This window comes from Zingiber officinale, chromosome 8B, assembly GCF_018446385.1.
Source record: "Zingiber officinale cultivar Zhangliang chromosome 8B, Zo_v1.1, whole genome shotgun sequence".
Taxonomy (NCBI): domain Eukaryota; kingdom Viridiplantae; phylum Streptophyta; class Magnoliopsida; order Zingiberales; family Zingiberaceae; genus Zingiber; species Zingiber officinale.
Genome location: NC_056001.1, coordinates 38,756,581 through 38,828,669, shown reverse-complemented (window position 1 = coordinate 38,828,669; position 72,089 = coordinate 38,756,581). Strand labels below are relative to the sequence as shown.

Sequence of the window (72,089 nt, the reverse complement as noted above, 5' to 3'; positions counted from 1 at the left end):
GTATGATAATGAAGTAATAAATCATTGAAATATGTTTTTTGTTTAACTAATTTTTCTATATTTAAGACATAGCTAGAAATTTGTTGTATACATGACTTTTAATTGTTTACTGGTGAGTTACTCCTGCATTTCAAACTATACCTTATCAATCACCATTGAATGACATTGAGATGGAATATTAATGTAAATTGATGATTTATCTATTGTTTAATGTTTGTATCTGCCAACATTGTTGTCTTAATGATACTTTTAATTGTCCTTTTACTTATTTATTGACTATTTTTATTGGCTTTTGTTCTATATCTATAACAATAACTTCATGCAATTTTTTAGCATTATTTTCAGGTTATTACTGACAATGGTGAATAAAAGAAAGTAAAAGTTGATTCAAAATATCAGAGGACAAGAATTGAGAGACAATGATCTTCAAGATGAACATGAATCACATGATATAACATCAAATTCACAATTGGATACACAAAATGGTGCACTGGAACTAGATCAAAATGAGGAGTTTACTGAGGAGATGCTTACATCTCAAAGGCAACAAAATAGACGTGGGAGGACAGTGATGAGGGATGTGCATGCATTAGATCCTGATGATGTACTTGTAGTGCAATTTAATGAAAGAGGCCAGCCTTATGGGGATATACAACCAGTTCTTGCCAATTTTGTGGGTACTATCGCTAGAAATGGGAACTTGTTGCCCCTTAGTTTTCTTGATTGGAGAAAGATGCCCAAAAAACGCTTGAATGATGCATGGAGAAAAGTGACTGTAAGTTGTTAAGTGTTTAATTCTAAATTTGAATTTAATGCCTTCATATTATTTATTAATATTTATAGGCACGTTTTGATATTCCCGATCGCCATCGAGATGTTATTATGCAAATGATGGGGGCAGCATGGAGGCGATGGAGGACTGAAATCAAAGCTAAGTCTTATGATCCGAATATTCCATTGGATGAGCTTGTTTCCATTCGTCCAGTTCCTCAAAAGTTGACTCCTGAAGTTTGGGAAGCATTGTGCCATTATTGGAACACTAATGAGGTAGTAAATATATTGATTGTTTTTTTTATATATGACTAGTGTCAAATTAAATTCAATTTTTTTTATAGAAAATTTCAAAAATTAATCAAGAAAATGCGAAGAAAAAAAGAGGGAGTCATGCGCTGGGTCGTACAAATATTCCATCCTTGGAATATAAATTTGTAAGTATCAAATTGTGTTTTGTTATTACAACTAAATTCACATAATCCATTTATTGTGTAGATCATGATAATCCTAAACTACTGAAGTTCTATGATTTTACTTAATATGTCATGATAGTGATCGATTATGATTGTTTTGTTACCTAATACTATAATTTCCTTTTTTGTGATTAGTTACTTATTTAATTGATAAAGAATATGATTTGATATATGTTTTGTGTTTTTCTGTACAATATTATTAATGTGATGTAATTAGTTAGAGTCAAAATTTATTTCAATTATAGAGATGTGAAGTGCCTTAAAGTAACATAAATAAAGTAATATTTCTTTGTGTGGTCTTTATGCATATTTAGTTAGAAGGTTTTCTCATTAAAATCCTTCCAATTCCTTTCATAATTCATCTCTTTGAATATTCATTCACTGATAAAAATCCATAATATTTGTTAATGTTACTTGACACTTGATCTAAAAATGATTTTTTCAAAAGTAGTTTCAGGAAAAGGGGAGAAAACCTACTCGCATTGAGATAATAAAAATAAGTCGTCGAAGTAAAAAGAAAGGAGATGCTCCTGTTGATGATGAAGTGATCCGAGTTGAGGTAGTAATTTCTTTTAATTTTTCAAGTTTATTTCTTAGTATTCTTCGCATTTCATCAAATATTTTTTTGATAGGCTTTACTAGATGAAGTTGTGCGGCGTCGACTTCAAGACAAGCCTGAGGGAACTCAACCTACAGAAGTGCATGAGGACGCATTTCGGTTATAATTTCTTAACATTTTTTTATTTATTTATGGTAGTTAAAGTTATTACAATTATACGATATTAAGTATTTTTTTTTGTGTAGTGATGTTTTTGGACCCGAACATTCTGGCCGAGTTCGATGTTTAGGTGCTGGTGCACTTCCTAGCCAAGTTTTCCCTGAGCTGTGTAAGCGCACAATCTATACACCAAGTTATCACTCTAATTCAAATATGACAGCTGAATTCAAGGAAATGCAAGAAAAAAATAAAAGAAATGGAGGCACGGGAAGTACAGAGGCGAATAGAAACAGAGCAAATGATAAGGCAAATGCATGACCAACAACTTCAAAATTTTGCACATATTATGCAGAGTATGATATCCGGAGCTGTTGGGGGATCTCGTGGCCCAGAATTGTTACCGGCACAGGTAATAAAAATATTTAATATTTATTAGTAACAATCGAACAATTCAAAAATATATAAATACATGCATCATTTTAACTAATATCTTTTTTTTAAATAGATGGCGGCTATAATGGCAGAGATTATGCAACGAAATATAGATGCTCCACCAAATGCAAAAGGAAATGATCCTACACCTCCACCACCAACAGATCCATCTAATAATTAGATAAACGTTTTAGAGAAAACTTTCTTTAAATTATGTTGCCACTTGTTAGTGCTATTGTGTTATGTTGTTTTGGGGTTGCACATTTTTGTAAAAGAATTTTGTACTTGTTACTGATATGGTGGTGTTTTGGGGTATGCAGATTTTTGTAAAAGAAGTTCGTACTTGTTGCTGATATGGTGGTGTTTTGGGTATGCAAATTTTTATAAATGAATTTCTTATTGGTTTGGTGAATTGAAAGATTTAATATGAATGTTTTGTTGGTTAATCTATTGGTATTTTTTTTTTTTGTTGAATGTTTTGTATTGATTATTAAAAATTAGGAATTCAAAAGATTTTGTAAATAAATATTTGAAAAATGGAATGATTATAGGAGCTTCATTGGGGTCCATCATTTGAAACAGGGCTGGTTTTAAACTGTTGCTAATACACTTATTAGAAGCGGTAAATAACCGATCCAAGTAAATAAATTTAGAAGTGGCTTAATAACCGCTCCTAACCATGGTACGCAGGAGTGGTTACAAACTGCTGCTGAATTACTTTTGGAGCGGTTACCAACCACTACACTATTTAACTTCAGAATCGGTTTAATAACCGCTTCTACTACATACCAATAGAAATGGTCATTAATCGCATTTGTAGTAGTTAACAAGTGCGGTTAGCAGCCGCATCAAACCACATTTGGATAGGTTAAGGACCGCTGGTATTATAACCTATTAAGGCGGTTAATAACCGCTTCTATAGAGACATCAGCAGCGGTTGTTCTGTTTTCACCACCGGTTGCTATAACCAATGCCATTGATTCTAGGAGCGCAAGTTGTTGGATCGGTCAAGTAACCGATTCAAAAGCTTTAGGATCGGTTGAAAACCACTTCTATAGTTTGTTAAAACCGCACCTAAAGACCTATTTTTTTTGTAGTGGTTATTTCTGCCATCTGAAATAGGGCTCACCTGAATCTATCTTCTGGCCTTCTCGAGCAACCTTCTGCTCCGGCTTCTCATCCCTCGGAAACGTCACTCGCCTCCTTCTCGTCCGCCAATGTACTCTTCCGCAGCACATCGTCCCTTAGACACACTGAGTCTGTCGACTCTCTCCCGTGTTGTCGTTCTCACTAGCTGCGTCTTTTGGTCGACCTCCTGTGCTCCTAAGTTCTTGCATACTTAGACACAGAACATTAAAACATAACAAGACTTAACTTGACTTGGTTTGATCTCATCAAAACTTCCACGGGGTACTTATAATCTCCCTCTTTTTTAATGTGAGCAACACCAGATTAAGTTAGGGTAAACCAAACAAAAATAGTAATGAATTTTGTATTTAAAAAAAAAACATGTAAAAAAAATCTACCTCCCCCTAGACTTTACCCCTGATTATCTCCCTTTGATCATATTAAAAATAGGTATTTTAAAATGACTTGGAAATAAGTCTTAAAACAAAATCTAAGGGAAATAAAGTCTAAATCAACCATTATCCAGAAAATTAGGGAAATATAAATTTCAAAAAATCAAATTTTGAAAAAATATTTTTAAATTTAACTCTTTTTTCTCAAAAAAAAAAATTAAGATAAAATTAATTTCAATGAGAAATTTTGCAACATAATTTATTTGAAAGCATTATATAGTTTTATAATAGTTAAATGCTTAATAATTAATTAATTAAACATTCATTTCAGTATGACTTCCAGGCTTTGACAAGACACTAGGCCTTCTTAGTTATTGAAACAACAACCACTTCTAGACAAAGCTTGTTAAAGAAATTAAATATTTAATTTTCTTTCTGAAAGTCCTAGGTCTAATTTAAAACAAGTCATGCATAAAAAGATAATTTTAATTTAAACATGACTTTGGAACCCAAAACAGATTCCTTCCTACCGAATTTATCAAAAACTTTATAGGAACATACTTCTGTGATATTCTTCTAATTTAACCTTTATTATATTTAAGATACTAATTTAGATTTCTATAATTTTTTCAGATATTTTGATTATCATATGCTAAGTTTCTTGATTTTTCAATTTAGTTATTCAATTTTTCATTTTCATCTTTTAATTTATCATACATTTCTAAGGTGCATGTATTTTCTAGGATTGTTCTTAATTCAAAAACTTCCTTTTTCAAATTAATATTTTTTATTTTCAGTTTACATAGCGATCTTGTCATGGATTTAATACTTGAATATAACTGGTTACGGGTAGTAAATATACCTCACTTACCAGATATGCTCTAAAGTTTGTTTATTCTTTCTCACTGCAACTTTCTTCTGAGGAGTCTCCCCATTCATCTATGCTCTCCTCCTAGTAGCTTACCATTAGTGTAAGTCAAGCGTACTCCTCCAAATCTGAATCTGATGACGACTTGTTCCACATCGCCTTCAGGGTTTTGTGCTTTGTTGTGGTTGGTCCCTTCTTGTTGTCCTTCTTCAGCTTTGGACAGTCATCATTGATGTGCCCCTCTTTATTACAGGTATAGCATCTTACCTTCCTTCCTCTTCTTTTCTTTGCCTGCACTTGATTAAACTTATTAGTTTTGAAAATTTTCTTGAATTTCCTTACCGTGTATGTTGTTTCATCATCATCGAAGGAGTTGTCGGTGTCTGATTCATCCTTCTTGGCTTTTAGAGCAATGTTATTTGATTTCTCTATTTCCTGAGAACCTATACAGTGAGACTCATGAAGTTCAAAAGTTGAAAATAAGCTTTCAAGAGTACATACCTCAAGGTCCTTAGAGATGTAGTAAGCATCTACTAAGGATGACCACTCTTGAGTTCTCGGAAAAGAGTTAAGTGTGTACCTTAAGGAGTCACAATTTGTTACCTTTTCTCCGAGATAGTTGAGCTAGGTGATCATGTCTTTGATTCTTGCATGAAGTTGGGCTACCTTCTCTCCCTTGTTCATCCGGAGGTTTGCCAGTTGGCTTCGGAGGATGTCCCCCTTTTCTAGTTTGGCTTCCAAAGTACCTTCATGGAGCTCCAAGAATTTCTCCCAGAGATCTTTGGCGGAGTCGTAGCTGTTGGTGCAAGTTACACTAACGGTCTAACTTAGGTTTTGATGAATGATAAAGTAAGTAAGTTAGGTTTAATGTGATCTAACGATTTAACTAAGTGTGCAAGAGAAGTCCAGATAGATCGACGGGTTGATTGGATATCTGGCAAGAAATCTAGATAGGTCGATGGGCTGACCGGATATCTGGCACGAAGTCCAACTTGGTCAACGAGTCGACTGGATAGTTGGCATAAAGTCCAGACAAGTCGACGGACTGACCAAATGTCTGGCAAAGCGGTAAGTTAAGGTAAGTCACTAGAGGAGAGTGGCTTGGTAGGACGCGTTCCTCGTTTGAGGGAATAGTAGGCGTCGATCCAACTTAGATCTATTTGGAAAATCTAAGTTGAGATCTTGACTAGATTTTGATCTCGAGAAGACATAATAATTACTACTCTTGACTATAATTATGCTAACACTTATTTTTGCAAGGTAATATAAGTTTTATTGTCTCAGACTAACTTCATTTTGTAGGAAATAAAGCTACTAGAAAAGTTGATCCGGGCGCCCGAAAGCGGTCCAAGCGCTCGGAATACCCAAAATCAATCTTGTTGCCAGCTTGGAGCACATTGATTGGATGGTTGACGTCACAGTCCAAGCGCCCGGAAGGGATCCAGGCGCCTGGAACTGCCTATATAAGCAGCCTTCCACCAGGAGCACAAGACACAACTTCTCTCTATAACTGCTTTCTTGCACGCTACTCCAAAGACGCTCCTGCGATGCTGTGAAGCTTCTCCGACAACCTGCGACTCAATTTTTATTTTCCTTGTTGTCGGCAACTTTATTTTATAGTTCTTATGCATATTGTGTAACTCTTTTGTGAACTATTAGTGAATTTCCCAACAAAAGAACTCTCACGTGAGGGCCTTGGAGTAGGAGTTGACGAAGGCTCCGAACCAAGTAAAACTTGGTGTGTTAGCGTTGTTTTCGTTATTATTTTTTTTTGCGTACTTTGACTCGATAACGATTTTTCAACGATAAAATGTGTCATGCTTTGAGGAATTGAATTTAATCTTAATTGGCATAAATAAGAAAAGCAAAAGAAATGTCAAGTTGAGATTTTGCATCTTCTTAAGGAATTAAGGGTAAATTTAAGCCTTAATTTAATTTGTTTACTCTTTGTAAGAGTAAAATGTGCCATTATTTGAGAAATTTGATATAATTTATATTGACACAAATTAATCAAGTGCAAAAGAAATGTCAAATTGAGTTTTGACATTTTCTTAAGAAAATATGAGCAATCTATAATTACTTTTAGGTTTAGCTAAGGATTTAAGGACACTTAGATAGATAATCTAGGTATATTTTATTTATGCTAATTGTCATGCTTTGTTTGCCCATCACATGCCATGACATCATTGCATTCATGCTTATTATGAAAAATAACAAAAATACCATAGCATGTCATACATATATCATGTAGCTATAGTATATGTTCTTTTGAAAATTATATTCATTTTGATGTATGGCATAAATCATCATGCATTATTTTAATTTCCTTGAAATCAAGGACAAATGACATTAACTAACAAGTGACATCCTAGGTGGATGTTCAAAAATTTCTAAAATGTCTAGATAGATATGCATGATCCCTAGTTTAGGGCAAAACCAAACTTTGCATCTCACAAAGAAGCATAAAGTGATTTGTATGTGTTTTAGTATACATTAGATACAAGTGAGGTGTTAGGATGATGAACAAAACTCAAGATGTTGATTTAGTGCATCTTGTTGAGTTTTTAAAATTCATCAAAACATATAGCTATGTGAACTCCAATCATTGGGAAAACTAATGTACAAGTCATGTGCATTGAGCCCAAAGAACATGATTAGAAATTGGTTTTGAAAATAATTTTAAATATACTTTGAAAAACCTTTGTGAAGACTATCTTTTGATAGTAATTATCATTGAAAAGTTAGACACAAATTAGAAGAAAACATTGAAGTTTTTACAAGTTTCCAAATTTGTGTCAATCTTTGAAAATAGGAAGTATTTTCATAGAAAATTATTTTTTCATGATAGTATATACCCTAAATAATGTCTACAACGATTTTCATAATTTTTAGAATTTTGTAGAATTTTTGAAGAGTTTCTAAATTTCGTTAAAATTGAATTTCAAAAAATCAGAGCTCCAATCGATCAGTCGATCGATTGGGAGGCCTCAATCGATCGGGCGATCGATTGAGAAGACTTTTTCCGCGTACAGAATGTCGCGGAATCGATCAGCCAATCGATTGGCCTCGACTGGATCGATCGGGCGATCGATTCAAAGGGAGTTTCTGCTAATAGAAGCTCGCGGAATCGATCCATGGATCAATTAAAATGATTTCAATCGATTGAGACCCAACCCCAATCGATTGGGAATGCTATTTTCGACTGTAAATGTCTGATTTCAGCATTTAAACCATTTTTAGTCTAGGTAACCATTCCTAACCCCTTGACACACATTTGTATATATTTAGGGAGAGTTTTCATAATGGAAACACGAATGGATTGGTTAAGGGAGACTCAGCAAAAGTTTAGGTTGAGGTTTGATTTCAATATTGAAGTTTTGAACCTCAAAACTTCTAAATTTGGATTTCCTAAAGATTTAGGGATTCTAAGTCATTGTTGGTGCAATGACAAAAGTTACGAGCATATTTTTAGGGGGAGTCACTCGCTAAGGACATGGAAATTATTTTCCGAAACCATGGAAGGTGGTATATCCTTCGCTTGAAAAATGTTCAAGGATGAGCATTGGATACATTGAAGGGTATGAGACCTTCATTGTGGTGTTGTGAACAACGAGTGAAGTTGTGAACAACGGTGAGTAACTCTTCAGGAGGAGAGTTCTTTTTTATATGTGTCAATAGGGGGAGAATGTAGGGTTTAAGTTTGGCTTTCATTACCTAAAGAGTGAGTTTGCCCTCTAGGAAAGGGGGAGAATGAAGGAAACTCTCATTCATACTTTGGCATGAAAGGAAGTTGAGGCTATGAGATTAGCCTAACTTAAAGGTATTGTCAAACATCAAAAAGGAGGAGATTGTTGGTGCAATATCCTTTTGGTCAAGGTTGAACTGGTTGACTAAGCTTGAGTTGACTCAAGTTTGAGTCTTGATGTTTGAGTTTCGATGTTTGACAATACATGGAGATCGCAGATGCAATAGTCCGTTTGGGGAGATTGTTGATATAATTCCCCTCTGGTCAAGGTTGATCAGTTAGATATGAAGAAGAGTCAATTAGGTCAAAGGGTTGACTAGATACTTGACTAGGAAAGTCCTAACTAGAAGTTAGGCAGAGGTGAAAGTCCCAGTGAGTGAAGTCGGGCAGTGGGAAAGTCCTGGTGAGTGAAGCCAGGCAGGTGAAAGTCCCGGTGAGTGAAGCTGGGCAGTGTGAAAATCCTAGTGACTGAAGCCAGGTGAAAACCCTAGTGAGTGAAACTAGGTGAAAGTCCTGGTGAGTGAAGCCAGGCAGATGGGAAGTCCTAGTGAGTGAATCTAGGCAGATGGAAAGATCTAGTGAGTGAAGCCAGACATGTGAAAATCTAGGTGGGTCAAGGTTGACCGGACACTTGGTATTGAGAAGTCCAAGTGGGTCAAAGGATTGACCGGATACTTGGCACAAGGAAATCCAGATGGGTTAAGGATGACCGGACATTAGGTGGAAGGAAGTCCAAGTGGGTCAAGGTTGACCGGACATTTGACACGAGGAGAAAAGTCCAAGTGGGTCAAAGGGATTGATCATACACTTAGTGAAGAAGTCCTAGCAGATCAAGGTTGATCGGATGCCAGGCATAATGTTCCAACAGGTCACGGTTGATCGGGTGTTGGAATTGGAGAGGTCACGGTTGACCGGATGTTGGAATTGGAGACCTTGGACTTGGTTTTAGGCAAGTCAAAGGTGGTTCAATCGATCAACCGATCAATTGAACCAAAGTCCAATTAATCAGTCGATCGATTGGATGTGCACCACGAAGAAAGATGGCTCAATCAATCGGTTGATCGATTGGGAGCTTATGTCGCACGCACAGAAGCTTTCCCAATCGATCAGCCGATAGATTGGGGACCTCCAATCGATCGGCCGATCGATTAAGGACGGGCTAGATTTCTTCCGTGATTGCGAGAAAGTTTTAATTGATTGGTTGATCGATTCAGGCTATTTCCAGATAGTACAGAGGCGCTCTGAATCAATCAGCCGATCGATTCAAAGCCTCCTCAATCGATTGAGAGTCATTCAATCGATTGGGATCCGATTGTTGCGTAGGTTATAGTCGTTGGTGAGCGCTTTCCTACGCAGATCTTCGACTCCACTTTCAGTGATTCTTCTCCACCGAGCTCAGTGACACACACCGGTTCTTGAAGGGTCTTGGAGCGAAGTGCAGTTACATTCCCAAGCATCAAGAGGCATTCCCAAACAAGAAGAGAGCATAAGTGTTGTAAACCTTGTAAGGTTTGTGTTTGTATTTATTCTTGTTTTGAGTTGTATACGTGTGTGAGTCTTGTACGAGATTTCTCCACCTCCGGTAGTTACCGAGAATGAGTATTTTTTTAGTGGAGAGTACTCGCATGTGTGGATCCTTGGATTAGTCACCTCTTCTTAAGGTGGACACCAAGTAAATCCTTGTGTTAACATTGTAGAGTGCTTCGTAGTCTTATTCCGCTGCCTATCAACAACAACGAAGCAAGCAATCAAGCACGATGAGCTATTCACCCCCCTCCCCCTCTAGCACATTTCGACCCAAACACCTTCCAATGCTTGAAGGCACTTCGGGTACTGTTCACCCAAGCCCTTTTTGCTCATTTTACCCTGCAAGTTAGGTTAGTCTAATACAACAATAATCTAACTTGCAAAACAACATTAGTATAACAATAATATGATTAATTTATGACTTAGCCTCTATCTTTTAGATCATGATCTAGTCAGGGTCTCAATTTAGATTGTCGAAATGGACCTTGATCCTACCCCGAAACTGAGTGGATGGCTACCGGGAAATACCGCTGATGTGGATCTTCGCGTGTGGTGGAAATGCCTCGCTCCTGCAGTCACAAGTCGTTAGTGCCAAGCCGGGAGGGGGTTCCCGGCGACGGCCCTCCGACGCTCAAGTCACACAATCGGCTCCAAGAAAAGAGAAAGGAATGGAGAAGTGAAATAGTGGTGCTCAGAAGTGTTTTTGCGTGTACCTCCACGGATAACCACTCCTCTTCTTATATAGAGCTTCGATGGGTTGACTACACACTTCCCGAGCAGACGTGACTTCCCACATTTTCCTCAATAGTTAACATCGGGAAGGGATCCCTGACACCTTACCTTAAAGGGGCAGACACATTTACGCTAGGGCGGCGCAATCGTCGTCCGTACAATTTCATGTCCATTCGCGTCGTCAGCCAGCGACATTGACTCCCAAAAGGATGTTTATTTAAGACATATTTCCCTTTTCTTCTTAAATGTCAGCCGCTAATCTGATGGTACTTCCTTTGATCTATCTGGCCAGCCCGCTCTGTGACATTCTACATATATATATTCCGATCGGATTGGACTTCATTCTCTCGGCTCGTCCTAGGTTCAGATCGGCCTCTTTGAACTCTTCAGCCTGGTTAGGCTGTGGGCTCGGCCTAACCCTCGCGAGTTTACCCCGCCACTCGGCCACATGGGCCTGCAGCCCGGCTCGTCTCTTAACTGACTCTCCTCTATCTGTGACGATCATCTGATCGTTGAAACTCCCCAGCGAAGGGGCCCCACCCTACGCCATCACCGGATCACATGCCTCCCCTTTAAGTCTAGTCGAAGGAGGCCATAAGTCCGACTGACTGGACCAACTGGTGCGAAAAGACCTCCTTTGTCGGGTCGACTGTGACCCTTGGCCAGCACTCGGTCACCTGGCCTTGGTTCTCCTTTCAACGAAGTGCTCTTTGCAGGCCAATCGGCCGGAATGGATGACTGCCCAAGCTGCATAACCTGTTGGGTCGGCTTATGAGACTGTTGCCTAGGTAATCTCCGCGAAATCTCTAGGAAAGCGTATCATTCTGGCGCATTAATGTGCCGCATGCTTCTTTAATTATTCTGACAATTGCCCTATCGATGCCCGCCACATGTCCCTCCCTGACGACGCACGTTTGAGGCGACAGGCTGGGATGTGACCTTTGGGTTCATTTGAATTTTAAACGGCTGGATATGCTTCTAGGTATCTGTGTTGTTGATCGAACGGCTCAGCGAAGTCTCTTGGTTTTTATAAGCCCGTCGCCGCCGTCTCCTTTTTTTTCTAGCTTTCATTTCCGGCGACCTCGTTAGTGCTCTTTCAGCGATTTTTCCCGTGCTCTTCAGCGAACCCCCCGCGTCCTTCAGCGAATCTTTCTGCTTCCTGTCATTCCTATTCCGGGTGAGTCCATTATCTTCGTCCATAACGCCTTATTGCTTGGTCCTTTGTGATTTTCCGGTGGGCTTCTGTTCTTGCTTCTGCTTTCTTTTCCCTTTTGTATTTTCTCCCGACTCCTTTCGTTCTCTCCTTTTTATCATGGCTAGTACGTCGCATCCTTCTTCTTTTTCGGGTCCCTGGTATGAGACTATGGAGTCACAATTTGACGAAGATGATGCCCGAACCCTAGCCAACACTTTCGAACTCCCTCCTGGCTACGAGATACATGTCCCACTAGCCACCGATCGTCCTTCCGCTCTGCCGACCGGCTGTGTCTGCTTTTTCCATGACCAATTTACTGTCAGTCTGTGACTTCCTTTTCACCCCCTTCATCCTCGATGTTTGCAAATACTTCGATCTATCCCCTTCTCAACTAGTTCCCAACTCCTTTCGTCTTCTATGCGGGGTAATTATCTTGTTCTGACTACACCACATTCCTCTAACCCCTTCGATCTTCCACTTTTTTTACTACCCCAAGTTATCCAATCAGCCAGGCACTTTCCTCTTACAAGCCCGACCGGGCTTGGTCTTTTTTGACAGGATGCCTTCCTCCAATAAACATTGGAGAGAATATTTCTTCTTCGTACTCTTCCCCGATCGGCCCTCCTTCCAGACTACTTGGCAACTTTCCCTGGGTCCTCAACCCCCCTTGCCTCGGTACAAGAATACTCCTGCTTATTTGCTTGCTGCTTCCATGCTGGCCAGTCAGAAGTTCAACATTCACAAGTTGCTGGAGGAAGGAGTTCTGGCCCTTTTCGGTCTTAGCCCGATTAGCCCATCTGAGCCAGTCAACCTAGGTATATAATCCCCTCACCTTTTTCTTCTTTATCTAACTGATTTCTTTTTTTATTTTGCAGCTGACATCATGATGAGGGCGCGGTTGATCGGGCAATCAAAGCTCACTAATGCCGATATTGATAAGGTAGTGGTTGAAGTCCTGGCCGAGCGGGGGTTTCAACCATCAGATCCTCCCGAGCAGCCAATGCCCACTCAAGGGCTTACCCAGGAAGCGGGAGGGGAGTCGAATGTCGTGTCGGTCGGCTTAGCGGCGGTGGAAGAGCCAATCGCAGAGCACACGACGGCTCAACTTGTCCCGGAGGAGGGCTCACAATCTGAAGCGCCGCTCGAGAATGCATGTAAAAGGCGTCGGGCTAAACAAGCTGTTTGCTCGGCGACTTCAACTGAAAGGGTAGCCGGCCGGACTGGTACTTCTGGCCTAATGTCGTCGGAGGCCGCCCACGTTTCGTCAGACCGCACACCGTCCGACCCCCTCGTCAACTCTCTCGTCACTAATTTGCCGCCCTTATCGGCTCAAGGCCGCATTCTGAGGTCCAGCATCAATCCGGCAGCCACCTCCTCCCGTGCGGGCCGATCGGTCTCCTCCCATCCGACCACCGCTCGTCGGAGACACGTAACGGCCACGCTACACCTTCCGACTGAAGACCTTTCAGCGCCAATCGGATCGGCTGATCAGACTGAACACCGTATTATTATCAGAGGCCAGTTAGCAGAAATATGGGAAGATGTCCGCGCCCGGGCGGCCGCCGATCCTCCCGGAATGTTAGCCAACAGTTTTACTAAGCAGATTACCGGGGTAAGCTTCACTTTTGACCTTTGCACTTATCAATTTAGCTTTGCTTATGACCCACTCCTGCTCTCGCTTTTGACTTCCATAGTTTTGGGTAGATGGCTTGGCTATGAGCCAGAGGCTCGCCTTCGTGGAAGATGAGTTGAAACGGTTATAGGAAGCACCTGGCCAGTCGGGAACCACTCATGGATTAAATGACACACATGTGGCTCAACTGCAGGCCGACCTGGCTAAGAGCGAGGAACTACTGACTGCCGAGCGGGGCAAGAGAGCTGAGCAAGCCGGATACATTGACCGACTTAAAAAAGAGATATCCACCTTTGAGGGCAAGATTACCCTAGCCGTCAATCGTAAGCAAAGGGCTGTCGAGGATTCGGAGAAGAAGAATGTGGAAGCCCGGGCTCTTGAGCAAAAATTAAAGAAAGTCGAAGACAGGTTAAAAAATGTTGAAGGCCTGCTGTTATCCGAGCAGAAGGCTCGCGAGTCTAAGAAGGCTACTTTAAGAAGCCAGCTGTCCGACAAAGACGCCGACCTGGCGGTGGTGAAAGCGGACTTAGAGAGCGCCCGGTCAACCCTGGTGACCTACAAAGAAAATGAGCCCAGTCACTTCGAAAAGATGAAGGTGGCTTACATCCGGTCTGACACTTTCGTGGATAAGTTCGTCAACCGTGCTCTTCAACTCTTCGGCTGCGCCGTGGAGAACATCTTTGCCCAACTCCAGAAAAAGGGGCATCTACCTGCCGACCTGCCCAACTCCACGATTGATCGCGACCAGCTTAACGCCTCCATTCCTGACGATGTTTTGGATTATTTGGAGTGAACCCTCGAACTCCCCCTAATTCACTAAGAAATGTTTTGGATTGTATTTATTTGGCCACCGTGTGTATCCGGTTGGCACAAACTCCAATGACGTGACTCGCTTCTATGCTATCTGTGACGCTTTTCTTTAATATTTTGCTCGTCTTTGAATGTACCTAGTTGATTGTCTTGCTTTTACTTGTTGACCGATCACGCAAGCGCTGAAAATCGGCGCTCGACAGTCGATGAAGCGAGGGTTTAAGGTCGCCGCTCGACCGTCGATGAAGCGAGGGTTTAAGGTCGCCGCTCAACCGTCGATGAAGCGAGGGTTTAAGGTCGCCGCTCGACTGTCGATGAAGCGAGTTGCGTTTTAACGGGAAGGAGTTTGGGAGCAATCCTATTATTTTCTTCCTTCATCCGAAGAAACATATGTGCGGGAATGTGTACATGAATTTATTCACTCACCTCTCATCCGGCTCTATAGGGTTGGAGGTGATTTGCGCTCCACGGCCTATCTAACCTCCTTCCCTCCGCATCTTCCAAGTAGTATGCTCCCGACCGTAGCCTTTCTATGACCTTGAATGAACCCGTCCATGGAGCTTCTAGCTTTTTAACGTCCCCGACCGGCTTGACCCTTTTCCATACTAGGTCACCCACCTGGAAAGATCAAGGGATTACCCGGCGATTATAGTTCTGCCGCATCCTTTGCCTGTAAGCTATTAGCCGGGCCGCATCCGTCGCCTTCCTTCGTTTTCTTCGTCATAACGAAGCATCCGATCTGACTCTATCCCGACCTCCACTGGGACGACCGCCTCTCCTCCGTATACTAAATGGAATGGCGTGAAACCAGTTCCTTCCTTGGGAATCGTTCGTAACGCCCATAACACGCTAGGTAACTCATCCACCCAGCTGCCACCCATGTGATCGAGCCGAACGCGCAGAATTCACAGGATCTCTCTATTGACTACTTCGGCTTGACCATTGCTTTGAGGATACGCCACGGAAGTGAAGTGTTATTCGATGTCGTACCCTTTGCACCATTCTTCAAGCTCCTGACCAACGAATTGTCGCCCGTTGTCTGAGATGAGCCGACGTGGAATGCCGAACCGACAAATTATATGCTGCCAGATGAACTTTTTGACCATCTGCTCGGTTATTTTGGCCAGTGGCTCGGCTTCTACCCATTTCGAAAAATAATCCACAGCCACTAGCAGGAATTTTCTTTGACCGGTTGCCATGGGAAAAGGACCAACTATGTCCATTCCCCACTGATCGAATAGGCATGAAACGGTTGATGTTTTCATTTCGGCGGCCGGTCGATGAGTCAGATTATTGTATTTTTGGCAGGATAAGCAAGTAGCTACTGACCGGCTCGCATCTCTTTGGAATGTCGGCCAAAAATACTCTGCTAAGATTATTTTCCTCGCCAGCGATCGTCCGCCCGGATGTCCTCCGCAAGAGCCCTTGTGTACCTCTTGAAGGATGTATTCGGCATCCTCAATACCCACACACTTGAGCAAAGGGCGTGAGAAGGCTTTTTTATACAAGCGTTCACCAACCATAGTGAACCGAGCAGCTCTTCTTCTCAAAATTCATCCAGCTTCGTGATCTTCTGGTAAGGCTCCGAATCAGAGGAACCTGATGATGGGTACCCTCCAGTCTTCCGGAAGTAATATTCCTACTGCCCCATCCACGTATGCCACTAGGGAGACCTGCTCGATAGGACAACCGGCGACGATCGGCGTCACCGCGCTAGCTAGTTTTGCCAGCTCGTCCGCCGCTTGGTTCTTTGACCGGGGTATCTTATGAATAATGACCTCCTGGAAATTCGCCTTGAGCTTTTCAAAGGCGTCCGCATATAATCTGAGCCGAGCACTGTTGATCTCAAACGTTCCATTCAGTTGCTGGGCTGTCAACTGTGAATCCGAGTGTAAGAGTACCTTGGTGGCCCCGACCTACCGAGCTAATTGAAGCCCAGCTATGAGGGCTTCGTATTCAGCTTCGTTGTTGGTGGCTCGATAGTCTAATCGAATGGACAGATGCATTCGATCTTCTTTCGGGGATATAAGCAGGATACCTACTCCACTGCCTGGTCGGGCGGACGAGTCGTCAACATATATTCTCCATGGGGATTCAGGCTCCGGATCTGGTACTTCTGTGATGAAATCTGCCAAAGCCTGTGCTTTAATAGCCGATCGAGGATGATATTGTATGTCGAACTCGCTTAGCTCAATGGTCCATTTGATTAACCGGCCGGACGCTTCGGGATTGAGCAGGACTCGACCCAAGGCGCTATTGGTCATTACGATTATGAGATGAGCCAAGAAATAAGGCCGAAGTCTTCGGGCGGCGAGGACCAGAGCGTAAGCAAGCTTCTCGAGTCCTGTATAGCGTAACTCAGCGTCTTTCAATATATGGCTTAAAAAATACACCGGCTGCTGACTTCCTTCTTTCTCAACGATTAGCGCTGAGCTGATGGCATGCTCGGTGGATGATAAATAAATTAAAAGCGGTTCTCCCACAGCTGGCTTGGCTAGGATGGGCAGAGAGCTGAGATATTGCTTGAGTTCTTCGAACGCCTTGTCACATTTGTCATCCCAATGGAATTTGGTCGCTCGCCTTAAGATCTTGAAAAATGTCAGGCTCCGGTCAGCCGATTTTGATATGAATCTTGATAGGGTCGTGATTCTTCCGGTCAGCCTCTGTACTTCCTTCAGGTTGCGAGGTGGTGCCATGTCTTGGAGAGCTATTACTTTGCTCGGATTTGCTTCAATTCCCCGTTCAGTGACTATGTATCCCAAAAACTGACCCCCTTTAGCGCCAAATAGGCATTTAGCTGGATTTAGCTTGATCCCGTACTTTTGTAGCGTTCGGCACGTTTCTTCCACATCTGCACACAGGTCAACAGATCGGAGTGACTTAATGAGTATGTCATCGACATATACCTCCAGATTTCGTCCGATCTGCTTCTGGAACACCTTGTTCATCATTCTCTGATAAGTGGCTCCTGCGTTCTTTAATCCGAACGACATGACCTTGTAACAGTACGTCCCGTCAGCCGTTACGAAGCTGACTTTTTCCTGGTCTTCGCGCGCGAGTGGCACTTGATGATAGCCTTGATAGGCATCATGCATGCAAATCAGCTCATATCCGGCCGTCGAGTCCACCATCTGGTCGATCCTGGGTAGCGGGTAGGAATCCTTGGGACAGGCTTTGTTTAAATCCCTGAAATCGATGCACACCCGCCATTTATTACCTGGCTTGGAAACCAACACTACGTTGGCGAGCCAGGTTGGAAACTGAATTTCCTTAATGTGTCCGGCTTCCAGTAGCTTCTCGATCGTAGCTCGAATAATCAGATCTTGCTCAGCGCTGAAATCGAGTTTCCTTTGCTTGATCGGTCGAGCGTCTAGCCGAACATGCAGTTCATGCAATGCTACGCTTGGATCAACGCCCGGTAGTTCGTGTGTCGACCAAGTGAACACGTTGTGGTTCCTTCGAAGGCAGGCGACTAACTCTTCCTTTTGCAGGCTGGTCAGATCGGCTGCTACGAAGGTGGTAGCTTTCGATCGGCTTGGATGTATCTGCACCTCCTCCTTATTGTCGTATACCAATGAGGGCGGCTTCTCTCTGATGGTGTTTACCTCCAATCGGGGGCACTTGGCAGCCTTAGCATCTGCCTTGACCATCTCCACATAACAACGTCGGGCTGCCACCTGGTCCCCTCGCACTTCTCCCACCAAATTCCCTACGGGAAACTTAATCTTCTGGCAATAGGTCGATACCACAGCTTGAAATTCATTGAGAGCTGGTCGGCCTAATATCACGTTGTACGCCGAAGGCGCATCTACCACGATGAAGTTCATGGTGCGCGTCCTTACCAGGGGCTCTTCTCCGAGCGAAACGGCCAATCTTGTCTGACTGATCGGCGAGACTTCATTGCCGGTGAAACCGTACAGCGGTGTTGCCATAGGCAATAGCTCAGACCTATCGATCTGCAATAAATCGAATGCTTGTTTAAAAATAATGTTTACCAAGCTTCCTGTGTCGATGAAAGTCCGGCAGACGGTGTAGTTTGCGATCACCGCCTTGATGATTAACGCATCATCATGAGGGATTTCGACCCCCTCTAGGTCCTTGGGGCCGAAGTTGATCTCGGGCCCCTCTACCTTCTCCTTGCTGCATCCTACAACGTAGATGGTCAGCTGTCGTGCGTGGCCCTTCCGGGCTCGGTTGGAGTCTCCCCCGGTTGGGCCACCTGAGATCATCCCGATCTCCCCACAGGAGGCGTTCCTCCTGTTCTCCTCTTCTCTTGCTGAACGCCTATTCCGATCGGCTGAGGCTCGAGCGGGGCTTCTTTCTCGGGGACGATGCTCCCTCGGCTCCTGAGCCCCTCGACCCTCGACTTTTCGATCGATTCGGCGCTCAGGATGCCGGTCTCGCGTGGGAGATCGACGCCTATACTCTTTGGGCTCGGGCCGATGTATATTGGGGTCGCCTCGTCACTCCCACATGTTGTACGCCCCTGACTGATGGAACTTACATAACATCGGGGTCCACTTTCTGCCTTTCTTGGGTTGAACGGCTTCCATATGGACTGCATGTGTGCTTGGCTCGGGATATGGTTGTAGCCCCGTGGCCCTAGGACCGGTTGGAAGCTGGTGGTTGCTGGGTCTCCTCCGATTGGGCGCCTGTTGAGGGTCGGTTGGCGCCTCTTTCCTGCGAGCTGCTTGTGCCTCTTCTACATTGATGTATTCCGTGGCCTTCCTTTGGAGATGGGTGAAATCCTTCGGGGGCCTACGAATGAGGGATCGGAAAAACTCACCTTCCATGAGTCCTTGGGTGAAAGCGTTTACCAGTACTTCTGATGAGACTGCTGGTATGTCCATCGCCATTTGGTTAAATCGCTGGATGTACGCCCTGAGCGCTTCTCGGGGACCTTGCTTAAGTGAAAACAAGTTGACGCTTGTTTTCTGATGCCGACGGCTACTTGCGAAGTGATGCAGGAAAGCAGCCCGGAAATCCTTGATGCTACGTATGGAGCCGGTCGGTAACCTGGTGAACCACCGTTGGGCCGGTCCTGAAAGTGTTGTCAAGAATACCTTGCACTTTACTCCATCGGTGTACTGGTGGAGTGTGGCCGTGTTGTCGAGCTTGGCCAAGTGATCATCTGGATCGGTGCTCCCATTGTATTCCCCGATCGCCAGTGGGGTGTAGTGGCGAGGTAAAGGATCTTCCATGATACCTCGTGAGAACTGCGCGTTAATCCGCTCGGGTGAATCCTCGTCCCGCGGCGCTTTTCCTTTTCTTGTATCTCTCTCCGGCGCCTCATCTGACGAGGAGCCTCGGTCTCGTCTAGCTACGCCTTCCTCTGAGGGTGTCCTAAATAACGCTCGATGGAAAGGAATTGGAGCGTTTGGCGCTGGTCCAGTTGTGTCTGATCTCTTACCTCCGATTGGCTGGATTATAGGTTCAGCCATGCGCCCAGGGTCTGCGGGCTGACCGGACCCTGAGATGGCTGGCTCTTGTGCTGGCCGATCGGATATCATCCGCTGCTACTGCTGTTCCATTGCTTTTGCCACTCCGGCTTGGATTAACCTTTCCAACTCCTCTGTCGTCAGCGTTGTTGGGACCTTGACGTCCGCTAGAGGGGGGGTGAATAGCGTCTCACCCAAATCGTCGCTTCCTACAATGGTTAGTGTGCACAGCGGAAATACAAGATAAACACTAACAATAGAAAGCAAACCTAACACGTTGATTTAACGTGGTTCGGAGATAAAGCTCCTACTCCACGGCTGTCCGTGAGGTGGACGATCCCGATCCATCGGTGGATGATTTCCCGGAGAACTTCCGGCTAGCTCGCGTAGCTCCTTGTGGGTGGAGAAACCTCTCCACAATCTCGTACAAGCACGCTAGATCACTTGGGCACTTGGAGACTCTAATTAGGGTTAACCACCACTAATTTCGTCAACTTCAACCAAGCTTCTAATGCTTGGTTATATAGGCCACGGGTTAGAAAACCCAGCCTACCAGTCGACTGCCCTTCGTGGAAATTCGACCGTTGCAGCCCAACGGCTCGATACCAACCCTCTGTTCGCTACCAGTCGACTGCACCAGTCGATTGATGAAACCACCAGTCGACTGCTACAGTACTGCTACAGTAACGCTACAGTAAACCCTAATTTTGGGATTTTACCCCGAGTACATTCACTCAGCACTCGTTCTCGCCCGACCAACCTAGACCTAGCCTTCTAGCCTCCTCCATCAGCCTTGCGTCCCTCGGATGCCTCCCCATCCTTCACGTCTTGCCTTCTGGAGCTTCTATCGACCTTGTCATTGTTGTCGGGTCTTCCTTTGCCAAGAGGTCGTGCCTCCGGGACTTCATCCATTGCCAAGTCACACTTGGACTTACGTTGCCAAGACTACATGCTTGGACTTACACTGCCAAGACTCATCCTTGGACTTTCCTCCTTTGCCAAGATCACACTTGGACTTACGTTGTCAAGACTACATGCTTGGACTTACACCGCCAAGACTCACCCTTGGACTTTCCTTATTGCACCTGTATCCTGCACACTCACAATGCATATCAAATACAACAATAAACCTAACTTAAACCTTTGCCCAAACATCAAAACCTAGGGTACCCAGATTGCTCCAACAATCTCCCCCTTTTTGATGTTTGACAACCCGTTTAAGTTAGGGAAACAATATAGCAATACATATGCAAATAAATATATGTAATCTACACATGCATAAATCATGGAACCTAATCCTAGGCTCCCCCCTTCACCTAAGCTCCCCCTTGAGCTAGGATTTCTTGCAAAGGTAAATTTCTCCCCTTTTGCTAATAAATGAGCAATCGCTCCCCCTTCACCTAAGCTCCCCCTTGAGTTAGGATTTCTTGCAAAGGTATGTAAGTTTCCCACTTAAACCTAAACTTCTCCCCCTTTGCCATACATCAAAAAGAGCTCCAACAATATCCCAATTATTGGACTCTTTGACCTCTAATGACCATAAACATCATGTATTAATCCCCCATAAGATTACATACATGTTCATCACTCTTTTGGTCATTTTCTAATGCTTGAAAAACATTTTCAGACCGTATCAGTCGACTGCAAGAAGTACTAGTCGACTGGCCCCATGAAAACGAGCTTATAGAGACATTCTGTGCTCGTGAACAGTGTTACCAGTCGACTGGTAACTGTACCAGTCAACTGGTACACTATTCATGAAAAAATCAACCTTTTCTGGCCAACTTCAGAAATGTGCCAGAAATTCCACAGACCTCCAAAAATCCCAAAATTTTGTGGAGAGGTATATTATATCAATATCTACTTGGAAAAAATATATATAAAAATATATTTATCACAAATCTCAAGATTGACACAAAATTCAAAACTAGCCTAATAGTTCAATTAAACCTTGACCTAAAGTCCTAGTTTTGGCTTTCTCTTGATGTATCTGCCCATACTAAACCATAATGTAGCACTAGCATTAGTTTATATGGCATCTATACATCAAAAACTAATTTTCATGCAATATGAACCCAATTCATATTTCTATGCATGAAACTCAACTCAATTGTGACAACCCACTATGTTAGAGACTTAAGTCCGTCTCCTAACCACTTGGCACATTTGATAACTCATCTATCATGGGTCCCAAAAGCTCTTCCTATCCTTAGGAATCTTAACCTTAATCACCTCCCTTGGTGACTCATCCACTATGGATAGGCCACTTCGGTGCACCTCGGGTGACACTTGGCCTACTACACTCACCTTCTTAACCTTAGACACATTGTCTTTGGTTAGTTTCTTCTTGTCCTTCACCTTGGACACCTCATCCTTGCCATAATTATATGTCACCCTAACATATTCCTTCTTATTGGCCTTAGATGACTCTCCCTTGTCCTTGGTCACACCTCACATACCAATGTCATGTGCTACCTTAACACTTGACCTCCTTTTGGTCTTGGAAAAGATTTTTATGTTTTCAAAGAGTAACTCCCCCTAAAAACATGGTCAAACTTCTATCATTGCACCAACAATGACTTGGAGTTCTTAAATAATTAGGAAAACCAAAACTCAAAGTTTTGAGGTTCAAAATTCAATAATGAAACTAAACCTCAACCGAAACTTCACTTTAGTTTTTCTTAACCAATCCATACTTGTTTTCATCATGAAAACTCATGTAGACATTATTTAGGGTATACTTTATCAGGGAAAAATAGTTTTCTATGAAAATACTTTCTATTTTCAAAAATTGACACAAATTTAAAAACTCTTGAAAACTTCAATGTTTTCTCCTAATTTGTGTCTAACTTTTCAATGATGATTACTATCAAAAGATAGCCTTCACAAAGGTTTTTCAAAAGTATTTTGAAATCATTTTCAAAACCAATATCCAACCACGTTCTTTGGGCTCAATGCACATGCCTTGTACATTAGCTTTCCCAATGATTGGAAGACACATAACTATGTGTTTTGATGAACCTAAAATTCAACAAGATGCACTAAATCAACATCTTGAATTTTGTTCACCATCTTAACATCTCACTTGTATCTAACGTGTATTAAAACACATACAAGTCACCTTATAGTTCTTTGTGAGATGTATATTTGGTCTTGCCCTAAACTAAGGGATCATGCATCTCTATCTAGGCATTGTAAAAATCATGATCATCCATCTAGGATGTCACTTGATATGATCCCTCTTGTTGGGACACTTCCATACATAATAAATGTCTTTGTCCTTAATTACAAGGAAATTGACATACTACATGATGATTAATGGCATACATCAAAATAAATAATTTTCAAAAGCAAAACATGTTATAGCTACATGATGTATGTATGACATGACATGTTATTTTTATATTTTTCATAATAAAATGTGAATGCTAAATATGATGTCATGGCATATGATGGGCAAACAATCATGGCAAGTTAGCATAAATAAAATTTACCTAGATTACCTATCTAAGTATTCTTAACCCTAGCTAACTCAAAATTTAACCCTAGATTGCCTAATTTCATCAAGAAAATGTCAAACCCCAACTTGACATTTCTTTAAAATCTTTCTAAATTTGTGTCATTTTAAATTAACCAAATTCCTCAAAGTATGACACATTTTATACTTTCCAAGAGTAAATGAAATCAAATTAAGACTTAGATTTGCCTTTAACCTTTTAAGAAAATGTCAAAACCCCAACTTGGCATTTCTTATCATTTTCTAAATGTGTCAATTTAAATTAAGTTCAAAACCTCAAAGTTTGACACATTTTGCTCTTCAAGGCTTTAATCACATTTGATTAAAGCATGAGTTTTCTTTTAATTCATTAAGAAAGTATCAAAATTCTAACTTGATTTTTCTTATACTTTTCTTAAGTGTGTCAAGTTAGATTAAATTCAACTCTTCAAATTTTGGCACATATATTACTCTTTCAAAGAGTAACCCTACTATCATTTTCATTTTCAAAGGTTAACAATAACCTTGAAAATGCTCTCAAGTGTCAACTTTAACAAGTTTTGGTTAACTACCCTTCCAATTGGAGTTGACACTCTCTAAACCTATCTAGGGTGTAGAGAATATGCTCCTAGGAACCCACAACCTATTGGTGCTCCTTGGATGCTCTAGGTATTTACTAGGAATGACTTCCCTATATACCTTCCTAAGGACCTTTCTAGGCTTCTTAGAAGCCTTGGTCACCTCTACTAGGTCACTTCTAGGAATAACTTCCCTTGTAACCTTCTTTGAAACTTTATTAGGCCTTTTTGGAGCCTTAGTCACCTTTACTAGATCAACTTTAGGGATGACCTCCCTTGCGACCTTCTTTGTGACTTTGTTAGACTTCTTAGAACTCTTAGTCACATTTGTCTTGTCAAAAGTACTCTTAGGGATTCCTTCCCTAGTATCTTTGACTTGACCTCTACACCTAGGGTTGACCCCATAGCTATATGGAACCCTATGAAAGGAAGTCACATCCTCCTTGGCTTTAGGTTTGTATCCCAAACCCCTATCGCTATTGGATGGCTCTTGTCTAGCTTTTCCTAGGTTATGCTCATTTTGACCCCTAAGCATGTTTTCCATTCTTGCTAAGGTCTTTTCTAAATTATCAAGTCTTGCCCTCAAGACTTGATTTTCACTCCATAAATCCCTAGATTTTGGTTTTTCATTTAATCTTTGAGCATTTCTATTTTTAGGCTTATATCTAAAATCCTTGGTGTTATTGCCTAAGTTGTTATTTACCTTTCTAACCTTAGGTGTGGTAAATCTAGCATGAGGAGGAATATATTTATCCTTAAGGTTATCATGCCTCCTATTCTCATGATAAATAGCATTAAGATGATAAGAGTTATTTCTAGCATGCTTTTTATCATGTGTCAACGGAATGGATTCATTAAATGATACCTTGGTTTTTACCTTGGAAGTTCCCTTCTTCTCCCACTTCTTCAAGTGCGCCAATTTCTTGAGCTCTCCTCTCCTTGGGCACTTTGTGTGGTAGTGACCCCACTCACCACATGTAAAGCACCTAATGTGCTTCATCTCCTTCTTCTTCTTCCTACAACTCACATTAGTTTCTAAATTAACTTTAGTGAGTTTAGGGTTTACCTTCTTGAGCGAAGGACACCTACTCTTGTAGTGCCCCATCTTACCACACTCAAAACATTTGATGTGGTCCTTTATGCTCTTCTTGGTAGTTGAGGTAGAGGGTTGAGCTTCCAAGATCTCCTCTTCCTCGGATTTCTCTTCTTCCTCTTCACTTGAAGATGTGGACTCTTCCACTTCTTCATCTCTTGAGGATGTGGAAGATCTCTCCTCTTCCACCTCTTCCTTCTCCTCCTCGAATGTTGACCTCTTGTCAACATCGGATTGGTCATTCTCTTCTTGGACCAATGAGCCATTCTCCTTGAGCTTTTCCACTCCTTGGATTTTTATAGGGTCTTCATGATAGGCAATGATCTTTTTCCAAAGATCACTTGCATTTGTGGTTTCACCTACACTCAACAAAATATTAGAAGGTAGTAAATTATGCAAAATTCTCGTTACCTCCTTGTCCGCCTCTGATTGCTCTCGTTGCTCTTTGGTCCAATGCCGAGGTCGGAGGCGTTTACCCTTCTTGTCCGTAGGAGCTTCAAATGTGTCACTCAAGACAACCCATTGGTTCCAATCCATTTGGAACCATGTCTTCAACCGCTTCCTCTAATAATTGAAGTCTTCTTTGTCGTACGGAGGTGGAATTCGGATATCTCATCCGAGCGGTCCTTCGGACTCCATCTTCTTCTTCCTCTAGCTTCTTGCTCTCTTGGCGGTTAGTCTGTAAAAGAGCGACCTCGCTCTGATACCACTTGTTGGGACCTTGACGTCCGCTAGAGGGGGGGTGAATAGCGTCTCACCCAAATCGTCGCTTCCTACAATGGTTAGTGTGCACAGCGGAAATACAAGATAAACACTAACAATAGAAAGCAAACCTAACAAGTTGATTTAACGTGGTTCGGAGATAAAGCTCCTACTCCACGGCTGTCAGTAAGGTGGACGATCCCGATCCGTCGGTGGATGATTCCCCGGAGAACTTCCGGCTAGCCCGCGTAGCTCCTTGTGGGTGGAGAAACCTCGCCACAACCTCGTACAAGCACGCTAGATCACTTGGGCACTTGGAGACTCTAATTAGGGTTAACCACCACTAATTTCGTCAACTTCAACCAAGCTTCTAATGCTTGGTTATATAGGCCACGGGTTAGAAAACCCCACCTACCAGTCGACTGCCCTTCGTAGAAATTCGACCGTTGCAGCCCAACGGCTCGATACCAACCCTCTGTTCGCTACCAGTCGACTGCACCAGTCGACTGATGAAACCACCAGTCGACTGCTACAGTACTGCTATAGTAACGCTGCAGTACTGCTACAGTAAACCCTAATTTTGGGATTTTACCCCGAGAACATTCACTCAGCACTCGTTCTCGCCCGACCAACCTAGGCCTAGCCTTCTAGCCTCCTCCATCAGCCTTGCGTCCCTCGGATGCCTCCCCATCCTTCACGTCTTGCCTTCTGGAGCTTCTATCGGCCTTGTCATTGTTGTCGGGTCTTCCTTTGCCAAGAGGTCGTGCCTCCGGGACTTCATCCATTGCCAAGTCACACTTGGACTTACGTTGTCAAGACTACATGCTTGGACTTACACCGCCAAGACTTATCCTTGGATTTTCCTCCTTTGCCAAGATCACACTTGGACTTACGTTGCCAAGACTACATGCTTGGACTTACACCGCCAAGACTCACCCTTGGACTTTCCTTGTTGTACCTGTATCCTGCACACTCACAATGCATATCAAATACAACAATAAACCTAACTTAAACCTTTGCCCAAACATCAAAACATAGGGTACCCAGATTGCTCCAACAAGCGTGACAGTCATCGCTTGTCCGACGTCTTTCATCCTCTGCTTCTGGGTTCAGGTTGAGTTCCCACAGACGGCGCCAATTTGATCCTGCCCCGAAGCTGAGTGGATGGCTACCGGGAAATACCGCTGATGTGGATCTTCGCATGTGGTGGAAACGCCTCGCTCCTCCGCGTGTGGTGGAAACACCTCGCTCCTGCAGTCACAAGTCATTAGTGCCAAGCCGGGAGGGGGTTCCCGGCGACGGCCCTCCGACGCTCAAGTCACACAATCGGCTCCAAGAAAAGAGAAAGGAATGAAGAAGTGAAATAGTGGTGCTCAGAAGTGTTTTTGCGCGTACCTCCGCGGATAACCACTCCTCTTCTTATATAGAGCTTCGATGGGTTGACTACACACTTCCCGAGCGGACGTGACTTCCCACGTTTTCCTAAATAGTTAACATCGGGAAGGGATCCCTGACACCTTACCTTAAATGGGCAGACGCATTTACGCTAGGGCGGTGCAATCTTCGTCTGTACGATTTCCTGTCCATTCGCGCCGTCAGCCAGCGGCATTGACTCCTAAAAGGATGTTTATTTAAGACATATTTCCCTTTTCTTCTTAAATGTCAGCCGTTAATCTGATGGTACTTCCTTTGATCTATCTGGCCAGCCCGCTCTGTGACATTCTACATATATATATTCCGATCGGATTGGACTTCATTCTCTCGGCTCGTCCTAGATTCAGATCGGCCTCTTTGAACTCTTCAGCCTGGTTAGGCTGTGGGCTCGGCCTAACCCTCGCGAGTTTACCCCGCCGCTCGGCCACATGGGCCTGCCGCCCGACTCGTCTCTTAACTGACTCTCCTCTGTCTGTGACGATCATCAGATCGTTGAAACTCCCCAGCGAAGGGGCCCCACCCTACGCCATCGCCGGATCAGACCTAAATTAGACCGACTCTTATTGTCCCCTCAACTGGGAAGTGTACTCACTTAGTCACTCTTCTCGAGTGATTTACCTCCACTTCCCTGCCAAACACCTGGTCCTCCAGACCTATTTAGACTTTCTCTAGTCTTGCTTAGTATCTGACTAAGCTAATCTACTAAGACTTTCCTGCAACACTAAGTTAGTACACTAGATAACATAGTAAAGTAAAATAGTGCTAACAGATTTCAAGATTCGCTAGTCTAGTCGACCGTGCACGGTCGGCCGAAAACCAGTCAGTCACACATGCTTGAAGTTTGCTCTTCCAAGACTTCTCATTACCTAGGGTTACCTCTCCTAGGGTTGCCCAGCTTCACTCATTGGGACTTCCATTGCCCGACTTCACTCACTAGACTTCCACCACCTAACTTCATTCACTAGGGCCCGACTTCACTCACCAAGACTTCCACTACCTAACTTTACTCATTAAGGTCCGACTTCACTCACAGAGACTTCCACTACCTAGCTTGACTCACTAGGGTTCGGCTTCACTCACTGAGACTTTCACTACCTAGCTTCACTCATTAGGGTCTGACTTCACTTACCAGTGTTGGATTAAGAATTCGCTAGAAGGGGGGGTGAATAGCGATTTAAAACTTTAACGAGTACGCAGCGGATAGAATAAATGAACAACGCTAACACAAGTAATTTTTTACTTGGTTCGAAGCCTTCGGTGACTCCTACGCCAAGGCCCGCACTCGTCGAGTGCTTTCGTTGGGCAATCCACTAGTAATTTGAAAAGATATTACACAATTGAATTACAAGAAATGCTAAAAGAAAATTCCGACAATAATTAAGAAAAGAAGAAAGAAAGAAAGCACTTTGTCGGAGTAGCCTCGCGGCGTCGCAGGAGCACAACACACTAAAGCTAGCGTTGAAAGATCTTGTTGTTGTTCGTTCTTTGCTTCAGCTTCACCCTCCTTATATAGGAGGTTCGAGACGCTCGGATCCCTTCGGGGCACCCTGAATGTGACGTAGCCGATCCAATCAACGAGCTCCATGTGTCAATGCGATGATAAGGATAAAACTTGCCTCCGGGCGCTCGGATCCCTTCCGAGCGTCCGGACCCTTTTCCAGCAATCTCCTTCCTGCAAGAAAACGTTAGTCTAGAGGCAAATGTAAATTATATATCCTGCAAAATAAAGTGTTAATACAATTTATAATTAAATAAAATATTAATTAGATTACGTCTCATCGAGACCGGAATCTAGTCAAGATCTCAACTTAGAGTTCTGAAATTGTTCTAAGTTATATCGGCGCCTAAGTTCCTTCCCGGGAACGCGTCCTCACAGTCACTCTCCTCCAGTGACTTACCTTCACTTACCTGCCAGACGTCCGGTCAACCCGTCGACCCGTCTGGACTTTGTATCAGCTATCCGATCAGCCCGTTGACCTAGCTGGACTTTGTGCCAAACATCCGGTCAGCCCTTCGACCCGTCTGGACTTTGTGCCAGCTATCCGGTCGGTCCGTCGACCTAGTTGGGCTTCGTGCCAGACATCCGGTCAGTCCGTCGACCTATCTGGACTTCTCCTGCACACTTTATCAAAGTGTTTAGAACACAAATGAAACTAACTTAACATACTTTGTCATTCATCAAAACTTGAGTTAGACCGTTAGTGCTAACCACACCAACAACCAGGATTTTCCCTTGTCTAACCTCCAGTTAGGACTAGTCACTTAGTAGACTTCTCACTTGTCTATATCATTCAGTTAGGATTTACACTTGCTAGTCATCTAATCCTGACTAGACTTCTCTTTTCCAAACATCAAGTCCTGTTTGGATTCAACCCTTGGTCAAACTGACCAGACTTAGGTATATTATCAAATATTAAAATCCGTGAAGTTGATTGCACCAACAATTTATCTATAATTAACTACTTAATTATTAATTAGGTTATCTTAATTGATTAAATTAAAGTAGAACGTTTTGATGGTCGGACTAACTCTTAATTAATACAGTAAGCATGTAATTAAGATATCATTACTAAAGGATGGAACCAAAAAACAGGAAAGGAATTCACGGTCGAAAAAATCACTAGGGAAAAACATTAAAGAACAAATCTCTCGAGGAAAAGAGAAAAAAAAAAAGAGAGTAATAAATCAAAGGGGAAAAAAAACAAAAAAATAATTATGATCTCGCATATAGCGGCTGATTGTGGACGCGAGAGGCAACACCTCGCGGGGTTGCTGATCGCTCGAAGCCTGATCACGAGTTGGGTCAGGAGAAATTCGACACATGAGTTGAAACAAAGGAAATTTGTGCAGGACACTCATGGCAGGCTGAAGGCATAGCCATTACGCCCTATGCTTACGATCCTATTATATTGGGATCTATAAATTTTATATATATATATATATATATATATATATATATATATATATATAAAACTGATATCATGCACGTCCGCACAGTACACACTTACGCGCGCAGGATATCAGGTTTTAATTTTGTTTTTTTTAATTTTCGAATTAAAACAACTAATTAAATTATTTTTTAAAAAATTTTATTTTTACACAGGATATCATGTTTTAGTTTAGTTTTTTAAATTTTCGAATTAAAATAAATAATTAAATTATTTTTTAAAAATTTTATTTTTAGGGTTAAGTCTTTCGATTATAGTATTAAAGTTATTTTTTTTAGATTTTACCTCTAGGGTTTAGACTTTGAGTTATAGTATCAAAGTTATTTAAGGTTCAGACTTTGGGTTATAGTATCAAAGCTATTTTTTTTAGATTTTACCTCTAGGGTTCAGGCTTTGGGTTATAGTATCAAAGTTATTATTTTTTTTAGATTTTACCTCCGTGGTTCAGGCTTTCCAATTAGGTTATAGTGTTTGGTTTAAAAAAAAATTAAAATAAAATTAATTTAAGTATTTATTGAGTATTGTAATATGTTGAGGGATATATTAATGTATTAAAAATTTATATAAAGAAATGTTAATTTTTTTAATTGATTTTTTTAATTTAAAATATTAAAAAAAATCAAAAAATGAAAAAAAAAAAACCAAAGCGGTTATATCCTGCGCGATGTGCACAGTGCGCATCGTGCAGGATATCACTATTCTATATATATATATATATATATATAAATTAAATATGAATATTAATTTAAAAATATATGAATATGAATATTAAATATTTAAAAGTATGATTAAAATGAATTTTAGTTGAGATTTAATTTTATCGATAATTTTAAGTTTTTAATAATTAAATTATATTTGATCAAAAATTTTAAATTTTGTATAGATTAAATTTGGATCATTTTTATTTTTCTTATTCAGGTTAGATTTAATTGATAATTTTAATTTTTTACTATTAAAATTAGATTTAGTTGATATTTTTTTAATTTTTTTATTAAAATTAATTAGTGATTTTAAATATTTTAATGATAAAAAATTAATTTATTAATCAAAATTACATTTTGTTAATAAATTAAAATATTTATTGATTACACTTAATTGATATATATATATATATATATAAATATTTTTGAAAGTCAAAAACATATTCAATAATGTAGTATTATTTATTTCTTAAATTTTATTTTTCTTTCACTTTTTTTTAATAATTCACTATTAATATTTTCTAACTAAATATTTTTCGATAAATAAATTTCATTAATAATTTATCAAAATTAAAATTAATAAAAAAATAGTTTAGTTCATAAAATTCTCGGTGAACGAGGGATTCGAGGAAGAGTCTATTATACGTAGTGACTATATCTAGTATTTGAATATATTTTCTCTATGTCACGTAATAATTTTACTGTTGTGTCGAAACTTTCCTTCCTCGAAGTAAACATTAATTAATATTTTATATATATATATAATTAAAATGTATATTAATATATTATATTACAATAATTTATTACTGTTTCTAAATTAGATAACATAAAATATTTTTTATTTTTTAAATTTTACTAATAATAAAAGAAGTGAGGTTTAATCTAAGATAAAATTATTGTTGTGGCCTAGTTGGTCACACTACTTCTAATTATATAAATAATCATTGACAATATATGAAATTGCCTTTTAAATTTTACTAACAAAATTAAATGTCGCTCTCGAGATATAGTTGAGTTGGTTAATACAGGATAGATATTGTTACAATGGACAAGGTGTCGAATCTTGATAAAGTTAAGAAAAATACACTTCCCGTAGTGGTCAACTGCAGTTTTCCGATTTACCTCCTCACAGATGGTCGTATGATCGATCATGTTAGATTACTAGGATGATAAATTTCATCTTTTGCTATAACTAATAAAATTATATGTTTCTAATATTTATTTTAAAAAATATTAAATTATTTTTTTTATCAGACCTCAAGAATGATTGAGACAGTCTGAGGATACTGTAATAGTTAGCCCTCCGTAATTAACAGATTTAAAATTTGAATTTTATGGTAGGAGATTTTTTTCTCCACCGAAAGGGAATATAGAGTACTGATCATTTAGATGAATCTTTAATATTTTTTAAATTTATTGTGAACTGATCATTTTTAAGATTAATTAATTTTAAAAAAGTAAATACTTCGATTTAAAAAAAATACTTTTCATCCAATTTGAACGATTAAATAAAATATCTGTAAAATGGTTCGTAATTTTTTTTTAAAAAAAAAATTCGACATGATGGCCCAACAGAATATTCCATTATTTAACAACATGAGAACCTCAGAATTCACCTCTAGTTGTATATTTATTTTTATTTTAAAAGAATTAAAAACAAATATCCAGATAATAATTGTGCAAATAATAGAAGGATTTTAGATGGACAAAAGAAATTTAATATTATTTAGTTTTACGCCTACACGCTTCTTACGCGGAGAGAAGAGTCGCATAACACGTCCAATTGCCGTAGGACGATGACACGAGAGGATAAAGTTTATTAAGCTGTTAAATTTATTTATTATTATGTTTTAAAAAAATATTCTCCTTCACTCACTGAGAAACAAAGTGATGCACGATTCATTTGGACCAATTTACAATCTTGCCCTCTAAATGTTATGCAATTTATGGAACACCCCTGTGTGCAAACAATTTGTGAGATGGTCACAATTTTAAAATGTCATTTGATCAAAAACTCGAATGAGTAAATTGTTGTTTGGTTAAGTGAAAAGATGGGCTAATAATTGTGGATGGAATGATAATTTGAAGTCTAAGTGGAGTTTTGTGAGAAATGTATAAATTTTAGGAGTAAACTATTTTTTTATATATTAGGTGCATCCTATTTTTTTTTCATCCGATTAATCTTAGCATAGACGATCCAAGCTCATATTTCACCCATCAAATAAATTTGCATGGTACCTTTTGACATGTTGAGTTTCACTTATAATCTAGTCATGGAAGGTATATCTTATGTGAGAATTGAACCTGAATATTTGATAAATATATTCAGTCTATAGAAGATTGGAAGTAAAATAATTTTTTTAGTTAGTATTAGACATCTAGCTTTTCAGGTTGACTAATTCTGGGATGACCAACTCAATCTTATAAAAATTTTCTACCGATTTTTAGGATAAATTTGGAAGTATTTGAACGGACAGACTAGCAGCCCAACATCTCAAATTTATCATCCCACTAGAGAAAATGTCTTACAATACGTCGTGATTGGGAAGCTAATTGTGGATGCTTGGGAGACTCCGTAGATATTAGAGCAAAAGGTGAACCTATCACTTTAAAGACCCCTCCAAGGCGGCCACACACTCTTTGGAAAGAGATAAATCACAAGAATATTTATCTTATTGCAGTGACCCTGTGTACGAAGGAGGTCAAACACCCAATGAAACATTTTACATCTGTTGAAAATTAATTTAAGATATATTTGAACAACCATATATACAGGTACCAACTACGTCAATCTATGAGGGTGGAGACTCCATGTATATTCGGTAAAAGGTGAAATACGACGGCTCCCCATGACTGTCTTACACTACTGAAAGAGAGTACATTAAGAAAGTGTAAATGATTCACATAGGGAGAGAGTCCATGTATATTATAGCAAAAAATGATTATGGTCCCCCGAGGCGCCTCTCACAGCTATTTTCCAAGTTATATGAAAGGAGATAAATCACGGGATCAACTTATAACCAACTGCTAAGTGACTAAGGGATGGGAGGAGTTTTTTTCCGGGGAATGGATCTCCTGGTCCAAAAAAAGTGGACCAGGGATGATCCACTCCCAATTATGGCCAAATCTTGACTACGATCTGATTGCAATAGGTTGCAATCCCTTTCTGGATTTACCGTCCCCAATAAATTATAGTTTGGGTCGGAACGGGCGGTCGAAGGCCACCCAGAGGTTATCAGAAGTGGGCAAATGTCTAAGTTATCAAGTGTTGAGCAGGGGACGACTTCTTGACCGCCCGCTTCAATCCAAACTATAACATGGTGAGAACGATGAATCCTGAAAGGAATCGTAACCAATTACAGTAAGATCGCAATTACGAATCAACGACAATTGGGAGTGGATCATCTCCTGATTTGCTTTTTTTGAACCAAGAAATCGAATCTTTTTTTTTTCCGAAGATATATATTAATTGAAAATTAATTCATATCTCATTATAATAAATTTGTCACTCTCTAATTAGGACTTGCTATGAGAGGAGACTTATAATTACTCTATAGGTCCCTTACTAGTTCAGGTCCTCTGTCTTCAAATTTTTCTGTCCCCGTGTCCCCTGCCGATCGAACGGACCAGATTACATCTCAAGGCATCATGATATCTTTAAGATGTGTGCAGTATCCTCGTGATGTGTAAGACATCTTTAAGATATAATTTGATCTGTCCAATTGGTAAAGAGATACGGGGACAGAAAAATTTGGAGACACAAGATCCAAACTCGTCCCTTACTGTCCACCGAAAAAAAAAATATTAAAAAATATGACCACTGTTGATTTAATTTTTGGGAAGTAATCGTTAACTATTAATTTTATTATATAAAAAAATAGAATCGATGAGAGCGGTGACGCAACGCTTACTTCCATTAAGGTTACCGAATTCGCCTCTCCACTGAAATTTTACAGCGTAAGATCGGCAACGAACTCTTCGCGAGGGATTCGGTCTCTCTTTTCTCTACTCTGCTGCGAGAATCGGCGGATTGGGAATGGAGGCTTCCCTGCCTGCGATTCGATCTCCGAATTAGGAGGGCAGCAACTGCGGCGGAGGTCATCGGATGCGATGGATCAAGAGGGAGGGTCAACTTCCTACGATCAGCGGGTGAGTAGCCGCCGGATCGAGATCGTTTTCTTTTGGCTGTCCTCTTGGTTTTTGATTTGGCGTATCCTTTGTTTTGGCTCGATGCTTGTGGCTTTTGATGTTTGTGCTGGAAATTTACTTCTTCTAGGGGTTTGGAATTGGAACCTTTTCATGTGCGAGCAAATGGGAAGGCGATCGATTTCCTTTCGATGCCAGATACTTCCATCCAGTAATGAAGTGTTGAGGGGTGGGATAGACAGTCGGGTGCTTGTGATTCGGAAACTTAGGTCTGTCGTCTGTGAATAAGTTTGGTTTTCAATTTTAAAATTAGAACTTGAAAATTATTAAGGAAAAAAGGTTATTTCCAGTTAACCTTTTTTAACACCATTCAACTCTGATAAATTCAAGAATTAAAAATAAAGTGAATGAGACATATTTATTTATTTATTTTTAATTCTATTTTCTGAGGAAAGAAAATGAAAAATAGAAGTTTTTAGGAAAGCAGTGTTTTTTTAATACCTTCTCCTGCTGGTGTCTGATGGTTGATAGAGAAGGTCTGGAATATGTGAATTTACGGGGTTTGCTGAGATGTAAATAGTATATCAGGATGAATTTTGTCTGCATCTAGTTCCAGCGAGATACTAACTTAGAATTATAGGAAAGTTGATGGAATGTTTCAGTTGCTATGCATTGAAACATTTGAATTCTTCAACATTTTCTTTGGAAAAAAGGCAAAAATGTTCAACTGTTAGATCGCTTTGTTGGATAATAAAAAAATAACCAATAGTCATCGTACATATGATTTTTTTTCTTCCAAAATTCTTCACAAAATATTTTGATTGGATGAGCATTAAAGAACCATTTGTCGGTTAGATATAGTTGATAGAAAGATGACCACTTGTGAACATGTGGTTGCCCAAACATCCACAATTCCAATAACAGATGACTGGTCTTGTTGGCATTAACTTCATAAAATGCATCTATTCCAGGAATTTTCACTTGCTAATTAACAATTTAATTTCATGCTATATGGACGTTTGGCGCCTAGAACAGTATATCGCCTCAAATAAATTTGGCCATTATAGCAATAAATGAAAATTACTTGCTTAGTAATTGAGTTATTTTAGGGCCTGTTACTTGTCTGCTCTTACATGATTGATTCTTTCTCCTTGTCCTGCAGGTGAATTGGAGGAGCTACTACAAAAATTTGCTTCTTTTGTCATATCAAAGTTTTGGTGTAGTTTATGGTGACTTGAGTACATCTCCTCTTTATGTGTACAAGAGTGCATACAGTGGAAGGTTGAACCAATATCAAGATGAGGAGACTGTGTTTGGCATGTTTTCTTTGATATTCTGGACATTAACTATAATCCCTCTGCTAAAGTATGTATTCATTGTCCTGAGTGCTGATGATAATGGTGAAGGTATGACTAACTAATTCTATTACTTCAGTTGATTTATTAGATTTTACTAAACTAAATTAAAACTGTCCTCAGGTGGAACATTTGCTTTATACTCTCTACTTTGTAGACATGCCAAATTCAGTTTACTCCCTAATCAGCAAGCAGCTGATGAGGAGCTGTCCACGTATTATCGTAATGGAACTCGAAGTGTGATCCATTCACCATTGAAAAGGTTTCTTGAGAAGCACAAAAGACTGAGGACTTGTTTACTTCTCATAGTGTTGTTCGGTGCTTGCATGGTGATTGGTGATGGTGTTCTTACACCTGCTATTTCTGGTACATTTCTTGGAATGCCTTTCTGATTTATTTATACGTTGTCAAATTTTCTTCTATTTTATCTTGAATGTGAGCTTGGACATGCCTCGTTGTAATGTTTTTGCAGTTTTATCATCTATTTCTGGGGTACAAGTTCGCACCAAAAACTTTCATGATGGTACGTATTGTGAAGTTCTGCATTGCATAATTTGCAATATCTTTTAATTGATTGTTTCTTGCTTCCTATCTCATCATTTTAATACCTCTAGCTTTACAGGTTAACTTACTAATTTTCATTCTAATTTGTTTTTATATGGAGACTTGAGTGACTCTTTTAGATATCTGATTCATATATCCACTTAATCATTTGCCCAGTAGTATGGATTTTGTCTTGATTCCTGGAAGTAGGGTAGAACTGATTAAGCCATTGGTTATGAATAAAGAAGAAATCTGTTTCTTTAAACAAGTAATATACGCCCTTAGTTTTAGTGAATTAAGTCCATGTAAGTATCTTTATATATAATAAATGCTTCTGGAAAATTAATATGTAAACAGTTTGTTTAGTACAAGTAGTTCAAAATGATCATGTGCAGGGCTCATAAATTTTTAGAGATGTTGCTATACATTGGTTATTGGTTGTTAAAATATATGATTTATGGTTCTTGAAAATTTCTCATAATGTCCAAGCACTAATTGCTCATGGCCTCTATTTGGTTACATGTGCCACCAAAAAAGGGAAAATTAAGATCGCATTAGATAAAAATGATGCATAATCAGCTGCTCATATCCAGAAGATTTTAGAATTATCTTATCAAAATTGTGGTTTTCTAAATTTTGTAAAATTGAAACGCATCTCATCAAATGAAGGTAAATTGAAATGATTGGTTGTATATTAATTTTTAAGGACTTTCCACTGTTTTAAATTGAGGTGATTAGGGTGCATGGTTGAGCATTCAACAAGGTCAGTGGTTTTAGATTGTCAGATTGTAGCAGAGCAATTCATACAAGTGAGCTTCTGGGTAATGTTTCTTAGTTTGTAATTCTCATTGTTCTTTCTGCATAGTCGGCAACCAGTGGAATATGGTTTGAGAAAGGTAAACAGCGTGGTTCAGTGTAGGTTGCAATAATGAATCATGTTTCTGCAAACATTTGTCAATCAATGCCCACTCAGATGCAATCTCATGTTTAACTTCCTGCCAGAGTACAACATTTGGAAGAAGTATAATTTTTTTAACATATAAATACTCCTACTCTTATGATCAATAAGTTTATGGAGGATTAGAATCATAAAGAAGTTTAAGGAAGGATCCATATTTGGTAATAATAATGTGTTGATTGATTTTGGATTGGGATATTATGATTGAATTTTACAATAAATATCTCACTTATCACTTTTCTGCATTTTAGTCTGAGCTATTGTCATGCTTTTGAATTCATCTTCATCGCACGAGCACAAAAAAAAGGTTTCTATATATATATATATATATATAAATTTGATATGCCGCGGACGAAGTGCTATGGACTTCGTTCGTGACAATGGTTGAGGCACCTGGATTGAATCCAGTCTCCTCAATTCATACAGTACCTTTTTTTTTTTTAATTTAGGTGCTCAAGAGGTATATATTTAGGGTGCCTAATATGATTTTTTTTTTGTTTATTTTTTTTAGCTCCGGGTTAAGTCAATTAGATTTTACCTTTAGGGTTTAGAAGTTGGGTTATAGTGTTCAAGATAAAAAAAATTTAAAACTAAAAAAAATTTTAGGTGCTCATGGGGTATAATTTATGTATTTTGGGGGTTTATGATTTAATATTTAAAGGATTTTTTATTTTTTAGAAATAAAAAAAGATTTTGCGATAGCATATAACCTTATATTAGTTAATACGTTTTTTAAGAAAAGAGAAGAACACTTAGTCACATTCAAAAGTAGGAATAATAAATTGCAAATTGACTTTCTTATGGTTAGGAAGAATGATAGAAAGATTTGTAAAGATTGTAAAGTCATCCCTAGAGAAAGCTTACTACCCAACATAGATTGGTGGTGTTGGATATACGTCTCAAACATAGTATCAATAGAAAGAAAATATATACTCCTCTCAGAATTAAGTGGTGGAAGTTAAAGGATGAGAAACAAAATGTATTTAAGGAGAAGGTAGAAGTATAAGCATTATGTGAAATATACGATGACTTTAATACAACATGAGATAAGATGATATCAAAGTTGAAAATAGTAGCTAAGAGTGTACTCGGTGAGTCAAAGGGACATGCACCACTAAGTATGCAATCTTGGTGGTAGAATGAGAAGTCCCTTCGGATGGGTCTAGTGACTAGCGCATGAGGTGTTGCCACCATGAGATTTGAGTTTTGAATCTCGACAAAGCCGAGGTAAATACCTCCCTTATGTGCTAGTCACTATTCCAAAGGCTAGTAGCCGTCCATGATTTACCTCCTCCGTGTTGGCCCTGGGACGGGTTGGCAGGGGCGCTGGGAGCGAGTGTATTCGTCTTTTTCCACCTTGGTGGTGGAATGAGAAAATACAAGAAAAAGTGAAGGAAAAACGAATAGCCTATAAGGAATTATATATTTGTAAGAACGAGGAAAACTTTAAAAAAAAAAAGTACAATAGCCAAGAAAGAAGCTAAGAAAGTAATGAGTGAAGCAAATAATGAAACTTTTGAACGATTATATCACAAATTGGATACAAAAGAAGGGGAAAGAGACATTTATAGAATAGCTAAAGTGAGAGAAAAGAAAATAAGAGATCTTATCCAAATAAAATGTATTGAAGATGAATGTAATAGGATATTAATAAACGATGGAGAAATAAAAGAGCGGTGGAAGAGGTATTTTTATCGACTTTTTAATGAAGGTTTAAGTGACCAATTTAACTTAGGTAATTTAAGTAAGTCAAATGAACATAGAAATTTTAATTTTTATCATAGAATTCAAACTTCGAAAGTAGAACAAACTTTAAATGGAATGCACAATGGAAAAGTGGACCAGATGATATTCCGATAGAGGTATGGAAGTGCCTAGGGAAACAAGGTATTGAATGACTTAGAAAATTATTTAATATGATATTGAAAACGAAAAAAATGTCCGATCAATGGAGGATAAGTACTCTAGTTCCCTTATATAAGAACAAGGGAGACGTACAAAATTGTGCAAACTATAGGGGTATTAAACTAATGAGTCATACCATGAAAATTTGGGAAAAAGTAATAGAAAAAGATTAAGGAAGGAGACCACAGTGACCGAAAATCAATTTGGGTTTATGCTTGGAAGGTTGACTATAGAAGTTATATATCTTCTTAGACAATTAATTGAAAAATATCGGGAGTAAAAACAAGATATACACACGGTATTCATTGACTTAGAAAAAACTTATGATAAAATTCCAAGAGAAATTATATGGAGAATTTTAGAAAAGAGAGATGTTAGTGTAACATATATTGAACTAATTAAGGATATGCACGAGGATGTAACAACCAGAGTAAAGACTTCAGGCGGAGTAACTGAAACATTTCCAATAAAGATAGGATTTCATGATCAACTCTAAGTCTCTATCTTTTTACACTAATTATGGACGAACTCACTGTGCACATTCAATATACAGTACGATGGTGCTTGTTGTTTACAGATGATATTATTTTGGTAGATGAAACACGTGAAAGAGTAAATGCTAAATTAGAATCTTGGCAGTAAACACTAGAAGAGAAAGATTTTAAGCTTAGTAGATTAGACAGAATATATGGAATTTAAGTTTAGCAATATTAGAAGTAATGAGACAATTGTTAAGATAGGAGAGGATGAGTTGTCCGAAACCGAGAGATGTAAATATTTAGAATCATTTTTGCAAAACGATGGAGGAATTAAGAGAGATGTCTTACGTAGAATACAAGCAGGATGGTTGAAATGGAGGGGAGTGTCAAGTGTTTTGTGACTATAAAGTATCTTTAAAACTTAAAGGTAAGTTTTATAAAACCACAGTTAGACCTATTATGTTATATGGAGCTGAATGTTGGACTATGGTTCGAGCACATGAGCAGAATATGAAAGTTGTAGAGATGAGGATGTTAAGGTGGATGTGTGGACATATGAGGATGGACAAAATAAGAAATGAGAGCATTAGAGAGAAAGTATCTATTGAGGAAAAACTTCGAGAGACACATTTAAGATGGTATGAACATGTACGACCAATAAATGCTCCAGTTAGGCGATGTGAAATTATGACAAACACGCATATCAAACGAGGAAGAGGAGGACCAAAAAAGATTTGGTTAGCAACAATAAAACAAGGTAAAATTTATTTAAGTATAGATGATGATATAATAGTAGAGCTCAATGATGTAAAAAGATTCATATAGCCGACCCCACCTAGTGGGATAAGGCTTGATTGTTGTGTTGTTGTTGTTGAAAAAAAAAAGAAAAAGAATCAAGAATTCGAGGAGCCTCGATCAAGGAGTCGAGGAAAGTTCCGTAGCGAACGGCCTGCAGCATAACACAATTGTGTGTGTATTCATTTTCTTATTTTACCTCCCAGTTTTGGATTCTGTACAAATTTCATTCATCTATTTTTTTCTTTTGTTTGCATCACATGTTGTACAGGCGAGGTGGCAATTGTTTCTTGCTTTGTGCTAGTTGGCCTTTTTGCATTGCAACGTAGGGGTACTCAAAGGGTGGCCTTCATGTTTGCACCCATCGTTATTATTTGGCTGTTGTGCATTGGTATTATTGGACTGTACAATGTCATTCACTGGAACCATAGGATATATCTGGCCCTTTCTCCACTCTATGTGGTTAAGTTTTTCAAGAAGACAGGGAAAGATGGTTGGATATCTCTAGGCGGTATACTTCTTTCAATCACAGGTAAATTACGGTGGTATTTCAACATTCTTATTCTTAAAGGCTTCAAGCTACCTTTTTTTCATCATACTGACCTAATGCTCATAGTTTCATTGCATTTGCAGGTACAGAAGCTATGTTTGCAGATCTTGGCCATTTCACTTCAGCATCCATTAGGGTAACAATACACTTTGACTCATATTTCAGATTTTGATGAATAGTTAGAATTTATTTGACAGAATCCAGAGTAGACGATTAGACATGACTATCTCTAGTGATAAATTAACAAGCACTAACCAAATGTCCGCCATCTTAGCAGATAAAAAAAGGTGTGATGTATAGATATCTCAGCATAATATCATGTAGTAGGTACTAGTGAAGTATGGATATATGGTTACACTAGCTAGCAAAGACTAATTGAAACAAAGTCCAGTTTTGACTAAGTTTGTGTAGTTGGCGATCATGAGCTTAAGTTAAGCCTTGTTTACTTGGGAGGATAGGAAATAGGGAGAAACAACTGAGATTGAGAGAGTTAGAGATATGAGGGGAAAAAAGGGAAAAAAAAAAGATTCTCTTCTTCGAATGATACTTGGGTGAACAAAAAGCTAGACAAAAAAGTAAAAAATAAATAAATTGAAAACTTGATTGATTGACAAATGCCGACCATTGAAGTGATAGATTGCCTGCCATATTCAAGCCGAAGATGAAGTCTGATCAGGTTATCCCTCCATTTCACCAAATAAATAAGGATGAAAATCAACTTTCTTTCATCCTTGCTTTCTTTCAAAGTAAACATGCCCAAGTCTTCCTTCCACATTATTATTATTGTCCATTGGTTTGCTCCTCAAATAACAAGTTGTTTACTTTCCATAATTCTTTAGTAAATTGATACAATGGCCAACATACAACTATCACTTGTGGTACGGATAACAGCTAATTACTGTCATTTTCTATGTCATTTTTTTGTAACCTTTGTGATTCTCTAAGGTGTAAAAGGATGATCAGTGGACTCTATAGTTTGATATACTGAATTAGTAAGATTAATAAGGTAAGGAGTATAGTGGGAGGCTAGAGAATCTAACAGCATTAATAAATTATAAATAACAAAATTACCACTAATGAGTAAACTCTAAATTGTAGATGATGTTGCTAATCGTGGTAAATGATTCACTTAGCTGACTATAAATAGTTGTGAATTGCTACATGTTGAAGAAGATGTTGTATTTGGTGGATAAAAAAGGATGGAGACCTAGCACAAGATACTTTCACCACCCTAGTCCCTTTACATGCAGAAGGTGGCTAAGCAATTGCTTGGAGAAATAAATCAATCTTTTGGTGAAAGAAGATCATTGCATCACATTAGCATCGAGCCTAGAAATTGGTTAGATTGGATCAATCAAGTAGGAAGCTGATTGGTCAATCTGCACTTTGTAAGCATTAGGTGTAGCCATTTGATTTATTATCTCACCAAAAACTTAATCTGGAAAATTTCTTGCAACTCCTGAAGTTTCCACCTTTTGGTAGATTTACTCAATTTTAAAATACCAGTGTTGGTATCAGTACATGGTAGAATGATGGAGTTCTGATGACAATTAGCGTACTATATGTCAGTACGAGATAGTATTGGTGTACACCCGTCAGAATGAACAAAGAGGAAGAAGAAGAGGCCGATGTAGACTTAGGAAGATGAGGAGGAAGCAAAGAAAGAGGGAACTAGAAAAGGACTTATTTTTGGCTTAGACTTCCACCAGTTCACTGGTGAAATTTCATATTAAAAATACTTACAGATGGTTTGGAGGAGAAAAGTGCAAATGGAATCTGGAGTTTATAATCTGGAGCCTATATATATAGTTTGCTGGTCAAACTGAGCAGAGTGAACATTGATGGGAAAAATTGAAATGTTGTCACGAATCTTGTCTTTAATGCATGTCCAACATCACTGGTACGAAAATTTCTTGCTTTTATATAGCTAAGGAATCTCACAAGGTTGATTCAACATTATTTTATCATAATCAAAATAGGATACAATGTGGCAGACAATTAATTAACACAGATTTTGATGTGCTTGCTTACTGCTCTTCTTGAAGCTCTCTTTTCAGTGTTTTTGCTCATTGAATTAATTTTAAGGTAATTTATATATGCAATCCTTGTTGATTGAACAAAAACTGTTCATGTTGAAAAAAAATGGATATATCTGTCTTTCTTTCTTTTCTTCTTTCCCATTTTACAACATTGATTTCTCTTTATATTTCCTCTCATAATTTGCAATGAGCAGACACTTTGCAAATTTTTTACTTGCACATGTCCAACAATTTTTAAGCTGCTTCAACAATTCCATATATTGGATCTTTTGACAAACTTTTGTCCCAGGTGGCATTCATTAGTGTCATATACCCATGTCTAGTCCTTCAATACATGGGGCAGGCAGCATTTATCTCCCGAAATTTCTCTGAAATAACTACCAGCTTCTACGAATCAATACCGCGTATGTCTTTACATAGCTGAAATGCTACTAAACCAAGATAAGATGCATATTTAACAGTTTTTATTTTCCATTTTCTTTGTGTTATAGAACCTGTTTTTTGGCCTGTTTTCGTGGTTGCCACACTTGCTGCTATAGTTGCCAGTCAAGCTGTTATCTCAGCAACATTCTCAATCATCAAACAATGCCATGCTTTGGGTTGTTTCCCCCGGGTCAAGATTGTCCATACATCAAGATGGATCTATGGCCAGGTATACATACCTGAAATCAATTGGATCCTGATGGTGCTTTGTCTTGCTGTGACTATTGGTTTTCGTGACACAACCGTCATTGGAAATGCATATGGTAAGTGAACCTCTACTACAGCAAAGAGTTGTAAACAAAAGAGTTTCTATATTATCATTTGTATGTCACGATTCATTTACTTTTTGTTTACCATTATCTCACATTGCGTGTAAATATGACATCATTAACATGCACTTTCATGTTACTAAGGGCCAGTTTAGATGCTACAATGAGATTACTCTTTTATTTACTATATACTGTCTGTTCGACTTAAAGGACCACTCACTTCTTTCAATGCTTGGATATTTTTGTTTTCCATATAAAGAGTTTACATTCATGTCTTATTTCATTTCTCGTTGAAATGAATGGGTGCTTTTGTTGCATTTTCTGCCTCTAAGAATCTAGAACCTGCATTGTCAAGTGCAATTGCTTTTCCTCCATAGGGCCTACTTCATAGTTCTAAGAATTAATCATATCATTTGAGTGTTATGTCCTTGAGTTTATTTATTGTTTCTTGTAGATGCAACTAAATTTGTCATTGATTTGTTTATCACGGTAAACCTTTTTTGTGATTGCAGGTATAGCATGCATGACCGTCATGTTTGTGACAACATGGTTGATGGCCCTTGTTATCATATTTGTATGGCAAAAGAACAACTTGTTTGCACTGATGTTTCTTCTCCTTTTTGGGAGCATCGAAGGTGTCTATCTGTCCTCTTCACTTATCAAAGTTCCCCAGGGAGGATGGGTACCTCTGGCGCTCTCCTTTGTCTTTATGGTTGTAATGTATGTGTGGCACTATGGCACCCGGAGGAAATATCTCTTTGACTTGCAAAACAAGGTCTCAATGAAATGGATCCTCACACTAGGACCCAGTCTCGGAATTGTTCGTGTCCCCGGAATTGGACTCATCTACACAGAGTTGGTTACTGGCGTGCCAGCTATATTCTCCCATTTTATCACCAACCTCCCTGCTTTTCATCAAGTTCTTGTGTTTGTTTGTGTGAAGTCAGTCCCAGTACCATTTGTTCCTCCCGATGAACGATATCTCATTGGCCGGATTGGTCCTAGATCCTACAGAATGTACAGGTGCATAGTTAGGCATGGCTACAAAGACGTACAGAAAGACGAAGAGAACTTTGAAAACCTTTTGGTTTTGAGCATTGCCAAATTCATTCAGATGGAAGCTGAAGAAACATCTTCCGGTAGTTATGATTGCTCACCTGAAGGAAGAATGGCCGTTATTCAAACTTCTGACTTGTCTGGCACAACGTTGGTGATGAGAGATGCTGATCAGCTTGCAGGTGACCCTAATCCGACTAGGAGCAGCAAATCAGAAACATTACAAAGCTTGCAGTCGCTGTACGAGCAAGAATCCCCAAGCGTGACCCGCCGTCGTCGAGTCCATTTTGATCTGCCAGACGCTGAGCACATAGACCCTCAGTTGAGGGAAGAGCTACAGGCATTGGTGGAGGCGAAGCAAGCAGGAGTTGCCTACATACTGGGACACTCATACATAAAAGCCCGTAGGACATCATCCTTCACGAAGAAGTTTTTCATCGACGTTGCCTACTCATTTCTCCGAAAGAACTGCAGGGGCCCTTCAGTGGCTTTAAGCATACCACATATCAGCCTTATAGAAGTGGGCATGATCTATTATGTGTAATCAGTTCTTATTACCGACAATGCCAAGGTATGAACCTGAATGTGATATGACTGTTTCACTTAGAACTTTGAATTTTTTTCATGTCAAGCAGTTCTATAATGTATTTCTTGTGCTAAAAATAAGAAGCTTTTACTAAGTCTGATAGGGGCTGAAGGGTTTTTATCAGCTAGCAACACATTAATCGCTTTGCAAGTTAAACTCTACCTCTTGTAGTTATGATGTAGACTCATTATAGATGCTTTTTTTCATCCATATATTGACCCAATTGATTTGTTGTTGTTGTTGTTGTTTACTGTTGTAGATGATTAAATATAGAGAATTTTGTAGGAACCATGGATATTGGGGAATTTATCACCCTTATATTTGCATATTTTCTTCATCATCGCCAAATCATGTTGGATCATTCATCCAACGCTGGACTTACATCCTGAAATAATTATGTATTACGGGTTGTCATATTCAGTTAAACTCAATTAATATTTTGGATATTTGTTATTTATTATATTTAATAGGGTATGACCCTTTATGTGTAGAATTATAAAAGGAACACTTAGGAGAATCATGTTGATCCAGAAGACCAAGTCGCATGACTCCAGAAGGTAAATGACATTATGGTTCTTAATCATGTGAAGTAATTATTTTTTTTTCTTCTCCTAGAAATTCTATAGATATTTTCTTTTCTTTTTTCTTCTAGTAAACGAACCTAGTGGAGTCAATGTTTAAAGTTATTTATTCATGAAGTTTATTCAATTTTATTTATTAAAAATCTTATCGATTTAAATTGACTTTGAGTAGTTTATGGAGCTCAACTAATAGCATAGGCTTATCAAATGCATGTAATTTATATTATTTTTATTTTAAAAAAATTATAAAAATTTACAAATTATTATATTTGGTTTATTTAAATGGTAAAATTCAAAATCAATCACTCCTTGCGTGTTATATATTAGTATAATTTACGCCCCTAGATTCGCAATCCTATGACTCGCTGGAATAATTTAATAAATCTAAGAAACTAAAAGTTAAAATTATGTGTGACTTGATAAACTATCTAATTATTGATGTTTATTTTTCTATTAAAAAAGAATCATATTAAATTAAATAAGGTAAAAATATAAAGTTACTAAGTAACTATTATAATTATTTTAAAATGATTTTAATTAATTTTAAATAATTTTGAAGGTAAAGGAATAATTATTTTAAAGTAATTTTAATAAAATTTAAATAATTTTGATGGTAAAAAATTATTTTGATATAATAATATTTTTAAAGTTTAGGATTTATGATAATAAAGTGACTTTAAGATTTAAAGTTTAAGTACAATTATATAGCAATTACCCGTAGCTATTTAATATAATAAGTAGAATTAGTTCACTTTAATCAAAATTACTATACATAAATTATTATTATATTAAAATACTTCTCTAAATTAATTAAAATTATTTTAAAATCATTATAACTAAATTATAAATTATAAATGATAAACTATAAACTTTAAATACTATTATATCAAATACTCTTTAACTACGTAATTGAGATTATTTAAATTTTATTAAAATTATTTTAAATGAGTTAAAATTATTTAAAAATACTGTAGCAGTCATCGGATAATTATTATAATACTATAATAATATTAGATATATATCAGTTATTGAGTAATTTATATAATTATAGTAGTTATAATAGCACTGGTTATAGATATTTTTAAAATAAAATATCTGGTAGGATATCTTAGGTTTATATATATATATATATATTAAAAAAAACAAAAAGAGCGTTTTTGATGATTTACATAATTAAGGGCGGCCTTACGATTTTTATCCAAATAAATTTTTAAAAATAAAATAAATCCGCAAGCAGCCACAAGCCGCCGTTTGTCATGGCGTACGTGGCTGACGTGTCCAATCAGGCAGGCACGGCGTGCTCTCGTGTACGCATCCCCCCATTCTTTCCCCACCAGATTCCCTCCTCCGATTAAATTCTTTATTTTTTTATTTTCCAATCTTATACTTCCACGTGTAAGATTCTGTACTGATTCTGACTTCCGTTGGCTGCCCTTCGTGGTCGGTGGCCCATGTCTTATCCTGTATCCCCCCAACCGCCCGCGGTTTCAGTATCGTCCACCTCCCATGATTTATCCGAAAAGAGTGAAATTCCATAAATAGCCGTTATAGTTTATGTTAAGACAAGGAACCCAAGGGCAAAAGGGACTTTTCGTGATCTAGTGGATCGAAGACAATGAGTTGTTGCCCCATGGAAATCGGTAACGAGCAAAGCGTGTATTTGTGGATGAGCTTTGAGCTCTGTGGATGAGCTTGGACACGTGGCAGGACCTAAATAAGTACCGTTTCCACTTTTTGCACCATGTCTTTTTGACAGACAAAATTTTAAACTAAAATTTCCTTCGTTTTTTTTTGCACTTGAATTCCTATAATTTTGAATATGACAGTTTACGCCATGGAGTAATGATTTAATTTAATTTTAATATAAATTGGTAGGGTAGAATAATACGGGCGCAGATTAATCTAATTTGAGTTTGAGTTCGAAAAATATATATAATATTAAAATTTAATTATAAGTTTAAAAATATAAATAATTTTGATTCAATTCAAAATAAAATTATTCGATTCGAATTGTTCATCATAGTGATTTAAATTTAAATTCAATGTTCGAGCTATTAGATTTTAATTTGAACGTATTAAATTAAAATTCTGTAAAAATAATTCAGATTGGATTTAAATTCAATTTGAATTTGATTCATGGGTGACTCATCACTGATCAAATAAAATATTATAAATTTGATAATTTTAAATAGAATTAAATATTTTTTCTAAATCTAGAATGATTTACAGATATGCACCCGATGCACTTTTTTATTTTTGACAATAATAATGAAAAAAGTAGCATCTTTTTTTATTTTTGCCCTTGAAAATTTTATGCTGTTGAGTGCTATTAAAGTGATATTTGTAAACTCAGTGGGGGCAAAGCGAAGTTGGCTCTTCATTTTATTACCTCGTCCTCCTCTTCGGACAATCCCCAAAACTGACCGAAGCATTGGAACTCAAAACGCAATTCTCTTCTCCTCCTTCTCGATCCCCTTTGCGATTTCTTCCCGATTTCGTCGAGCGCAGTTGGAAGTTCGTCGGAGAAGATGGAGCTGGGTTTGGTGGTGAAGCAAGCGGTGGCGGCGACGGCGACGGCGACGGCAACGGCAACGGCAGCGGCGAAGGCGGACGCGATCCCGGCACGAACCCTGGGGTTCCGGGATTCGCCGCGGATTGGACCGAGGAGGGTCCGGTTTCAGCCCCCGGCAAGTGGCGCGTGGAGGAACCGGGCCGTGCGGGCGGCCTGCGACGGATCTAGCCGGCCTGAGGCGGTGGTGCATGAAATTGCGAAGGCGACGGCTAAAAACGAGGTAATTTTCATTTCTTCTTCAGTTCTTTTACTTCTTCTTCTTCCAAGTTCAAAGTTGCATCTTTTATGAAAATTAGGGATTTCTTTCGGTGATTCGGATCTAAGTCAGATTTTTGAAGCAAAGAAAAGCAAGATTCTTATAGTTTTACAATCTGATAAAAGGTTTTCTTAATTTTTGATTTAGGCGAAACCGGCTCGGCTCTACGTCGGGCTGCCGTTGGACGCCGTCTCCGCCGGCAACGTCGTGACCCACGGGAAGGCCATCGCCGCCGGCATGCGCGCCCTCGCTCTCCTCGGCGTCGACGGCGTCGACCTACCCATCTCATGGGGCGTCTTCTCAAACTCCGGCGGCGACTGGTCATCCTACCTCGCAGTTGCCGCCATGGCACGCGATGCCGGCCTCCGCCTCCGCGTATCCCTCCACCTTCACGCCCACGGCCGTCCTCAATTCCCACTCCCCCAGTTGGTCGAGCGCGCCGTCGCTGCCGACCCCGACATCCTCTTCACTGACCGCTCGGGAGGCCGCCACCGCGAGTGTCTCTCCTTCGCCGTCGACGAGCTTCCCGTCCTCGACGGGAAGACCCCTTTAGAAGCCTTCGAGGAATTCTTCCAGAGCTTCCGCGTCGCCTTCACCGACTTAATGAGCTCCGCTATTACTGTAACAAAAAAGCTTCCTCTTTTCTTCCTTTTTCATCTAATTAAGAACACCCATAAAAGTCGAATCTTTGTCCTCAGGACATCACCGTCGGTCTCGGGCCCAACGGCGAGCTCCGCTACCCTTCCTTCCCGTCTTCCGGCGGCAAGTCTTCCACCGGTGTGGGCGAATTCCAATGCTACGATAAATACATGATGGCTGATCTCAAAAGGTGCGCCGAGGAAGCCGGCAACCCCTTATGGGGCCTCTCCGGACCCCACGACGCCCCTGCCTACGACCGCTCACCGGACTCCGGCACCTTCTTCAAGGATCACGGCGGTTCGTGGGAAACCCCTTACGGCCAATTCTTCCTCTCTTGGTACTCCGGCAAGCTCCTCTCTCACGCTGATCGCGTTCTCTCCGTCGCATCCAAGGTGTTCGGCGATTTTCCGCTCTCGGCCAAGGTGCCGCTCGTGCACTGGTGGCACAACACCCGGTCGCGGCCGTCGCAGCTGACGACCGGATACTACAACGCCGAAGGCAGAGACGGGTACGAGGCGGTGGCGGAGATCTTCGCGAAGCATTCCTGCGCCATGATCGTCCCCGGCATCGACCTCTCAGACGCAGAGCAACCGCAGGGTGCGCGGTCGAGCCCCGAGTCACTTCTAACTCAGATCATCCGAGCATGCAAGAAGCAAGGGGTGCGAATCTCCAGCGAGAACTCTTCCATCGTCGGTGTCGGCTCCGTCGGCTTCAGTAAGATTAAGGAGAAGATTATGGGCGAGATCTCAGGGTTGGATTCATTCACATATAACAGGATGGGTGCTGAGTTCTTCTCGCCGGAGCATTGGCCCCTGTTTACGCAGTTCATCTTGAGCATGTCGCTGCCGGAGATGGACCCCGACGACATTCCTACCGACGAGGAAACGCTGTCTCTTCCGATGAAGTCGGTGGCGGAGAAAGACCGGCAGATGCAGGCAGTGTAGTAAGTGTATCATTATTATCTATATTGAGTAATGTCGATATGTTAAAACATAGATATCCAAGAACAAATTTGTACCAGTAGAACTAAATTTCCATGGATCTTGCTAGACGCCCTAAACTTTTATTTATGGGATTTCATGGAAATTGCCTTTCCGTCATTTATAGACTTTGTACTATTCAGGAACTAAGTCTGTCCTAAAATAAAGTTTCAAACTTGATTTTGATTTTTGTTTTATTAGTTTGAATTTAGTTTGTTTAAGTCCCAGTGCAAATGATGATTGACATAATCTAATGGCTGATCGATAACCTCTTAATTAGTTGGGTAAGTTGAATACTGGGTGTTAATTAAAACAATTAAAAAAATTAGTTTGTGAGTTTTAAATTAGATCATGTTTGATTGTAGGATGTTATTATATTTTTAATCTTATTTGATTATGATTTTATAAGATTGTTTGTACGTTTTAATATATTCTTTGCTTATTCATGAATAATTCATATTGTTATTATAAACATTAAAACAATTGATAACCTTTTTTTATAAATATTTAAAAAATTATTATTTTAATAAATTACTCAAATTTATTCACTTAATGAATATAAATGAATTCTAATTTACTCGTAAATAGTTAGTTCATTTATAATCCTACAAATCCTTTGTATAGTGGGGAGGTTAAAAAATATTTTTTAAAAAAATCTTTTGATTAACTTAATATGAAATTTGATCTTAATTTTGTTAATTATTAGTCTAAACCTCTTCTTTGCTTTGTCTACCTCATTATTTGGATTGTTATGACTTATGAAATTCTGAACCCTATAAACTATTTTAATTATACTTTGTGTTGGCTATAGTTATGATTTTATTTTATTATTTTGTTATTTTTATGTCTTAGGCAAAAAAAATTTAAAATAAAAAAATTCTTGTCATTTGTAAATTTATTTTGATTAAGATACAATACACGGATGGGACGAAAACAAAAATTTCATATTGAACAAGACGAAAGATGTACTTAGTGCCTCTCCAATCCATCATTAAAACATCAAATTTAGTATAAATTTAACAATAAATTACTCTAATCCATACACCAAATTTCACATCACCATATTTGGTGATGGAGAGAATTTTTTTAAAAATTTTTATTATATTATTATAAAATCAAATGTAATTAATTAATAATTATTATTTTTTTATCTTTATTTATAGTATAATTAAATATAATTATTATTTCTTATAAATTTAAAATAAATGTATTTAATAGCATATTTAAATTTTATTATATATATTTGTATATATTTAATTTATTAAAATTATTATTTTAATTTTATTTAATATATTTTAATTATAATTAATTGTCATATAAACAATTAATAAAAATAATAGAATATTCTAAAGAATATTCTTTTTTGGTGTGATATGATGTGGATGAGTTGGAGTTAAAATAGTATTTGGTGCTTAAATTGTACCATTGTAGTGTGAAAATTATATCAAATTTGATGATGTGGGTTGGAGATGATCCTAAGAGAGGGGATTGCGTCATCAAATCACATTTTTTATTCTCTTACATCTCTTACATCTACTAAAAAATATTAAGGTGATGTCTGTCTCCATCGACCCTCCTTGGCTCCGCCTTCACTAGGGATAATATTTTTTCCCACTGATTTTGATATCTCTAGGAAAAATTTAAAACAGGACGGAGGTATTATCAGGTTCAAATTTAGATTTAGGAATTTTTTAAAATTTCTGTCTGCTCCTATCCTCGCCCATTGTCATCTCTGTGGTGGGGATGAGAATTTAATTCCCATGGATTAGGAGATGAAGATTTTTTGATTAGGTTAGAGATAGGAATGGGACGAGGATGAAGATAGTGATTTACTTTAGGGATGAGATGACAAACTCGTTCCTGCCTTGTCTCATTATCATCCCTAGTCCCGACCAACAACTAAAACATCAATGCAATAAAAATAGAAAATAAAAAAAATCAAGATTGATATTAGGGGTGTCAAAAATGAACTCGACTCGTTAATCCTTCTTGAGTTTACTAAAAAAATATCAGATTTGAGTTGGGGTTTTCAAGTGCAGGTCAGGTTTGGGTTAGAGGATGTTCAGATTTTAGATTTTTAGGTTGGGTTTGGGTTGACTCGAATTGATTTGAATTTAGAATTTAATGAGTTTTTTAGAGGTCAGATCTCTTGGTCTAAAAAAAGTAGATCAAAGGATGAACCACTTGTAATTGCGGCCGAATTATGGCCGTGATCCAACCACAATTGGTTGCAATCTCTTTTTGAGTTTACCATCTCCTAAGTTATAATTTAAATCAGAACAGGTGGTTCCGTGACTAATCTAAAAAAATTCTTCCTAATTTACTTATGAGATAAATTTGAATCACAACTTATGGACTTTTAAAATTTAAAAACTCATATCTCTCAATTTGAACTATAGAATATAGGTTATGATAAGAAAAAGGTGGAATATAGGTGTTAGGACATTGTCAAGGAAGCTCGTAAGAATATAATAGTTTTGATTTGAAATTATTTTGAAGCCCTAAAACCATTAACAAGTTTTGATCAAAACTTCTTAATAACCTTATATGCTCAGAATTTTAAAAACTTGATATAGTATGAATTATGGAGTGTTAGAAACCCTTTGGTAGTATTAGTGAGTAAGTATGACATACTTAGGTTATTTAATGAGTTTGTATCAAATTATCACATGTGAAGATTTCAAAAATACATATATATCTCAATTAGGATGTGAAATCTAGGTTTGAAGACAAGATCATATTTAAGAGTTTTTTAGGAGTGTAATAGTCTTGATTTGAAGTGATTCCTAAATTTATAAAGTAGCAACAAGTTTTAATCAAAATTGGTTGATGACCTTATAATATTTAGAATTTCAAAATCTTAACATGATTTAAATTAGAGATGTCTTAGGAATTCTTTAGTCACTACTACAAATTGAGTCTAAGGCATCAGCTATAAAGTGTTATTTTTGGCACTATAAATGTTGCATTATGCCTAAGGTAACTCTTTTGACTCTATCTTCTAAAGTCCTGTCATGTTAGATATAACGCAACATTTTTGTCATTTTACGCAACACTTTCTTGAACTATTGTAATATAAAACAAAGACAACACTTCTTTATATACAACAATTTTTTCTCTCAAAAGCAACACTTGTTTTTTTGTTACTCTTGAGCAATAGCAACACTTTTTATTATTAATAGCAACACTTTTTATAAATTTTTAACCCAATAATGCAACATTTTCTCTACAAATGCAACACTTTTTATTAAATTTTTTACTTCTTAAATGCATCACATATTGCTTCATATGCAGCACTTATATTTGCGTTTTATTTTTAAAAAGGTAACACTTTTGTCCATTAATGTAACATTTATTTTTTTCACAAATATATTATTGATAATGTAATTTTATCATCCAATCAAACACAATTCTACAAAATAAATTATCTGAAATATGATCATTATATTGTAAAAGTTATACCACACTATATTCTCCTTAAAATTTTACAAAAAACCAACAATTGACATCTAAAAATATGTAGTTAGCTAAAGTATTATACAAAATCCATCAATTAATATCTCCATGAATCCCTCCATATGGCATAAACTTGTTCACAACCATAATTTTGTCATATACATATTTCAGTGTGAAGCTCATTTCAAAACTTGAATCATCACAATTCTTGTATCACATACAATTCTACATAACTATACAAATCTTTGTGCCACAACCAAAAATGAACCACCTCTCAAATTCAAATATACCTTGACGTACTTATCCACATACCCCTGCAGAAAACATAAAACAACAATCTTTACCATGCAAACTCCAAAGAAACTATGATTGCAATTGAATATAAAGAAGCATAATCAATTAAGAGGGGGCAAAAGAAAAAGTAAACTAATAGGAGTATATTGAACTTTACTGATAAAGCTTGGCCACCTACACTCAAAGTAAGTATCCTAATATGTTGTTTTACCCATTTATAATAAGTACCTAAGACTCTTGGTCATATACTTGTTAACTATTTCTTCTTCAAGAATAAAGAAAGCAGTAAATAAAAATAATTGAGTAAACAAAACATGCAACCACCAACCAAGAACGCCAAGTCAAGCATAGAATGAAACAAAAATACAATTAGCTAAAAGCAAGAACATCTTATCAACTCCAGAAAGAATGAGTTCAGAAAACCACATTGAGTCATACCAAGCATATAACCAAAGATGCTTGTAGCTGTATTTTTCTATTTAACATCTTAGAACCTTAGACAATATTAATAGTAGAAAGAACAATAAATTCAGGTTAAGTTGGAGTAAAATAACTAGTTAATGAATCTTCACATTCTATACAAATCATTTGTCTACACACACCATAGCTTTGATAATAAACTAAACATGTTCACAAGTTTAATATCATATGAAGGAACTAAACATCATAAATGTTCAAGAATTGGAAACAAGAAACATGACATGCTCAATAATATTTTTCCTTCTTTTCTAATGGTAAATTAGTCGCTAGAACCAAGGAAATAAACTGCATCTGCTTCTACAAACCTTTAAGAACTATCTACATTTACAAATATATGACAATAGCATACTAGATTGATTTTTCAGAGGCAATCAAACTTTCTTGGAGCCTTAAGGCTGTTGTATGTAAGACATAAAACTAATTCAGGGGTGAAAATGGTTCCAATGGGTTTTGTTACAAAAAGAATTATCGAACAAATGTCACTTTCTCTAAGTTGGGATGATGGAGGGGCGTAGTTTCCCAAGGTAATAAGATATTTAATAAACATGCTAAGAGAACTACACTAATGCATAATAAAAGGGAGACCTTGTTGGTGCAATCATGCCCTGGATGTTTTCAATGTGTTGACAACTATTTAAGTTTAGGTTCATACGCTTGGATCTAACATGTGCTGCAAGTTTTGCAAGAAGAAGTCCAAGGAGATCGAGGACCGGAGTCTGGGCAAGAAAGTCCAGGGATGCGCTCATCTGGCACGAGGTATTAGTTAGGAAACCAGCAAGCAATCGATTGGTAAATCGATTGAGCGCATAACTATGGAACAGAATACTACTGAATCGATCAGCCGATCGATTAGAGGAAACCAATCGATCGACCGATCGATTGATAGCCTCTGCGCGAGAGCATAGAGGGAACTTGGATCGATCAGCCGATCGATTGGAGGAATCCAATCGATCTGTCGATCGATTCACATGCTTCCTGCGCAAGAACACAGTGCGAACCTGGATCGATCAGCCGATCGATTGAAGATAACCAATCGATCAGTCGATCGACTCACAAGGTTTCTGCACGAAGGAACAATGCGATTTTGAATCGATCAACCGATCGATTGGAGGTAACCAATCGATCGGGCGATTGATTTAATCCACTTCTGTACCTATGAAATTTGCGGCTGAATCGATCCAGTGTTGGCCCAATCGATCGTGACGGCGCTCAATAGCTATATTTGAATCGATTGGAGATGTGCTCAATCGATCGACTACGAAGATCACGTGAGAAACGACTACTTTTGAAGACGAATATAAAGAGGAGATGCACTGTAGCAAAAACAACGTTTTTGGAATACTCATTATGCTAAGCAAAAAGAGAGCTCTCCAAGTGATTTCAAAGCAAAAGATTTTGAGTCTCTTCCTCCTAATCCTAGATCTCATCTTGTAAGAGGAAGATGCAACCTTGTAAAGGTTTCTCCACCTTCGTTTGTGATAACGAGAAGGAGAAGTTCATATTGGAGTTTGATCATGTGGGTGTGTGCCTTGGATTAGTCACCTCAAGGAGGTGGAGACCAAGTAAACCAAGGAATTTGTGTTGTTTTCTTATTTGTCTTGTCCTTCATTTCTCTCTATTTGCTTTCGCTAACAAGTTGTAAGTGAAAAAAATCGAAGAAAGACTATTCATCCCCCCTCTAGCTGAACGTAAAGGTCCTATCAGACCTTACTCAACTCTATATCAAGGTTTGGAAATTCTTTCCTCAATGTGCATACCTAAAATGGAAATTGAGAGATGGAATGAATAGAATTAAAAAGGACAAAAAGGTAAGGAATATCACAAATTTAAGGTAGAATAGTCTGTTGGTGCAACATCCCTCAGGTCAAGGTTGACCTGGTTAACCAAGCTGAGTTTTAGTTTGGGTTTAGATGTTTGACAATAAGATATTGATTGAAGAAGAGTCAAGTAGGTCAAGGTTGACCGGATACTTGACTGGGAAGTCCTAACTGGAATGTTAGGCAGAAGAAAGTCCTAGTGAGTGAAGCTAGGCAGAAGGAAATCCTGGTAAGTGAAGCTAGGTGAAAGTCCTAGTGAGTGAAGCTAGGCAGAAGGAAATCCTGGTGAGTGAAGCCAGGTGAAAGTCCTAGTGAGTGAAGCTAGGCAGATGGAAACCCTAGTGAGTGAAGCTAGGTGAAAGTCCTGGTGAGTGAAGCCAGGCAAGGGAAATCCAGATGGATCAAGGATGATCGGACATCTGGTGTTGGGAAGTCCAAGTAGGTCAAAGGATTGACTGGATACTTGGCAAGGAAGGAAAACCAGATGGATCAAGGATGATCGGACATCTGGTGTTGGGAAGTCCAAGTAGGTCAAGGGAGTGACCGGATACTTGGCACGACGAGTAAAAGTCCAAGTGAGTCAAAGGGATTGACCGGACACTTGGTGGGGAGTCCTGGCAGGTCAAGGGAGTGACCAGATGCTAGGCATGATGTACCAACAGTCAAGGTTGATCGGATGTTGGTTAGGAGGTTTGGGACTTGGTTTTGGGCAAAATAGCGCCGGATCGATCCGTGGATCGATTCAGCTCGGATCGATCGCTGGATCGATCCGCATTCTTCCAAGGGAGAGAGATCGATCGATCCATCCATCGATCGATCGACGATCGATCGGACGATCTGCGCGCGACAAGCGCCGGATCGATCCGTGGATCGATCCGCACGCTATTTCCGAAGCAGGCGCTCCGGATCGATCCGTGGATCGATCCAGCCTCCCGATCGATTCGTAAACTTGAATCGATCGGGATCCGACCGTTGGCGTCGATAAAGGCCGCAGGCGCTCGATTCCTTCCGGAACCACTTCTCCGATTCACTTCAGCTCTTCGCCAGCTTCTCCACAGCTCTCTACAAGCACGTGATCGCCAGTTCTTGAAGGATCTTGGAGGCTTTCCAAGTCAAGAGGCGGATCCATTGCAAGAGGAAGAAGTTAGGGTTAGGGTTTTTACTGCACATCTTGTAAGCTTTTGCTTAACTTGTATTTCCCTTTCTTCTTCTTGTATTGAGAGTGTTGTAGGGCTTCTCCGCCTTTGGTAGTTACCATAAAGGAGTGTTTTCATAGTGGAGGGTGCGTGTGTGGTGTGGATCCTTGGACTAGTCACCTCTTGTGAGGTGGATACCAAGTAAACCAACCGTGTTAGCGTTGTGTGTTGTTTCTTTGTATTTTCCGCTGCACATCCAAGAAGAAACAAGCAACGCCAAGCAACGAAGCGCACCGAGCGAACGCGACGAGCTATTCACCCCCCCCTCTAGCTACTTTTGGTCCTAACAAGTGGTATCAGAGCAAGGCCGCTCTTCACCGGAATCATCGCCGGAAGGGTCAAGCGTAACAAGAAAAGCTAGAGGGTGAAGAAGTTGGAGCAAATTCTTCAAGTTCAAGACTTTATCAAGCTCAACTTCAAGATGCAATTCCAGGATGGACTTGGATTTGACACGAGGGTGGCTCCACCATACACCTCCACGAGCTTCGATTCTTGGAAATCAAGAATCGAAAACTTTCTTATGATGGAGATAGAGCAATGGTTTGCTCTTACGGAAGGCTTCGAAGCTCCAACAAAATTCCAAGGGCAAAGCTCTAAAGAAAAGTAAATGGAGCCCGGAGCAAGTCCAAAGGTGCGAGGCCAATGACAAAGTGACCAAGCTTTTGGTCAATCTATTGCCAAGCACCATCCTTTGCAAAATTGGAGAATTTGAAGATGCAAGGGAATTATGGAGCAAATTGGCCAAGCTTCATGAAGAGATCCCCTCCACTGCACAAGATCAAGAGGAATCCAAAGAGGGCGACTCATTGGAGCAAGACCAAGAGGAGGACTCCGAGGTTGAGAGATGCTCAACCTCCGAAGAAGAGGAAATTCAAGAAGCTTCATCCTCAAGGGAATGCAACGAAGGGAACAAGGAGGGAGCATACTCCTTGTTTCACATTCAAGATGATGAAGCCTCCACCTCTAGGATTGAGGGGGAGCAACCCTTGGTGACACCGGATCAAGAAGAAGGAGAAGCTTCTACATCCGGGTCAAGAGAAGAAGAGGAGGAAGAAGCTTCTACCTCCACAAGTCAAGAAAGATCAAATGGAGAAGCTTCTACATCCGGAACAAGTGCCATCCCTACACAAAAGGTATAAATATGTCAATTAATAATAAAAATCATATAATATGTTTTGAGTGTAGGGAAAGTGGGCACTACAAGAGCAAGTGTCCCAAGTTGGCCAAAAAGAAGGGCCAAGTGGCACAAAAGGGCAAGGTGAAGCCCAAGGAGACCATCCCGGAACAAAGAAGAGCAAGGAGCACATTGTGTGCTTTTGTTGCAACAAAAGGGGCATTACCGTAGTCAATGCCCCAAGGGGAAGAAGATGGTCAAGGCTCAAGGAGGCACTAGTCAAGGGGGAGCCTCCAAGGTAAAGAAGAAGGTATCTTTTATTGAGCCTACTCCTTTACATTATGGTAAAAAGCATGATAGTTCTAACTTTTATCATTTTAATGCAATTTACCATAAGAATAGAAAGCATGAGGGCTTTAAGGAAAAGTATGTGGCCCTACATGCTAAGACTACTACACCTAAGGTTAGGAATGTAGGTAAAAATCTAGGCAATAACTCTAAGGATTTTAGATACAAGCCTAGAAACCAAAATGCTCATGGGCTTAATGAAAAACCAAAATCTAAGGACTTAATGATAGAAAATCAAGTCTTGAGGTCAAGACTTGACAAAATGGAAAAGACCCTAAAAAGGATGGAAAATATCCTAAAAGGGCAAAATGAGCAAAACCTAGGGCTAGGAAAATCAAAGCCATCAAATAGCCATAGAGGTTTGGGATAGAAACCAAAGGCTAAGAAGGATGTGTCTAGTTATCATAGGGTTCCATATAGTTATGGAACAAACCCTAGGTTTAGTGGTCAAGTCAAGAATACTAGGGAAGTCATCCCTAAGAGTATTTTTGCAACCAAAGTGACTAAGACTTCTAAGAAGTCTAAGAAAGTCACTAACAAGGTCACAAGGGAGGCTATTCCTAGGGTTGACCTAGAAAATGTGACCAAGGCTTCTAAGAAGCCCAACAAGGTCACTAGGAAGGTATCTAGGGAAGTTATCCCTAGTGAGTACCTAGAGCATTCAAGGAGCACCAATAGGTGTTGGGTTCCTAGGAGCATCTTCTCTACCCCATAGAGGGGTTAGAGAGTGTCAACTCCGATTAGAAGGGTAGTTAACCCAACTTTGAGGAAATTGACACTCAAGGAGCATTTTCAAGGTTTTTGTTAACCTTTGAAAATGAAATGAAAAGTATTTACTCCTTGAAAGAGTAAAATGTGCCTAGTGGTGAAAATTTGATTTTAATCTTAAAAGGCACATATTGGGAAATTCATAAGAGCTACCAAGTTGGGATTTTGGTATGTTCTTAGAAAATTAAAGGAAATTGAAGTCTTATGTTGAAGTGCTACTCTTGTGGAAAAATGAAATATGCCAACATTTGAGGAATATGCTTAATTTCAATTGGCATAAATTAATCAAGGGAATTAGAAATGCCAATTTAGGTTTTGGCGTTTTCTTGACGCACTTAAGGGCAATCTAGGTTTAAGTTGTAAGTTTAGCTAAGGTTTTAAGGATACTTAGATAGTTAATCTAGGTATATTTTATTTATGCTAAATCTTGCCATGATTGTTTGCCCATCATATGCCATGACATCATGTCTACTTTTGCATTCATGACTTATTATGAAAAATACAAAAATACCATGTCATGACATTCATACATCATGTAGTTATAGGATATTTTCTTTTGAAAATTATTTCCTTTTGATGTATGTCATAACATTATCATGCATTAGTTTAATTTCTTGTAGTTAAGGATAAATGGCATTTAACAACACTTATTAACAAGTGACATCCTAGGTGGATGTCTAATATCTTTGAAATGCCTAGATAGATATGCATGATCCCTAGAATAGGGCAAAACCAAAATCTTACATCTCACAAGGACTATAAGATGACATGTATGTGTTTTAGTGCACATTAGATACAAGTGAGATGTTAGGAAGATGAACAAAACTCAAAATGTTGATTTAGTGCATTCTTTTGAGTTTTAGGTTCATCAAAACACATAGTTATGTGTTTTCCCATCATTGGGAAAGCTAATGTACAAGTCATGTGCATTATGCCCAAGGAACATGATGGGATATTGGTTTTGAAAATGTTTTTAAAATGTTTTTGGAAAACCTTGGTGAAGGCTATCTTTTGATAGTAATCACCATTGAATAGTTAGACACAAACTTGAAGAAAACACTAAAGTTTTTGCAAGTTTTTAAGTTTGTGTCAATCTTTGAAAATATGATGTATTTTCATAGAAAACTATTTTTCCTTGATAATATATGCCCTAAACAATGTCTACACGAAATTTCATAATTTTTGGATTTTTGTAGAATTTTCTAGGGGTTTCTGAAGTTGACTGAAATGGAATTTCAGCAACTATCAGAGCTCCGATCGATCCATGGATCGATTGGAGTGCCTGAATCGATCCATGGATCGATTCAGAAGGCAAATCACGCGAGCAGTAGCTCGCTGGATCGATCAGCCGATCGATCCAGGTAGTCTGAATCGATCAGTGGATCGATTCAGAAAGGTTCAATCGATTGGAACCCAACTCCAATCGATCCAAGTTGCTGATTTTGGCTGGGAAAGCCTGATTTCAGCACTTTGAACCTATTTTAGTCTAGGTAACCATTCAAAACCCTTAAAATACATTTGTATACATAAAAAGGGTGTTTTCGTGTTGAAAACAAGGATGGAATGGTAAAGGAAGACTTCATTGAAGTTTAGGTTGAGGTTTGTTTCAAATTTTGAATATTTGAACCTCAAAAAAAAAAAACTTCTAAATTTGGGTTTCCTAAAGTTTTAGGGATTCCAAGTCATTGTTGGTGCAATGACAGAAGTTACCACCATGTCTTTAGGGGGAGGTACTCTTTAAAGACATGAAAAACTATTTTTCATGAACCTTGGAAGGTGGTTAACCTTCTGTTAAGAATATGCTCAAGGTTGAGCATGGGTTGAAAATGGGGAGTGGATATCCTCATTTGTTCAGAGGTTTCAAAGGATAATGCTCAAGGATGGGCATTTACCTACATTGGGGGAGAATGTAGGGGTAAGGATAATGAAGGGTACGGGACCTTCAGTATCGTGTTGATCACAACGAGTGATGTTGTGAAGAACGATGAGTAACTCTTCAGGGGGAGAGTCTTCAACAAATGGAGTTGTTGAAGTGTGCCCAAAATTGGAGCATAGGTTGATGTGTCCAAATATGGGTCGATGTGGTTTATCAATAAGGGATTGATGTGTGCCAATAGGGGGAGAATGAAAGGGCTTGTGAAAGGGAGTAAGTTAGGCTTCATTACCTAGAGGGAGTTTGCCCTCTTAGGGGGAGAATGAAGAGCTTAACTTATGCTTTCATTACCTAGTGGCATGAAGAATGAGGCTATGGGATTAGCCTAACTTACATGTGGTATTGTAAGTGTTAGTGTGGTATTGTCAAACATCAAAAAGGGGGAGATTGTTGGTGCAACATCCCTCAGGTCAAGGTTGACCTGGTTAACCAAGCTGAGTTTTGGTTTGGGTTTAGATGTTTGACAATAAGATATTGATTGAAGAAGAGTCAAGTAGGTCAAGGTTGACCGGATACTTGACTGGGAAGTCCTAACTGGAATGTTAGGCAGAAGAAAGTCCTAGTGAGTGAAGCTAGGCAGAAGGAAATCCTGGTGAGTGAAGCTAGGTGAAAGTCCTAGTGAGTGAAGCTAGGCAGAAGGAAATCCTGGTGAGTGAAGCCAGGTGAAAGTCCTAGTGAGTGAAGCTAGGCAGATGGAAACCCTAGTGAGTGAAGCTAGGTGAAAGTCCTGGTGAGTGAAGCCAGGCAAGGGAAATCCAGATGGATCAAGGATGATCGGACATCTGGTGTTGGGAAGTCCAAGTAGGTCAAAGAATTGACTGAATACTTGGCAAGGAAGGAAAACCAGATGGATCAAGGATGATCGGACATCTGGTGTTGGGAAGTCCAAGTAGGTCAAGGGAGTGACCGGATACTTGGCACGACGAGTAAAAGTCCAAGTGGGTCAAAGGGATTGACCGGACACTTGGTGGGGAGTCCTGGCAGGTCAAGGGAGTGACCAGATGCTAGGCATGATGTACCAACAGGTCAAGGTTGACCGGATGTTGGTTAGGGAGGTTTGGGACTTGGTTTTGGGCAAAAACCAAGTGCTGGATCGATCCGGGGATCGATCCAAGCTCTGGATCGATCAGTGGATCGATCCAGATTCTTCCCAGCGAACAGAAAGCTTCTGGATCGATCCAGAGGTCCCGATCGATCAGCCGATCGATCGGGACGATGCTGCTTCGCGCGACAAGCGCTGGATCGATCCGTGGATCGATCCAGACGCTATTTCCAGAGCACAGAGGCGCTCTGGATCGATCCGTGGATCGATCCAAAGCCTCCCCGATCGATTCAGAACATTTGAATCGATCGGGATCCGACCGTTGGCGTCGATAAAGGCCGCAGGCGCTCGATTCCTTCCGGAACCACTTCTCCGATTCACTTCAGCTCTTCGCCAGCTTCTCCACAGCTCTCTACAAGTACGTGATCGCCAGTTCTTGAAGGATCTTGGAGGCTTTCCAAGTCAAGAGGCGGATCCATTGCAAGAGGAAGAAGTTAGGGTTAGGGTTTTTACTACACATCTTGTAAGCTTTTGCTTAACTTGTATTTCCCTTTCTTCTTCTTGTATTGAGAGTGTTGTAGGGCTTCTCCGCCTTTGGTAGTTACCATAAAGGAGTGTTTTCATAGTGGAGGGTGCGTGTGTGGTGTGGATCCTTGGACTAGTCACCTCTTGTGAGGTGGATACCAAGTAAACCAACCGTGTTAGCGTTGTGTGTTGTTTCTTTGTATTTTTCGCTGCACATCCAAGAAGAAACAAGCAACGCCAAGCAATGAAGCGCACCGAGCGAACGCGACGAGCTATTCACCCCCCCCCTCTAGCTACTTTTGGTCCTAACATAGTCGGTGTAATAACCTTATCCATTGTTTCTCGTATAAACTTTTGCCCACCAAATCTAGGTTCAACAGTCATTACCAGAGTCATTTCCACTGGTGTTGCATACTTAACCTTTCTCAACAGAAAATGCCAATCATCAGTAACATATAAAAGTAAGTATGAACTAAATATTAGGATTTCAGATCCCTAATGTTCAATACTCACAAAAGAAAGAGAATTTCCCAAGAGATTTAAGAACATGATATCATCAATAGAGACATAACAAATGAATTATCAAGGGATACACTTGTTCAAATCATACCAATTTACCATAATATGATTAACCAAACATAATCACAATTAGGGTTAGAAAATCCTAATTGAGTTAACCTAATCATTCCACATACTCACCAAATCTGTGGTGGCTCACGACTGAAGAGGTTCATAGCTGAAAATGGTAGTCAGAGCTGTGAATCACCCACAAACAGTGATTGTCGGAGCTGTGGATCTGCTCAAGTGTGGCAGTAGGTCACACCGGTGATCAGTAGAGAGAGATCGAGAGTATGAGGATGTGCAGAGGTCATGATTGGCCGCCTGCAATACTGGTTACAGCTAGGTGCTAGTGCCTATGGCCGAATACAACTCCGACAAATGAGATGGTGGTGGAAGGAAAGCTAAGGATCCGCCGCTCATGATCCCTCGGATGGTAGCAACCCCTCCTCTTTAACGTTAGCTCTAGCAACCAACCACAGTCCCTTCCTAAATAGCAAAGGGCAACTCGACAGTGGTAGCGATGGTTGTGCACACGATCCGGTGTCAAGTACCCTTCGATGATGGTGTCGATGTATATGTCGGTCTAGGGGATGAATCCTCTCTATTGTCAATGCCAAGGGAAATAGGCGTGCGCTCGATGACGAAGAGAAAAGGGGCGAGGGCAGAGAGAGAGAGAGAGAGATCAGTAGCCAGCCGCCATGCGTGCTTAGGACGACTGACGTCTACTTCGGTGCGTGGTAACGTTGTCGTCGCTCAACATCGTGGCTTCAAGTTAATTGGTGATGGGCGACCAGCATCGAGCTTCTCAACGAGGAGAGGCTCGAAAGAGGGTATGGGTCACCGACGATGATCGGTTGTGACTATGTAAGAGGGGAGACAAATCACAATTGGAATCGGGAGGGGGAGAGAGTGGCGATGGCGATCTGCGACGAAGAGATCGAGAGAAGAGGCAGGTAGCAATGAGTTTGGGAGGAGAAAAGGATAGGAAGATTAAAACCTAAGGTTAAATCATCACCTAAGTTTATGTTTTTTTTATTCTCCCTCTTATTTACATTAAAAAAAATGTTCAAAAAATTTTCCCCACGCTCTCAATTAAAGAAGTTGGTAACACTATAAAAAAAATATTACATATATAAAATAAAAGTGTTGCATATTCTTATAATTATTGCAACACTAAGTAAAAAGTGTTGTATGTATACAATAATAAGTGTTATATTTTCTTATATAGGCAACACTTATTTAAAGTGTTGTAAATTTTTAAGAAAATTTCTCCTGTTGTAACAGTGTATAAAAGTGTTGTTCCAAAGTGATGTCTTTCCCTCAAATTGTAGTAGTGAGTGATATTGATGAGCAAGTATAATAAGCCTAGATCTTTTAATAAGATTGTACCAAATTATTTTAAGGTTACAAAGATTCCAAAAATATGCATCTCTCAATTTAGACAGTAGAATTTAGGTCCAAGGGTATGATTACACTTTGCTCTATATGATGAGGGGTAATCAACCTTGTAATGTAATCAAGATTAGATTACATTACAAAATTAATTACTTTTTTTTGGTATAATTTTAAAGTTGCAATGTAATGTAATTTGACTTATAAAAGGTAATAAAGTTTTGTAATCTTATTTACAAGACCAACAACATGTAATCCAAATATATTCCATATCTAATATTTAACTAAAATTTAAATGTCAAATATACCTCTAATCGTCTTAGCTCTTGTTCTTTTGATCAAACTAGGCCCGTCGAGTACAGCCGCACTGTACTCCACCTCCAATGTCAGGGTTGCAGTGTCCAATTGCTTGGAGAAGGCATCGTAGTGAACAATGTCCATAGTGTGGACTCCCGAGAGGATGATCATCTCAACCTGGCTCAACCCTTTGGAGATGAACAAGTCGATAAGTATGGCAAGCTCGAAGTCTAGCAAAAGGAGGATGTCAGTGTTGGAGACAACGGAGATCCTCCCGTCTCTTCTCCTTGACAGGCACCTCATAGTGAATTTCTCCGTACTGTCCAATTAATCATCTTAATGATCAATTGATGAGCAAGATCGAACAGAGTCAACACAAGAACGTTACATGAACGATGGCATCTCTAGCAACTAAGGTGAGGAGATCGACACAAGAGACTATTGGACCATTCGCGGTCGGCTAGAGGGGAGGGGTCGGGTGAATAACCCTGAAAAAAGTCAAAACCAATTTCTTGCTTTTGAACTTAGCAATGATACCATATTAATTAAAGCAAGTAATTAACATAAAAATAATAACTTAAATAAAGGTAAAAATGCTAAGGGTTTTACTTGATTATAACCTATGTGGTTGAAAAAACTCCACTAAACTCCTTCGTGAAGGCGGAGTAGACTCTTACAAACTTTGAAAGCTCAAGAATTACTAAAGAAATCATACAACGATTGTTGTTTTGAACCTTAGCTCCCAGGTGCTATTTATAGCATTTTGGAAAAGTTACTGTATTAAAGACGCCTCGGAACAGTTGGAGATGCCTCCAGCTGGATAAAGTTTTATCTGCTGCTTAACGGTCAACCAACGGTTCTACTTGAATGGAGGTGCCTCAGTCAATCGGAGGTACCTCGACTTCTGTTCATTTAAGACGCTTCTAGAGGCACCTCAGGTACTATTCATCCGAGGTACCTCAAGTTCATCGGAGGCGCCTTGGTTTCCAAATCTGGTTTAATCAATTCTAACCATTCGATGCACCTTTAAACAGTTGAGGCACCTCGAGTCTTCAGGTCCACTTTGCTTGAGTGATGTTCCGGTCATCTGCAGTTGAACTCACACGAATCCAATTCCGACCTTCTTCTCAAGCATGCTTCCTCCTCGACTTCTCGTCCCTTGAATGTGCTGTGTACATCCTTCTCGTCCACCGGTGTACTCTTCCGGAGCTCCTCGTCCCTCAGATACACTGAGCTCATTGACTCAAGTTCCGTGCAATCCTTTACGTTCATTGGATCTTTCGCTCGACTTCTTGTGTTCTTAAGTTCCTATACACTTAGACACAAAACATCAAAAACATATAAGGCCTAATTTTAAGTCGGTTGATCACATCAAAGTATCTCGAGTACTTACAGAGACAACTCCTCTGCAAGCGGCTTCCAGCTTCTCCTTCACGACATCGATAATGTCGAATCGTTCAAGCATGAGGTTATCTCCGAGTCCTCGGCTTTGCTACTATTGGTGGAATCCAACAAAATCGAATCATCGCAACCCTGATCGATGCAAACACTTCGATTCGTCATCAATTCAGATCCCTTACGTTACAATTTGACGAGAGGAGGAGGAGGAGGAGGAGGAGGAGTGTGATTGATCACCCTGACGAAGCAATCATGGAAGTGCATCTTGAGCAAGTCGGTGCTGACGCCTTCGTCATCTCTGAGGGCATTCTCAATCTCCTCTTTAACAATGGCTTCAACGTGAGGGCAACTTTGGAAGTAGAAGCCGACTTTGAGCCGAGCCTATGCTCTTGTCACGCCACCGGTCCACGCCACCGGTCCATAATGTTAGACGTTGCATCAGTTGCAACGTCGGGAAGATGAAGGGGTGCCGATCCTTCATCTTCCTCCATTTAAAGCTGTCATCAAGGCATCGGTTGGTAACCGATGTCTTTCTTGATATAAATGGTGGCGTCCAAGGCAATCGGAAGGGGGTGTGCGATCGAGGTGAGCAGAGGGATTGTGAAGGTGATCAGAGAAGAGAGCTGTGAGATGATTTGGTCGAGCAAAGGAAGAACATCCAGTGTGGGATTTGGTTCGTGAATATTGAAGCTCTTTCCGGTTGCTCCGTGATCGTGCTTCCGACAGCAGCAATTTCTTCATCGACCGACGTCTTCGGTTGCGGTTCTTCGGGAGATCAATGTGAGTGTTTATGGTTTCCGCATTATTATTTTAATTACTTCATTTTAGTTTAATTTTCATGCTCTCAAAACTACCAACAATGGTATCAGAACATGCATAGTTTTGAAAGCATGGAAATCGATGCGAAAAAGCTCGCGTTTTCTTCTTCTGTTGCGAAGAAGACGATACTGTTCATCAATTGAATCGATTAACCAATCGATTCAATTGGATTGAATCGATTGAAATGATTTTTCAATCGATTCAAAATCGCGGGATGAACAGTGCTTTTAACGAAGCACAGTGAGAAGAAGAAACTATTTCAATCGATTGAAGAGAAGAAAAATAGAATGAACAGTGTTTTTACGAAGCACTGAAAAAAAAAAAATCATCAACTGAATCGATTCAGGTATCCTTGAATCGATTAAAGGCATGAACAATTTTGTTTTTCTTCCAAGCACAGTAAATTGTAATCGTTGCATGCAGACTACTGTTTAAGATTTAATTGATAATCAATTAAATAAACAGTGCATGAGTTAAACTTTAATTAAATATATTTATTAATTAATTAAATACATAAGAAAATGTATTATTAATTAATAAATAAATATTTAATTAATTTATGGTTCAATTTACTGAAAATGGAATCAGACCAACTTGTCCGATCAAACCTAGGTCTGGTTTAAATTATTGATTGATTTAAGCAGACCAATTTGATTCAATAATACCTAAAGCTGGTTTAAATTATTTGTTGGTTTAACCAGTCCGGTTTATTATTGAATTAATTGGGTATTCTTGATTACAGAAGTTGGGCTGATCAAATATGACCGGATTAGTTCCGTTGTGTCAAAATTTGATCAGAAACATTGGATTTGTTCTAATGAGTCAGACTTAATCCAATGGGCAATTGGACGAGTCAAAAGAACCTGAGTTTGATTAATAAGTCTGTGATTGACTCAAATGGGCTTAAACAAGAACAGAACATAGGTCCAATTAGATTAGTTCTAATAAGGACAATAGACTAAGTTTAACATCCAGACTCCTGATTGACCGGTCTAATGGGTCAGTCGACTTAAACTCCTGAAAATCGAGAAAATTTATTTTTCTTGATTTATAATGATGGTATGCCTGTATAAATTGAATTAAACTGGTTTTGTACTGGTTAGTCGATTTTGTACTGACTTATTTAAATTCAATTTTTCAGATGGCACGGACGATTACCACATTGACTCGTCGCGAAGTGCGGCGAAACCAGCTCCGAGAGGAGATTCAGGAGATAGAGTATAAGTCTGCTTATGGAGTTGACGGACATGTTAGACGGCTGGATAGACTATTTTGGAAACTTGAGCAAGAAGAGTTTCCAGTCCTGGACAGTTATAGGATCTGGGCATTGATGCATTCATTGCCAGAGTATCCCAGGATAATAGCAGACTATGTATGGGGGCGCCATCAAGGGCGTGTCACATATTCAGTACTGTGTGAGGAACTACTTCACCATATGGGTGAAGAAGAGCCTGAAGAGTCTGAAGAGGACGAGGAGATGCTCGAGGAAGATCCAGAAATGGATCTAATGGAGAATCCTGCAGCTACCCCATATGAGATTATCCCAAATGAGTCCAGGTTAATAGGGATAGTGTTGGCTGCTATACTAGTGTTTATCCTAGTGGGAGCAGTGCTGGCCTATCTAGTTTATTAGTGTTTTGTTTGCTGTCGTTATGTACAAGCAGTGTTAGCTCATTTAGTTTTTGAGTCATGTAATAATTTCTGTTGTTTTGTACGAACAGAGTTATATAATAAAAGTTAAGTTATATGTTAACTAACTTGGAAATGATTGGTTCATTTCATGATATGATTAGTTCATATAAATATGATTTGTTCATATAAATATGATTTGTTCATATAAAATGATTTGTTCATTAGTTGGGATATGTGTAATATAATTGATTAGTGTTGATTAGATTAGAACATACAAATGATGAGTGGAAACAATGTTATCACTTGATTTTGTAAACTAACTCTAATTTACACTGAGTCAATAAATAGTTGCACATATATGAATTACACTGAAATAATAAATAATTTGTTTATTTATGTAGATCATGGCAACTAAAAACATCATAGCTGAACTCAATAAGGGTGAGAAATTATATGGGGATAACTACAAAATCTGGCACCTCAAGATACAATATGTTTTTGAGGAACAAGAAGTTCTGGAGGCTGTAAACCAAATCATGGACGAACCGGTTGAGGGTTCCACAGCACAGCACAGACGTGACCTTGATGCCTATAAGGCATGAAAAAGGAAGGACTCCATTGCTAAGGGCATATTGATTAGTTCAATGATAGATGACCTAGTATTTGAGTAAGAGCCATTACCATCGGCTCATGCTGTCTGGGTAGCCCTTAGAGAGAAGTACAGTGGAGTCAGTCTGAGTAAGCTCCGTCAGCTAACTATCAAATTTGATAGTTGTAAGAAGCGCTCGAATGTTACCATGGCCCAACATCTCAGGGAGATGGGTAACATGATTCGAGAGCTGAAGACTGCAGGTTATACGTTGACCGATGAACAACAGGTTCAGGTAGTTATCCGTTCCCTTCCTGATTCTTGGGAAACGATGAAACAAAACCTGACCCATAGTGAGAGTATCAAGACTTTCACCGATGTCTCACGCCATGTGGAACTTAAGGCGGAGAGGATTGAATCCGCAAGGATTTCGGGTCAAGCTTTTGTAGCTGAAGGTTCTGGTTCCAAGAATAAGAACAAGTGGTTCAAGAAAGGAAAGGGGAAAGGAAAGGAGGTTAATGCTGTTGCTGCGAAAAACCAAATCAAGAAGAAAGGAAAGAAAAATGGACAAAAACCTAGGAGCAAGTTGACCTGCTTCAACTGTGGCAAGAAGGGCCATTTTGCTCGGGATTGTACTGAGCCTAAAAAGGTAAAACCATTTTTGTCTTCTTTCCACGAGCAATATGTTGCGAGTACAGTGTTGTTAGCTGATTCGTATCCTTTGTGGATTGTAGATTCAGGAGCAACGAACCACGTAGCTCGTGATCGAGCTACATATGTGGAGTACCGTCGGGTACCAGCTGGCAACAAATGGATATATGTAGGAAACAATGCAAGAATTGAAGTCAAAGGAATTGGCACTTGCAAGCTCAACCTACGTGGTGGAGGCACCTTGTTTCTACATGATGTCTTGTACGCTCCTGAGATTCGACGGAATCTGGTTTCCGTTATTTGTCTTCTTGATTTAGGTTACAATGTAAATTTTTATAGCCGTTGTGTGGAACTTCGAATTAACTCTGTGTTAATTGGATATGGTTATGTAACAAATGGTTTTATGGTTCTTGATGTAGAACCAAATAATAATAGTTATTTTTCAAACATTGCTCTTACTAGTAATGCTGATGTTAATGATGAAATTTGGCATGCTAGATTGGGACATATAGGACAAGAACGAATGAATAGATTAGCTAAGGAGGGCCTATTAGTCACTCATGCTAAGATTAACTTGTCTATATGTGAGTATTGTCTTGCTGGAAAGGCGACTAGGAAACCATTTGGTAAGGCTATTAGGGCTGATTCACCATTACAATTAATTCATTCGGACATTTGTGGTCCAATGAATGTGAAGGCTAGAAATGGGAGTTCTTATTTCATTACATTTATCGATGACTTCACACGTTTTGGTTATGTGTATTTGAT

General features: G+C 39.3%; 3 protein-coding genes across 4 annotated transcripts; all 3 read left to right on the top strand.

Moving 5' to 3' along the window:
- Positions 1-383: 383 nt before the first annotated feature.
- On the top strand, positions 384-2,361 carry LOC122013706. Its single transcript, XM_042569940.1, has 6 exons — positions 384-775; positions 844-1,047; positions 1,116-1,208; positions 1,699-1,806; positions 1,880-1,965; positions 2,052-2,361. Exons 1-6 carry the CDS (start codon positions 527-529, stop codon positions 2,281-2,283), a joined length of 972 nt encoding a protein of 323 aa, XP_042425874.1. The 5' UTR covers positions 384-526; the 3' UTR covers positions 2,284-2,361.
- A 32,339-nt stretch (positions 2,362-34,700) lies between these two features.
- Positions 34,701-46,075, top strand: LOC122016775 (potassium transporter 7-like). 2 transcript variants are annotated; one of them, XM_042574172.1, is made up of 10 exons: positions 34,702-34,966; positions 35,094-35,232; positions 36,126-36,369; positions 36,442-36,684; positions 36,791-36,841; positions 41,270-41,530; positions 41,632-41,684; positions 43,877-43,991; positions 44,079-44,333; positions 44,852-46,075. In XM_042574172.1, exons 3-10 carry the CDS (start codon positions 36,282-36,284, stop codon positions 45,937-45,939), a joined length of 2,154 nt encoding a protein of 717 aa, XP_042430106.1. In that variant the 5' UTR covers positions 34,702-34,966; positions 35,094-35,232; positions 36,126-36,281; the 3' UTR covers positions 45,940-46,075. The 2 variants fall into 2 exon arrangements, with proteins under 2 accessions (XP_042430105.1, XP_042430106.1); XM_042574171.1 differs by lacking the exon at positions 35,094-35,232 and having other exon boundaries at positions 34,701-34,966.
- A 2,884-nt stretch (positions 46,076-48,959) lies between these two features.
- On the top strand, positions 48,960-51,206 carry LOC122015318 (inactive beta-amylase 9-like). The gene is made up of 3 exons (XM_042572143.1): positions 48,960-49,354; positions 49,538-50,011; positions 50,089-51,206. The coding sequence occupies exons 1-3, from the start codon at positions 49,091-49,093 to the stop codon at positions 50,971-50,973; spliced, it is 1,623 nt and encodes a 540-aa protein (XP_042428077.1). The 5' UTR covers positions 48,960-49,090; the 3' UTR covers positions 50,974-51,206.
- Positions 51,207-72,089: the final 20,883 nt, after the last annotated feature.

What these genes read in the sequence shown, in the direction of transcription:
- LOC122013706 (XM_042569940.1), top strand. Translation starts at nt 527, where the DNA reads ATGCTTACATCTCAAAGGCAACAAAATAGACGTGGGAGGACAGTGATG. An exon ending in ATGAAGTGATCCGAGTTGAG is followed by an intron (nt 1,807 to 1,879) that starts GTAGTAATTTCT and finishes TTTTTTTGATAG; the next exon opens with GCTTTACTAGATGAAGTTGT. An exon ending in GTGCATGAGGACGCATTTCG is followed by an intron (nt 1,966 to 2,051) that starts GTTATAATTTCT and finishes TTTTTTGTGTAG; the next exon opens with TGATGTTTTTGGACCCGAAC.
- LOC122016775 (XM_042574171.1), top strand. Translation starts at nt 34,928, where the DNA reads ATGGATCAAGAGGGAGGGTCAACTTCCTACGATCAGCGG. An exon ending in CAACTTCCTACGATCAGCGG is followed by an intron (nt 34,967 to 36,125) that starts GTGAGTAGCCGC and finishes CTTGTCCTGCAG; the next exon opens with GTGAATTGGAGGAGCTACTA. An exon ending in CACCAAAAACTTTCATGATG is followed by an intron (nt 36,842 to 41,269) that starts GTACGTATTGTG and finishes CATGTTGTACAG; the next exon opens with GCGAGGTGGCAATTGTTTCT.
- LOC122015318 (XM_042572143.1), top strand. Translation starts at nt 49,091, where the DNA reads ATGGAGCTGGGTTTGGTGGTGAAGCAAGCGGTGGCGGCGACGGCGACG. An exon ending in AGGCGACGGCTAAAAACGAG is followed by an intron (nt 49,355 to 49,537) that starts GTAATTTTCATT and finishes TTTTTGATTTAG; the next exon opens with GCGAAACCGGCTCGGCTCTA. An exon ending in TAATGAGCTCCGCTATTACT is followed by an intron (nt 50,012 to 50,088) that starts GTAACAAAAAAG and finishes CTTTGTCCTCAG; the next exon opens with GACATCACCGTCGGTCTCGG.